Below are 72089 nucleotides of genomic sequence, written 5' to 3'. Positions count from 1 at the left end.
AACTTTTCAATGGCATGTTTAAATCTCGATATGCCCCTCTTGTTTGTGATTGGGATACCGAGGATCACAAAGCGGGTGTGAATTACCATGCAAATTAACATGGTGCCTTTATTGTAACGATCACCTATTCAATGTGTTGGTAAACCACACACGCTCCATCGAACTATGATAAACAATGAATCACCATTTCCCACCTTCGCTTAGAACCAATTAGTGTGCCGATAAACCACACACACTCCACTAACTTCTTAGCAAGGTGCAAAGTGTAATTTCATGGGATTGCATCAATTCACTTTTCCTAAAGTAACTAAGATTGGGAAATTTTAAGAAAACATGTAGTTACTTTGTATTTCTTACATACTTTTAATGAGAGGATGAGGTTGCCCTATCCTACCCGTTCGGCTAACGACCCTCCACCAATCAAGCGAGCGGTGGGTGTGAGTGTACACCCATTAAGCGCCATTTTATAGGCCGCAACCTTATACCCACCTTATAGACCGACTTCGTGAATGAGACCTACTAACAGTAAGACTAGCATTTGAGTTATACATATATACATATTAATCTTGTAATATTATATTAGTATAAGGGTGGATTTTAAACTTGTAAAATTCTAGGGTTTGAAATTTAAATTGTCTAAATTAAACTTTTAATCACAAAACATAAATTTCAAAACTTGAGGACAAGTTTTAAACATTTAAAACATAAAGGATCAAATAACAAACAATTAATCACATAATTATCCATATTTTATTAATAATTATCATATAAGGAAATTAAATATTTTATTAATTGATAATTATCTTCAACTAGATCAAAAATATAGTCATATATATCATAAAAATGGATTAGGGTTGATCTAATATGATTAAGGTAAGTTTCCATAAGATAAATATGAAAAAATCCCGTTTTTGGCTAATCGTGACGCTCGGACTCACCGAGTACCCACACTGGACTCGCCGAGTCCACTATGGGACTCGCCGAGTCCATGACTCAGAAACATAAAAATCGAATTTTTTCAGTTAAGATTCAAACATTCAAGCATCAATTTAATAGAAACCAATCAAGGCTCTGATACCACTGTTGGGTTTTGTACATAAGAACATTCCTAAGTGCGCATACAAACCCTAATGCTCGGATCTAGGTTTCTCTATTAAACATGCTTTGAATTCAAGACTTCTAATGACTAATTAGGTGTAAGGACAATACAAAATCAGAGTTAGAATCATACCTCGAAACACTTGTTTGATCTTCTTGTTCTTGGAGCTTTAGAGTCACAATTATCACTCCTCTAATGGCTTACAAACACCAACTAACAAAGAGGATGATTTGAGAGAGAGGAGCGAGGATGGAATTCGGCCAGGGTATCCTTGCTTTAGAGGTGGTGCCGAATTCCCTATGCCATAGGGTCTATTTATACTTGTAGACTCCTTAAGGGTTACAACCTAAACCCTAATTGAATAATCTTCTCTTAAAGCTATCCAAATCCATTCCTTAGATAACCCCTTGGACGATTTGAAGCAATCCTTAGCTTCTAGAATCAGTCCAATGCATATCAATATGGATTTACAGTCTAAAGTTTAACTATCAAACAATTGACAGTTTATACCCTCTTATTTAATTAATCTCTTTAAGTCACCAAATTAACACTAATTAATCTATGACTTATATTAATGAAATAACTATATTATTATTCCTTATATTATTCTCATAATATATTAATAATATCTATTCTCTCTTAATAAATCATCCTACCAAGTTGCTATGGTGAAGGCAACCCAAAAGGACCATGCACAATCGGTTCAAATACTTGCCTAATATAGTTGCAGCCTTAGACACTATTCCAACAGAAGGCAGAACTACTGATACAAAGTAATACCAAATTGAGTAAGACTCAATGTCTGGGTACCGAAGCCGAGATAGTTGAGATGAGCCGAGTACCTTACGCTTCCGAAGTTGGCTCGATCATGTATGCTATGACTTGTACTCGACCTGATAATAATCTTCTCTTAAAGCTATCCAAATCCATTCCTTAGATAACCCCTTGGACGATTTGAAGCAATCCTTAGCTTCTAGAATCAGTCCAATGCATATCAATATGGATTTACAGTCTAAAGTTTAACTATCAAACAATTGACAGTTTATACCCTCTTATTTAATTAATCTCTTTAAGTCACCAAATTAACACTAATTAATCTATGACTTATATTAATGAAATAACTATATTATTATTCCTTATATTATTCTCATAATATATTAATAATATCTATTCTCTCTTAATAAATCATCCTACCAAGTTGCTATGGTGAAGGCAACCCAAAAGGACCATGCACAATCGGTTCAAATACTTGCCTAATATAGTTGCAGCCTTAGACACTATTCCAACAGAAGGCAGAACTACTGATACAAAGTAATACCAAATTGAGTAAGACTCAATGTCTGGGTACCGAAGCCGAGATAGTTGAGATGAGCCGAGTACCTTACGCTTCCGAAGTTGGCTCGATCATGTATGCTATGACTTGTACTCGACCTGATGTGGCCTTTGCTTTGAGCATGGTCAGTAGATATCAAGGGAATCCTGGTAGAGCGCATTGGATTGCGGTCAGGAATATCCTTAAGTACCTTCGGAGGACCAAGGAATGGTTTCTAGTTCTTGGAGGGAGTGATGACTTGAAGGTGCGAGGGTATAGTGACGCCATTTTCCAGACCGACAGGGACAACTACTGTTCACAGTCGGGATGGGTCTTTACCCTTAATGGATGAGTAGTAACTTGGAAAAGTTCCAAACAGGAAACATTAGCTGATTCAACGTATGAATTAGAGTACATTGCAGCGAGCGAAGCGTCAAAGTAGGCAATATGGTTGAATAACTTCATTGGCGATCTTGGAGTTGTACCTTCCATAAAGGAGCCCATGGAAATTTTCTGTGATAATGAAGGAGCGGTTGCCTTGACCAAGGAACCGAGGGATCATGGTAGATCTTGGCATATTGACAGAAAATATCACTTTATTAGGCATCGATTAGAAGAAGGACACCTCGTAGTTAAGAGGATATCATCATAAGATAACCCAGCAGATCCGCTTACGAAGGGACTAAGCAAGGTTAAGCACTTGCAGCATGCTAGGAGTATTGGGCTGAAGGATGATATTAGTCTAGATTAGATAGTATTAGAAATGTGTAATAGATAAATGTAATTGACATTTGATGATTAAATAAAGGAGTATTATTTATAAGTAATGTTACTGTCTTATGTTAATTGTTTAGCTATTGTTTCATTTTGCATGTTTTGACTTCCAGAATAATTGAGTTTATTAAGAATAATCGAATTATTCAAACTGTCCACAATCGTTCATATGTTGGAAGTAGGTATGAATGAAGATTGTCGTGAATTGGTGTGTAGATTGTCTAAGTGGTATTAGACATATCAAATGTTTGCTACAACGTTCATGAGTGCTTATGAACAAGGTTTGAGCATTGGAATAAACCTGTGCTTGCTGGAATCACTTTGAGGTGATCGCAAGGCGATAATATCATATGGTCTTATAACCTAGATATATGGTTTATTATTTACTAATTGGTTGTACATTGATAATGTGAAACCGCATCAGTAAATTGATGTCATAAAACGCATTGTTGTGTATAGTTGGTTAGTTGATAAGTAAATTCATATAAGTCGAAGTTTATCTGTTACTTTTATTTTAAGAGGGTAAAAGCGATATCACGGCCGCTCGATGATTTAATTTGACTTATGTGTCGGGCCCGGTCAGGATTAAATTGATGTGTTCAATTAAGTTCTATGTCGAATAAATCTGAGATCGAGAAAACAATTGTTGGACAACAAGTATAATAATCGTCTGCACGATATCAAAACAGAGGACTGTACGATCCCTTATCTAAAGAACAGGTTACTGATAAGATCAGAGTTGACAGCGTCTTTGAGAGATACTATTGCTAATCGGATTGTGTTTGCATTTATATTTACTAGACTTATCCAAGTGGGAGATTTTTGGATTAGTGTCTAAGGTTGTAACTATTTTTGGTAAGTACTTGACCCGGTTGTGCATGGTCCTTTTGGGTTGCCTTCACCATAGCAACTTGATAGGGTGATTTAGAGAGAAGAGATATTATTATTAATGTATTATAGGAATAATATGTTAAAAGAATAATAATATTATTTGATTAATATAAGTCATAAATTAATTAGGAATTAATTTGGTGACTTAAAGAGATTAATTGAATAAAGGGGTATAAACTGTCAAATGTGTGAAAGTTGTATTTTGAGTTGATAACCCTTATTGATATGGGTTAGGCGATTATAGGGTTGTGGATCACCTAGAAATCGTCCAAGGCCTTATCTAGGAAAGGATTTGGATTCCTTTGATGCTAAGTTATCCAATTAGGGTTTTAAGGTGAAACCCTAGGAGCTCACAGTATAAATAAACCCATAGGGTTGAGGAAATCGACCACTCTTGTGATTGGAGAAACCCTAGAGCCGATTTCCCTCTTTCTCATCTCTCTCAAATCATCTTCTTGCTAGTTGGTGTTTGTAAGCCATTAGAGGAGTGACATTTGTGACTCTAAACTCCAAGAAGAAGAAGGTTTCAAGCAAGTAACTCAAGGTATTATTCTAGATCTGTTTTCATATGATTTTGATTGTTAGTTTACATTAGATCTACCCATGAAAGTCTTGGATATGTTGCATGTTCAATTAGTGAAACCTAGATCCAAGCTATAGGGTTGTATGTGCACATAAGGAAAGTTCTTATGTCTAAAACCCATCAATTTCCACTCTCAATCGGGCTGGGTATTTACCATGAATGGAAGAACAGTTACTTGGAAAACTTAGTAGTTGGTTTGTCCTGTGAATCAGAGTATAAAGCAACGAGTGAAGCGGTGAAGGACACGATATGGCTGAGGAACTTCATCGGAGACCTTGGAGTTGTACCAGCTATAAAGGAGCCTATGGAGATTTTCTGTGACAGCAATAATGCAGTTGCCTTTGCCAAGGAACCGAGAGATCATGGCAGATCCAGACACATTAACATAAAATATCACTTCATAAGACACATGATAGAAGGACTCCTTGTAGGAAAGAGGATATCATCAGAGGAGAACCCAGAAGATCCCCTCAAGAAGGGATCGACTAGGGTAAGGCATTTGTAGCATGCGAGGCGCATCGGGCTAAAGGACGATATTAGTTTTAGAAATTAGATAGTTTTGAAGTTTGTAAAGTGTAATTGACATTTGATGATGAATAAAAGTTGTTTATTTATGAGTAAAGTGTTGTTATCTTGTGTCAATCGTTTACTATAATTTCATTTTTGCATGTATTGGCTTCCTGAATAATTATGTTATAGTGTTTCATATTATTCAAATTCTCCACAGTCAGTCATATGTTGGAAGTAGATATGAATCAACACTGTCATGAGTTGGCTTGTAGATGTCTAAGATGTTGGACATAGAAAGAGTTGCTACAACACTCATGAGTGCTCATAAGTTCTGAGTATTGGATTCAACCCATGCTCACTTGTATCACTTCATGGAATTCATCTCGAGTGATTATGAGACGGTAATATCATATAGGTCTTCAAACCTAGAGATATGAGTTGTTGCCTATGATTTGGTTATGCATTGATTATACGAAAACGCATCAGTAATTTGATGTCATTGAGCGTACCTTTGTGTATAATTCAAGTAATAGAACAAGCATATGATTCGAAGTTTATTTATTCCTTCTTGGATTAGAAGCGATATATGGGCCCCTCGATGATTTTGTTTTTGAACTATGTATCGGGCCCTATCAAAACTAAATTTATGTGTTCGATTAAGTTCTATGTCAAACAAATTGGAAATCGGGAAACAAATTGCTGGACAATAAATACGACATTGCTCCATGTATTTGTCCAACAGATATCTAGAACATTGGATTATATGATCTCTTATCTAAAATGGTTCTTCATAGTTCTACAGGGTTTTAAGAGCTATGATTTTCGGTCGGTTCCTGAAGTCATGCTTGCAATTATAGTTATTAGACTTATCCAAGTGGGAGACTGTTGGATAAGGTGTCTAAGTCCATAACTATATTTGAGATGTACTTACTTGACCCATCCCGACATGGTCTATTTGGGTTGCACTTCACCCGAACAATTCACCGATGATCTTTTGAGAATAGTATGTTTATGATTTATTAATATATTATAAGTTATAATATATTAATATGAAATCATATTATTTAATTAGTATTGATCTAGAATTAATTTAGAATTAATTTGGTAATAAAAAAGGTGACTAATTAAATATGGGCTCTTGTATTTATATAGTGTGGGCTATTGCTTATTTAGAGTGGGCTATGCTTGCATGGAAAGTCCATGGATAGTCCATTGAGCTTTAACCCATGGATCTCATGGAAATGAAAGGTCATGGGTATTAGGGTTTACGTGAATGTAACCCTAATCTACCACACTATATAAAGGGGTCCTTGGCACTTGAAATGGCACTAGTTTGTGTGAGAACTAAAGGGTGGCCAATTTCAAGAAGAGTGTATCTATTCTCTCAAGCTTCCAAAGTTTGTGGTCATTTGTGACTTCTAATTGAGGTATCCACATTATTAGTGCTACGCTCTCAAACTCCAAGCAATCAACCACTACTTAAAGTTATGTAATTTTACTAGTGTTTTATGATTCAAGTACCCCTTAATATGCTAGTTAGGATGTAAACCTTGGAAAATTATTATTTGCATGTATCTTAGAGAAAACATAGATCCAAGATTTCTAGGGTTTCATGTACACCATAGGAGTGTTAGATTGTTCACAACCCATCACATCCTACTAATCTTCATCGTTGACTCAGTCCCCTGCCTCAGGTCCAAAAACTCCTGGGCCAACAGATTACGCTCCACACGCGACACATATCTAGTAAAGAACATCTATGGGAATTGGTCCCTAGACACAACAACTCTCTCCTCAGCAGAATACGATCATGTAATAAGTCTCCACCAATCCATTGGTCTGGACCTCAAAAGGTTCAGAGCGCAGCTGACCTTCTAGTCAGTTGGGCAAGAGCAGGTGAAAAAGCATCCCTCAACACCAGATAACCACCTCATGTCTATGATGAGGTCCTAAAATCCATAGAAATTCGGGGGCTTCGTATTGTCGAAGTCCTGATACTGGAAAACCTGCCCAACACCAATCCCTACAGCCGCAACGACTATGGTGGCTACAACAGCAGTAGTCTCAAACAAAGCAATGTATATGTCATCACAGAACTCCATCATCGCAGTCTTGGTAGACCCAAAAAGCTCCAGTATCTAACCCCGTGCAGTAGCCAAAACCTCCTCGTGGAGAATCTCCTTAATCCTCAATTTAGACACAACTGGCCCACCCGAACTGCCAGCTCTTGATCCCGATCCAGATCCAGCCTTAAATCACCTCACTGTCACCATACTAAAAATATACCAGGGAGATATCATATAATCATACATAAGACCAAGGGAACCAACTCCCAACAAATCCCTAGGGGTTGTGACTTCCTTGTTACGCGTACAGGTTATGTGCTTTGAGTAGTACGGACCCATACTACCTTCCACACCTACCCGTATTTATCTCAAGGATCATCATAACAACCCTAACAATACACACTAGCATGCTCATAAACTCAGGCCAAACACTCGACATACGTATGCGCTCCATCCTCACTTCCTAGAGGAACACTAAACATAATGCAACTAGCCAGCCGACCCCACACAACTCATCCTATAACTAACTGCCACACTACCCTCCATTGGTTCCAGATAACTATCACATGGATACAATCACATGCCACACATTTACAAAAATATTACGCTAAAAGATTCAATCCTACAACGTTTGGACTCAGAAAAGTGTTGCACAGCAGGACCAAATCCCTTATCCTAAGATCATTTAAACCATGTAGCATGTGACTTATCGTATTCACTCAATAGCTAGTTCACACGCGAAAGAGTCATACAACAATCAATCAAGGATTGTGTAAGAGAAAAGGCATCATATGTCAGACAATTCTATCATACAGTTCCTGAAGATCCCTATCCTTTTACTAGCATGTTGTTCTAACATATCAAAACATAATCTCAATTAACTATTTGATAATTTGGGGTCTACATACTGGCTCCGGTTGATCGTACACATCACATCCTCCTTGATTATTTTGAAAACTAATTGTTTGTAAAATCTTTTTCCTTAGTTTGATACTAGATTCACATGAGTGTTCCTCCAATTCACTCAAACAAAGGCTTTGATACGAACTTGTAACACCCATAAAATTCATGAAAATTTTAAACTTTTAAAACCAATCCATAAATCATCATTGTTTATAATTTATTCTTCAGAACATGTTTACTATTAGATTTTTCCCAAAAACATAAATCAAAACAAGCTACTTATCCAACTTATTCTTTCTGCGAAGATTACTCTTGCATTCTTGAACACATGCATCTAATGACAACTTGCTCTCCACCTCCATCCTGACCAAATCCTGAACCAAATTTTTGCATACCCGAACCTCGAATCTCTATGACCCATTCTTCTGAAATCATAAAATCAAACATATCGATGTTCCATCAAGAAAAATAGCCAGTTCTCCCCTACGTAGGGTTCAAACTACCACCAAATGACGTTGCAGACAAACCAAATCTCAAACCAGTTCAACCAGATGCATAACATCCCAAAACTTTAGAATATATAACACAACATAAGTTGGTCTTCCATATAAATATCAACCATACTAAAAGTTATTTCGAATCCCATATGGGGGCCTTGAATACCTCCCAATCATAACTGCCTCTAACATCAGAATCCCATGCAGATGCACAAACAATAATTTTGTCCATTCATGACACCAATTCTCCATCAAGAAACAAATAAACTACACACATCGCCTGTTAATCCTCATCCATCAATTCATTGCTAGAACATTTCATAAATACAAGAGGCATCATCCTCATAGTCGGGATACATCAAAGATAACGAATATTTTCGTTACCGATTCTGTTCCCTTGATTCCCGAAACAATCAATTAGCACCTGACCTAACTATATTTGAAAAACTCAAACCCTTGATCTCATCTCAAGGCAACAATACCACAAGAATCCTCTTGTGCATTCCCACACTTCCATTCTTGCCACCAAAAACCATACTATCTAGCTCCATGTTGGGTCTACACCCCTACCCTGAAAATACATGACTGTTCTACCTTTCCTCCAAACACAGAAAGCTGGAAGAACACAACCTCTATTCAAAATAGTGACATCCCAATCCATCTACCAATCACTTATCTTCTGGCTGCAATCCTCGATCCATTCATCATAATGGCTTCCTTCTTGAGTCCCACTACTCAACTGTCACTACTTTGAGAAAGACCCTTCACAACTCAGAATGAACTAACTCACATGGGTTTGCACCATTGAAAACCAAATAGAGATGGGTGGAAACAAACTCTGAGATTGTTTAGCCAGTGCCACATGTGACTTGGCATATTCACCTAGTAGTTAACTCACATTGCTAAGAGCCCCACAAATAAAAAAGCAAGCATTCAGGCAACGGAAAATATAACCAAGATACTCGATACAAGCCATTCCATCTACTTATCAGATATACAAACTAGCATGCAATACTACGCTCATACAATCGGACACATAAAAGTGTAACATACACGTTTTGTAAACGTGTTTTGTAAAATTTTAAAAGTGAATAATATTATGAAATATTATATAATTATGATTATTGAGTTCTAACAGATAGTTTTTATTAGAAATAAAGTAAAACTATGTTTAGAATCACTCGGAAAATATTGGAAGTCTTATGAGATTCCAATCAAAATGCGAATATTGAAATTTAATGAAAATATAAAATTTGAAATACGTAAAATTATATTATTGAAAGTTGTAAATAATCTCTCTAGAAATATTTAGGCGAAAACCTCATCGAAATCCGAGTTATAACGAAGAAGTTATGACCAATCGAAGATCCGCGACAAAACCGACACGATACCGAATGACGTAAAAAGCGACTTTTTGATAAACTACTTTTAGCCTTGGTGATCTAAATGAAAGTTGTATTATTTGTTAAACCAAGAACTTTCATAAAACGAATGTCCAAATCTGACTTCGTATGAGGAAGTTATGATTTTTCTAAGTTTCACAATAGTAGTAGACATCTAAAAACATGAAATGAAGATCGAGCGATATTTAGCCGACACAACCTAAACGAGAATCGAAGGTCTCGTCAATGGTAGTACAAAGGTAAAAAGACTGGCGAAAACATACGTCGGATGAAGAAGTTATGAAATTTTAACGGATTTTGCTGTCCCGGTCTGAAATAATAATATAAAAAATAAAGTCAAAATTAACCGACGAAGTCTAAACAAAAGTTGTAGAGCATAGTTTTACTTATGCGTGCATATAAAGAATGCCAAAAAAAGGAGTTCGTATGCAAAAGTTGTGAATTTCAGAAGTTTTTGGCTCAAAAATCGAGAAAGTCTTGAAAACCGAGAAAAATTGCATTGACCTTATTCGGCCACGTCACCTCGCACGCGAAGACGCCCGATGTCCGACACGCGTCACCCTCTCCTCGCTCTGAAGTCGCGGTCCAATAGCCTTCCAACGCGTGCCGCCGACCCTCGCTCCGGATCCAAGCCTCGCTGTTGTTGCCGCATGTCCTTCCTTCGGCCGAAGATCCGAGCCAAGTGTCTCCTTCTCCTTGCTTTGGATCCGAGGCTCGCATCTATATAAAGGGTGTGAGACCTCCGGGTTTTTGTTGGAATTTTTCCACTTTTTCACCCCTAATTTCAAATTTTTTCTATTTCAACTTCCCCTGAAGCCCCGGTATCATTTTTAACACTTGAAATACGCCTCGAAGTGCCTAAAGAGCCCAAGAAATTAATCTTTTCGGTTTGAAGCTCAACCCTCGTATGGCCCAGTTTTCAAGAAAGCTCTCGGTTTTCATCGAGGAAACCTAATTATAGTACCGAAGTGCTGCTCAAATTACTATTTTAAAACCCGGTTTTATCATAGTAAGTTCAATGTATAGGAACAATTGTATGTTATGTGTTATATGTGCTATGTGCTTTTTTATTGTTATTATTTCTGCTATTTATGATAGCAAAGTTATACATTTGACCATGAGACCAGTGAAAGGACTTACATTCTCATTGGAATTGGTACGTAGCCTCTGGCCATGTAGAGCATGTCTCCGTACGGGAATGAATTCTATTTTATGGCATTGCCAGATGGTTAGACAGGACTATAAGCCTAAAATCTACAAAAATGTTTAATCAGAAAATGTATGTCTTCTGTGCCATTTGGGCCGAAGCTTTATCGATGTATATCAAGTATGGAAATTATTATGTCTCATTGATTGTATATATTTGAATCAAATCATTGATTGATATGGAAATCTTGTCACATGATTTATATATTCCTTTGTTGCTCCTTGTTCCTCTTTGTGTCCGCCATATTGAAGTTAATATGTATGGCATAACGTTATATTGTATCTATTATTGAACTCACTAAGCGTTACCGCTTACCCTCTCAATGTGTAACAATTGCAGGAGATAAGCATCCAGTATAGTTATATACTGATAGAAGATTTTGAATAGTTTGAAGCTATTGTATTTTGTATTCCCGTATGTATAAGACTATAGTATATTGGGTAGTTGTGTAATATATAACACTTTGTAATAGTTGGTTTGTATCCAATCGTTTGTAATCACTTTATCAATGTAAAATATTATTTTCATGAATATGCATGTAGCATGTTTTGGAGTAGCAATTGTCAATTATGAAAGTATGGGTCTTTCAAAAAGGCATTTCTTAGAATATCACCTAATCTAGCATGCATTTGGGTTCCAAACCATGATCCATAAACCATACTTGGGGTAAAATGACCATTTTACCCATGAACCAACAAGATTTATAACTAAGACCTAAGCCCTAAATCCAAAAAAATCCAAAACCACAAAATTCATGAAAGCCCACTAATGGCCTAATTTTCCAAATTTGGCCCAATCCCATACGGGCCTTATCCTAAGCCCATATTTTTCAATTTAGATTTTTTCAAACACCCATTTGGACTAACTTGATCAAAGGCATAAGTAAAAAGTCAAAGTCAACGGGCTAATTTGACTTATCTCGCCTAGTTTATCCTTCAACTTGTCGAGTTCCTTTGATAACCGCAAAGACAGGAAGAAATCAGTCCAACTCGCCAAGTTGACCCACACCAACTCAAAATATGGGAAAACCAAACCAACTTGCCGAGTTTACCCCAGACGAAACAACTTATTCCATTAAGCCGACATAATCGAAACTAACAGCTTCTCGCACTCACACCTTAACTGAAATGGCCTTAAAAAGGGTAAAGTTTCCAAATTTACCCCTAAGAACCACCAAAATGGGTTCAAAACCCAAACCTGAAACTTAAAAGGGTAAGGACTTAATCATTAAGCAATTATTCCACAAGGACACAACTCCAAGATGCAATTCTGACCATATAAGGCTAGATGACCATGTAAAGTTTCCAACTATACACTTATTCATGGTTAGAAGAAGCTCAAAAGCTTTAAAGATACCAAAAGAAGGACTTAATAAATGCATGAAGCTCGTAGGACCATAAAGTTGGCACCTTTATGCCAAAAGAGCTTAAGAGGACTATAGATCTAGAAGATTAGCACTTGGGATGTCCTTCAAACCCACCAATCACCGACATGACTAAAAGCATCAAAAGTTAACCCAAAAGAGATCTAGTCAAATATTAATCAAGGCTAGAACTTTATATCCACAATATGCTGAAAATGATGCATATAATCATGATCCGAATGCTTCAACTTGAATCACCACCTTGCACCAAGCTTCTCCTTCTTTCAAGAGCTTCAAACACACCAAAACAAACTCACAAAGGGCTCACAACACTCAAAAAGGATTTAGGGTTTCAAGATTAGGGTTAGAGGCTATGGAGGCTGAAAATGAGGCCACCACCTAGAACTTAAGGTGGTTAAATAGGTTGCGAAACCCCAAAATTAGGTTTTCCAAAACAGCTCCTAACCCGTCGAGTTTCCTTCACTAACTCGACAAGTTGGTCCTCAAAAATACGCATCCCAAAAACTCTCAACACGTTGAGCTTATGCCACAAACTCGACGAGTTGTCCCTAAAAATGGAATTTATTTCCATAACTGACCTTCTAGATTCTGGATGTTAGAACTCTTCCCAACTTAAATTAGATTTCGTCCTCAAAATCGCTCCTTACTGCCACTCATAACAAAACAATCCACTTGAGAGACACAATAGAAATTCTGTGCATAAGAAAATCTTCCTAAGACAACCGAAATCCTAAACTGAAACTTTTATCCTGATGATAACATCCAAACCTTAAGCCCCTAAAACCCACTTCTACCTTCCTAAGACCTAAAATCTATGATGGTCTAACTCCCTGACAGATCACTCCTGCTGAAACAACCCTATGACCAATTATCAACAAATAACCGACCAAACATAACACTTCCAATTCTGAACGTACCATGGCCTATCCAAATTTAGTGAAACCACCCTAAGAATAGTTGAACAAGACCGATGAAGAAAGAATCCTCAATCTCCCAAATAAAGCCAATCCTATCTCTCCTAAAATCCAAAACCTAAGTCTCAATGGTTTGACTCCCTATTAGACCTTTTCACAGTGAACCGTTACCATGCCAACCTCATAGAGTTTCATTCCAAGAAAATGCTTCTTATCCCTGATCACATTGCTACTTCCAAGGGACAATGCCACTAACCATATACCGCTACAAAAACCCTATACTCGACAGAAGGCTCAGATGATCCTTCGAGTAGAAGATTTATCCCTGCAACGGTTAGACTCAGACGAGAGCTGCACAATAGGGTCAAATCAATTACTCTGAGATTATGTAATCCCACTGCGAGTAACATAGTATTTCCTAATAAATTAATTACTCCACACACACATGGGACCTAATCACTAACACTATTGGAAACAATGAAATTGCCAGAAACACTGAAAGTGCCCAAAACACTTAAACTGCCCGGAACACTCAAACTGCCTGAAACACTGAAACTGCCTGGAACAGCATGCTGCCTCCTAGCTGCTTTCCAAAATCAACTGAGACCTCCCTGGTCCCAGTTCATCAGCCAATCATCTGAAATACCAGGTTCCAGCTTGGTTGTTGAGCCAAAAGACTCCCATACAATCGCTCCTTGCGACTTCCGACAGAACGCCTCGCAGGAAATAACTACCCAAACCATCTTGTCACTAACTCGATGCTAAACTAAATGCTACAGGACTAACTGTAATCTTTCCTCATACCCGGTCTCCCACGACCTACCATAACTTGATTCCAAACATATTACGACCCTCCAACAGCCTTGCAAACTGACCCTCCCTAGCCTAAACCATCCGAAGGAAACCATGAGCAAATCATAGGTTTTACACAATCCCACCACTGAACATGGACCGGTGAATGCTACGGGCCACCTCGTAGTCTTACAGCATTCCCACACCAACTTACCACTATTGAATGCTACAGACCACCCCGCAGTCTTACACCTCTATACTAATTGCTAACTAGTGTATGATATGTGCCACCCCGCAGTCTTACAACACTTCCACTTACCATAATCGCAGCCCAAAGCCTTACCTCTAATCTATCAAATCGAATACACCCAGATTTGAGCACACGCTCGATCGAACTCGATCCATGCCTGGAACCCCGACCTAGTTCCACAAAGCCTGATATCAATCACCAAGAGAACACGATCTCAATGTTGGTAAGTTTCGTGAACTTCCGACTCATACAGTCCTTAATCCAAATAGCCACTTAGGTTGCTTTCCTCCCCGACGGCGATGTGAAAATCATCCTAGTTTCAAAACCGCTTCTGCTCCAGAATCCCTGGATGATTCTCCCCCACTTTGAGTCGACTAAATCCTTAAAGCACACAAAAATTGAAGGATTCCCCAATCGTTCTTACTTTCTAACGATCGATCCGCTGACATCCAATGCTCAACTTTGTCAGTGATCCATTACTAGCCAACTCAAAAGACTGCACAACCTTTGAAGACTAATTGAACACTTTCTGAATCACAATATGATTGATAAACCCAGATGCTAAAAATATAACATCACACTCAAATCTTGAAGTTCAAAGGACAGATGGTCCAACTAAAGCCTCGACAACAAACCAATTCCCTTAGCACCTCCAAAAACCAATCCAAGCACAATGGCTAAAACTACCCGATCCTGGCAACACTGGAAAACTAACCCACTGAATCATGACTATAAACCTTCAACATAATGCCCCCGAACTGATCCATACTACAACCAAGATAAAACAGAATACTCCACACACGCTATAAGAGAAACAACCCTTCACTAACCACTAATAATTCACGGCATGCAAAAGTCATATAACATTACTTGAAGATATAACCCAAACATAAGCAAAGGATAAACTAGAAATACACTTACCCAAATCGATGCAAGATTCCAATCAACAAAATATAGATAAAACTGAAAGAAGGCAAAAGATTCATACCGCAACATCGACTGCTGGAGTCCTGACCTCCCGTGTATGACACTGCAAAACCCGATTCTTTTCCGATGGGGATCCAGGTCTACCCTCTCAACTTTCAGAGAATCACAAAATAGTCGAAGCATGTGCACTCGCTGCTCCTCTCCTCCTTCTTGGACAGACGACCCTTTTATGGCCCATTTGGTTGCAGAGAAAACATAACGGGATTGCCCCCTAAGGACAATCCCTGCTGACATGATCAACCTTGCCACACTTCTAGCAACCCGTACCCCTGGAACGAAGAACTCTATCGTGCCATTTACCGCATGTGATGTACTGACTACAGCCTGCTGGCCTCTCAAATGTTGATCAGAAGTCTTGGGTCTCTTCCTGAGGACCCTCCAATGTTTGTACCAAATCTAACCTCCTCTTCCCCAGGTGCTCAAAATCGTTCTCTTACTCGTAGAGAGACAGAGTGCGAGCTCCAACAATGTCCACAACCGCAGCATGGATCGCGCCCAAGTGCTTATCAAGATCTCCAAAATACATCGAGAAATTTTTGATGAAATGAACTCCTGCAATTGCTCACTAAGTGATTCAGCACCCCGCACTTGAGTCAAAACCCAAACCTGAACCACCTCCCTGAGAGATCATCTCCAAACTGAAATACGACAAGCCGACAATTAGAACATACCCAAGAATCCTCCTCCCATCGGCTTCTTAGATTCTCCAAGACATTCACCGATTCGAGTATGGATCCTATGCTTCAATAGTATGGGCCCAATACTACCTTCGACAACTATCCATACTTTCCTCAACAATCCTACCGAATCCTCTAAGTCACTTCCTCCAGCCAAAGCACCAAAATGCACTAAACCACGCCACCAATCCACTGAAACATATCCTAGCCTTTCCTAGGTTCCCGACCTTACGCTACCCTCATCTGCTGAAGGATTCCCATTAATGTCAACTAGCTACCTCATGAATATAGCCACATGCAACAAAGATCATATAATCCTTCGAGTAAAAGACTTAATCCTAGAATGGTTGGACTCAAATGAGAGCTGCACAATATGGTTAAGTCCATAACTCTGAGATAATCCAGCCTGTGCCACATGTGACTTGGCATATTTACTTAGTAGATAACTCACATTTGTGACATCCCCAAAATCACGGCCAGGAAAGACCGATTTTGTTTATGCTTTATAAAAATCAAAGTACTTCATTTTATAAAAAGGTTGCGGAATTTGTTCCCAGAAAAACATGGTAAATACGTTATTAAAACATTTTCGAAGAAACGTATTTATTTCATTTTAAAATGTTTGGGATGTCATCGTTAATACCGAAACATAAGCATAAACAGAACTTACAATGATTTACACTAGTGATCTACATCTCTTTTAAATCTCTCAGTGTAATGTCACTTCACTTCGTCACCTGTGATATACATAAACTGAGTGGGTTAGGTTGGGAAACCTGGTGAGTACATAGGGTTTTCAACACATAATAATATAATTACTATGTTCAATCAAACAATCAACCCAATTACCCATCCCTATTATCTTCTTTACTCTTTAAGGATTTAACCTAAGAGTCATCTATCCTGCATTCGTTTATTCCGAAGTCCCTTACCTCCAGGGTTATAGGACTGACACTAAATCCATAGTTGCCAATGTTCGTTCATAAAGCACTAATTCCATAGCTGCTATAGTCTATTCATCGGGTACTAAATCCATAGCTACCAGTCTTTATCTAATAGGTACTAAGTCCATAACTACCAATGTTCAACATGTACTAAGTCCATAGCTACCAATTCCTACAGGTACTAAATCCTTAGCTACCAGCGTCTAACTAATAGGTACTAAGTCCATAGCTACCAATTCCCAACAGGTATTAAATCCATAGCTACCAATGTTTAACAGGTACTAAGTCCATAGCTACCGGTGTTTGTCCCATAGGCACTAAGTCTATAGCTGCCAATGTATACTCACATCATCTTCTATCTCTCATTATTCATCTACCCATCTCATACCCAACATAGTCGTATATATAAAATACGTATACAGTTTAAGTTCTTTAAAACATGTATAAAACGTTCATCCAACATAGACAGCAAGTATTCAGATAATATGCACACATAGCACGTAGTTTATATAAAATACTTCATATCTATGTGTAAGATGAAAGGGACTATGCACTCACAACACGTAAATTATATAATAAATACTTCATATCTATGTGTAAGATGAAAGGGACCATGCACTCACCTGAGTAGGTGGTGACTCAACACTCGGACAGCGCTTCGATACTCTCAAAACGATATTCCTTCGATAAAACCTAGTACCAGTACCACTAGGGTTTAGTCTAACGATAACCGCGACAAATTAATTCGTCTGACTATTATTAAGCGTTAATAACGCTTAATATAACTCATAATAATAGCCCAAATAATTATTTTAAGGACCTAATAACATTCATATAATTATTTGAAAGCTATATTAAAAATTGCGTAAGCGTAGCACACTTACAATGAATTTTATCGAAAACCGGAACTTAATTGGAGCAGTGTTTCGAAACCGAAAAACTCCTTTTTCTCGGGACTCCGGGAGCCTCGGGGCTTCCCTAGGGTGCTAAGGGGCTTAACTAGGGTTTAGGGTTGGTTTGGGGTTGTAGAGAGAGAAAGTAGTGAGAGGAAGAGTTGATTTTTGGTGTGAAAAACCGGCTACCCTTGCACCCCTTTTATAGGAGCGAGGCTTCGCACTACGCGGGGCGTTCAGAAGGTTACGCGGGGCGTAACTTCGGATAAGGGTGCCAGATGGCGAGACCTCGGTGGTGCGTCGTGGCTTCTTCTGGACCGAGAATGGCTAAGCGAATGCGGCGCGTACAAGACCGAACGCTGGGCGTAGCGAGGGGCGACGCGTCACTCATCCGAGGCAACTTCAGCGATCATCATCGGACGGCTAGGAAAGCGCCACGTCAGCGACTTCGTATCAGATCTCGCAAAATCGAGTACAATCTTTAAAAATTTGTAACTTTCACGTACGATCTCCGTTTTCGACGTTCTTTATATCCACGCGAAGGTGGGAACGTACTCTACAACTTTCGTTTAGACTTCGTCAACTAATTTTGGCTCGATTTTAAATTTTATATTATTAACTGGCCAGGACACGATTGGTCCATTAAATCCTCATAACTTCTTCATCCGACATCCGTTTTCGCCCATCTTTTTCTCATTACACTACTCTCAATGAGATCTTCGATTCTCGTTCAGGTCGTGTCGGCTAAAACCCGCTCGATCTAATATTTGAATTTTGGGTTGTACACTGCTAGTCCGAAACTTTGAAAAATCATAACTTCTTCATACGAAGTCAGATTTGGGCGTTCTTTTTATCGATGTTCTTAGTTTAACATATTCTACGACTTTCGTTTAAATCGCTAAGGCTAAATCTCGCTCTATCGTAAATTCACTATTTACGCTTCCCGGTATCGTGCTGGTTCCGTCGCGAAACTTCAACGGGTCATAACTTCTTCGTTATAACTCGGATTTCGGCGTTCTTTATATGTATGGAAACCTTGTGACATATACTACAACTTGGTTAAGATTATTTATTGTCGAAAAGTCGTTTTCGACTCCTATTGCCTCTAATTTGACTAGCCCGGATTTACGGGCGTTACAACATTGCTCAGAGCCCCACAAAGCACAAGGCAAGCAACATTCAAGCAACGTAAAATCTAACCAACATACTCGATACAAGCCATTCCATCTACTTATCAGATATATATACTAGCTTCCAATACTAAATCTCATACAATCAGGCACATAAAAGGCATCTCTCATATCATATAATACAGAGCAGATCCTTAGCCCTAATCTAGCATGCAGATATCATAATTATATCACATAACATAATAAATATTATATTGGTATTTTGGGAACCGCTTACTTGAGCTCAGCCGATTGCACCCACACCTTTCTTTGATTAGAAGTTCCTTTTTAGTTAAATGTGTAACACTCATAAAATTCAAGTCAAATTAAAACTTTTTAATACAAATAAAAAACCATTAAGTTATTATAGTTTGGTTTCAAAATAGTTTCAACATGAGAGTTTCCCAGAATCCAAATCAAAATATGAGGAAGTGTACGGTCACGCCTTCGCATTCTCGCGGTCATCCGTTGTACCTGAAAAAATAATTGATAAATTTAAGCTCTAAGGCTTATTGAGTTACCCCCAAAATACCAACCTCTAGCATCCAATAATAAAGTTAATGACAATAAAAACAAACATCATGCATAATGATCCTTCAACATGACTCGACCGCCTCCTACGGGTCTACAGCCTATCTGGACTGCTCCCGAGCCTTCGGCATGACTGGACTGTCTCCTACGGGCCTACAGCCTATCCGGACCGCTCACGGGCCTTCGGCATGACTGGACCGCCTCCTACAGGCCTATAGCCTATCCGGACCGCCCCGGGTATGTTGGCCTCAACCGTAAAAGCAAGACACCACCTCAACCCAACCTATTCATGTATGTCGACATATCAATAGCACATAATCACACAATAAACAGAGATCATACTAACTGCTAAGCATAGCACCATTCTATCTATCAAGGTACCAATTCAACAGATCATAACCGCATGACAACCTAGGTACCAATCTAACTGATCATAAATATGAAACACATACTAACTCTGGAATAAAATCCCAAGGGACCAACCTAGTGTCATAGACCCTGTTGGTATAGTGAGGAAAACTCACCTAGCACTGGTGAAGTCCCGCAGATACAACTCAAGCTGCTGGTTGACATATTCCCGAACTATCAATCATCAAACAACACCAATTAATAATCGGGTTCCAAGCTCAAAGTCCAACTCACACACTAAACGCCCAATCGTCAAGTAATGGGCCAAAGCCCAACATATAGCCCAATTTTCCAATTGGGCCCACACCCTCATATTGGCCTTACCCTAAGCCCATCAACATATTCTAGTCCATATGATTATTCTTGGATGACCCATTAATAATCCAATTACCAAAGCCCAAAGGAAAGGCCCAACACGAAACCCAAGGGAAATTAGGGTTTCACATAAAATGACAATTAGGGTTAAGTGTTTCTCACTTAACCCATTAAGGACTTAATCCTTTAAGTTCCTCACTTTACTAAATAAGTCTTATGATGTAATTGGGCTTAATACTTAATTCCATTCCATTGGCCCAAAACTGGGTCCCGATAATTCCAAGCCCAAAATCCCAAAATTAGGGTTTTTCACATGAAATGATGATTAGGGTTAAGTGTTCCTACTTAATCCATTAAGGACTTAATCCATTAAGTCCAATATTGCTTTTAGGTTAATTTTGCCAATGATTATTATTTAATATTTCAAGTTATTAAATAATCTCGTGTGTGTCTCGATAAATTCTCAAAATTAGGGTTTTCCAAACCCTAATTGAGGTTTCCTACTCAATCTTGGCCCATTAATCAGTTGGTTGGGCTTTTAGGTCACTTTGGGCCTTATTGGGCCCATTAAGATTTTATTAGGTTAATTGGGCCCATTAAGCCCACTAGAGTTTCATTAAGCCCATTAGGGTTTCAAGCATCCCAACGAATCAATACCACAATGCAAAGCACACTACCACCCAACATGGCGGCCGATGGCGGTAGGAGGCGGCAGCCACCACCTCATGGTGTTGGTTCAAGTTTTTCCATTATTAATCCGATTACATGTTACAATGATACACACCCACTAGCCCAAAATAAACACGTAATAATTACACAAACAACCACCATGAGGCGGCAAACGGTGGTCGGAGGTGGCAGCCACCACCTGAAGGTGGTGATGGTGACTTTTGACCGACCCAACACCTCCAATGAACTCCTGCACTCTAGAACACACATGCACGACTCATATTTGCTCAAAGGAGGCATGCCAACCACCTGGTGACTCACGACGGCAAGGGTAACACAAGGAGGCGACAGCCACCATAGCCAGTGGCCATGGTGGTTTGTCTTCAGGTCTTCTGGTCCATCAAGCATCCAAATCGAGGTCAGTAACCCAAAACCACCCCCATGCTTGCGACACATTAGCTTAAGCACATATACACACCTAGCAGCGGTGGTGAGCGGCAACAGTAATCCTTCGGCCACTAAGGAGTGGTGGCGACGACATCCATGGCATAAAAGGAGGCAGCAACGACGTCTAAACGAAAGAAGAAGGTGGCAGCGACGGACGATCTCCGCTGGGCAGCAACTAAAGAGGCTCCACAGCCCTCATGTCGTCGTTCCTTGCTCCGACTTTGACCGCTAAAGGATTTCTCGGGTGTTGGTTACGTTCTCGGCAATGGTGGTGTTCGATGGCTCCCGATTGTTTCGGTGGCAAAGTGATGGCACCCGGAAGGTCGTCTCCTGGCACGAGGTGGTTGGCTGATCGGAAACAACAAGATGGGAGTGAAAGGGTGACAACGGCGTCGGTAGGGAGTCATAAGGTGGCGGATGGGTTCATTTTTAGGTTTAGGGTTGCAAGTGACAGGAATGAAGGGTTAAATACCCGGGTCCTATAATATTTTTCCCATAATTACAAGATAAGCCCTTCCATCTTCTTTTCTTTCAAACTAAATCCACAATTTACCATTTAAACCCTCATCTCCAAAATCCTTTCAAATTAAGTCTAATATTATTCTTTAACCCCCGAAAGTAACATTCCAATAACTCTTATTTAAATTTTGAGCTCTAATGATATAAAATAATCAAAATAATTACTTCCCAGAGTTCCTGGTTTATTATTTAGTTATTCTAATTTAAATGTGATGTTACAAAATGTTTATTTTATAAAAATTTCACCCCTCAGTTTGAATTCAGGCACACCTAAGAGTATGTCCGAATCCCTCATACCAAGACGATGATACCAACTTAAAAATTACACTAGTCGGTGTGGTGTTCACCGTATAACCACGGTGACTCATCAGTGCTTAGCAATGTGTGGGCCTAAAAAATAAATGCCACCCCAATTAGCTAAGTGTAGTGCATATTATTTTTGTAAATGTTATTTTTAACTATATATTTTTACTATTGAAAATATTTTTTGTTGTTTAGATTTTTTAAAAGAAATGAAACATTATTTTATGTGATGGATTTAACTATATATCTTTTCAAGGGAAATGCAATTATTCGTTCTGAGTCGACTTTTTTTACTTATCTTTTCAATAACATGATAATAAAATCAGATATAACTTATTTATAAAAAGAAATAACACAATATAGAGTGTCAAAAATAAAGAATGAAACAAAAATTTAAAAAGTGTTGAAAAGACGAAAGGGAAAGAAAGCGAACACAATACATCAAGGGAAAAAAAAACTATATAGGTCATCGATGTTGACATTTTGCTATATTTTATGAACACGTAGTTCATGTTAAGTAACTTTGGGATTTTTTTATTATTATTTGCGAAAGAGTTATATTTTAACATATTTATCAGGTTTTATGGTTAATTTAAATCTATATTAAAGGTCATCGATGTTGACATTTTGCTATATTTTATGAAACACGTAGTTCATGTTAAGTAACTTTGGGATTTTTTTTTATTATTTGCGAAAAAGTTATCATTTTAACGAGTTATCATTTTAACATATTTATAGGTTTTATGGTTAATATATATATATATATATATATATATATTACAAAATCAATTCTAAAATTAGGTCTAAAGCTCAAACTTGATCTCTGTAGTTTGAAAAAAATTACACCACATATCTAAAACTTGATTTTATGTTTTTTAACTTTTATTTATTTATTTATTTAATTTTTTAATCAAAACTAAACTTGGTTTTATATATTATTTTTTATTTTTAATATTTTTAATATATTTTTCGTTTTTTTTTACCTTTTTCCGTCTTTTTTTTTCGTATTTTTTTTCATATTTTTTTTCGTATTTCATTTTTTTTTTGCTATTTTTTTCGTATTTTTCTTTTATGTTTTTTCTTTTTTTTTTTGTTTGTTTTACACTTTTCGTATTTTTTTTCGGTTTTATGTTTTTTAACTTCTTTATTTTCAAGAAAAAAAAGATCAAATTCATGAAAAAAAAATTAAAAAATAATTCGAAAAAAATAAGAATAAATTAAAAAAATACTAAAAAAATAAGAAAAAAATAAAAAAATAAAAAAAAAAAGATAAAACCAACTTTCGTTTTGACTAAAAAGTAAATGAAAATAAAAAAATTGAAAAACATAATGCTGAGTTTTGGACATTGGGTGTAATTTTTTGCAAACTATAGGGATAAAATTTGAACTTTAAACCTAATTTTAGTAATGATTTTGCAAAAAAGATAAAGGAGTTAACAATATAGAGTGGTAATTCTACCTCCTAGTTGCGGCCAGAGCCAACAAAAAAAAAATAATAGGATTTTTTTAGTTATACGTGAAAATTTTATGGTTTTTATGGTATTTGTCTTTTACTTTTCTAAGTATTAACGGAAAACAAATATATATTTTGGATAAGACTGTATAAGTTATATTAATTTAAGAGTTAGTTTGGATTTGTCATTTTAATTACTAGATAACGAAATCCAATATCATTGAAAAAAAATAAAAAAATCAAAAATAGCAAATTATTATAAAATTAGTTTTTTTTAACGGTAAATCTAATTTATTTCTAAACTTTTTTATAATTCTGTATATATAACCTTCAACCTTAAGTAGAATAGTAAATTGTAAAAATTATCCCTGTGGTATGCATTTTATTGGGGTTTTAGTCAAAACTCCGATTTTTTTGGATTGGTGGTCCGTTTGAACTACTTTGCTTGTACTTTTGGTCCCTGTCTAAACTAAAAAGACTATTATACCCTTAATGAATTTAATTTTCATTTTTCTTTTAGTTTTTAAAATTATTATTGTTATTAAATATAAAATCTGACCCACCTCTCTCTCTCTCTCTCACTCTCTCTCTCTCATCGTCTTCTTCCTTATATCTGCTTCCAATATAATAAAATCACATACATATACACTGAAGTTAAAAATAATACATGTACCATTGACTCAAATACATATACACTTCTTGTCCTTCGTCTTCCTCCTTTGCCCTTTGTCTTCCTCGACAAAACATCACTATCTTATTTGAGCATTTCATTGAACACCTTACGTGTGTCTTCCAAGTTTCCGTAATTACCACCCAATAGAATCATCGAGTTCCACAAGATGAGCTATTTGATAGGAATTTCATCAAATACAATGAACAAAATTCCAACAAAAATATGCAGACATTATACATATTAAACACAACCATCACTTTTCTTGATTCAATCTAATAAAAATACGCAGACATTATATAGATTAAATACAACCATCACCTTTCTTGAGTCAATCTTGAAAGATAAATATTGAACAAAGATTTAGAAGGGAGATAGGAGCGTATGAGAGAGGAAAGGGGAAACAGGAGTGTATTAGCGGCAAGGTGGTGGTCGGAACTCCACAGCAGTGGCGTTCGAAGGCAATGGGTTACTCCGATCAACAGAAAAAACGAGGAGGGAGGTGTTTCTCGGTGGGAAGGTGGTAGTGGGTAGCGGAGGGAGGAGCTCCGATAGCCTCAGTTGCTTCTATTTGGTCTTCTGCCGCCGGAAACGAAGGAGGGAAGAAATGGCTTCAGTAATGGCTGGAGTGACTCGACAGGAGGGGGCGGAGGGAGGTGGTTGTTGGTGTCAAGTTCTTCGTTCTTTTCCTTCGCCCGGTGAGATACGAACGAGAGGGATTGATATTTGGGTGCGTTGTGATATATATATATATATATATATATATATATATATATATATATATATATATATATGGGCCCAAATTTGTATTTATTTTCTTTTTCTTTTAAATTAAAAAAAAAGTATATTAGAATGGGCATTTTAGTCTTTTTAGTTTTGGAGGGACCAAAATCACAAGCAAACATGGTCAAAAGGATCACCAATCCAAAAAAGTCGAGGTTTAGACTAAAACCCCAAAAAAATGAATACCACAGGGACCATTTTTGCAATTTTGTCTAAGCAGAAATGACAAAAATATGTTGGCTAAAAAGATACCTCATTTTACCATATAGACACTCTAATTAATTTTTAAAATATTTTTATTGGTTGAAATTTCAGTGTTTTACAAAAAAGTTGATTATAAGTAGTTGATTATATGTTGATTTTTTATAAAAGTGACAATAGGATGTCTAAGGAGTGTATAGCAACACCCGATAAAGAAAAAACTTAATTAATAACTAGAAAGGTTACCCCCACTAGGCGGTGACCAAAAGCTTTCAATATTGTTTCCAAATCAATAAATATGACAGAAGTAGAAAGTGCAAGGATGAAAAGCCTAGACTTTGCCTCGGATCATTTTTTTTTTTTTTTATGTTTTTATGAAAAAATGTAAAAATTTTGACTGCAAGGATCAGAAGTTTCAAAACGATTAAAAAATTAAAGGGGTATGAATTAATAAATTTTTAGAAAAGGGATCAAAGTTGTCAAACCATTAAAGTTTTGTGACCAAACTTTAAATATTAAAAGGTTCCTAAAATGTAAAAATATTGATTGCAATGACCAAAAATGTCAAAATAAATAAAGAATAAGGAGCAAAGTGTCGGGACCATTTCTGCCAAAAAAATGCCCAGTTTACTATTCCTAAGCTTCATATATATATATATATATATATATATATATATATATATATATATATATATATATATATATATATATATATATATATATATATATATATATTACAATTTTTATATAATTGGTGCTTTTTGTTGAAAATATAGATGGAGAGGAAAGTAGAAAAGCAAGCAAACATCAATCCACGACAAAATCGACGTTCAAAAGCAATTCCAACCATTACAAAAAATCATTAAAATAATGATTTTTAAAAGCAAAATATATTTTCAATTGCAACCGTACATTAAAAACACTAACATGATAGGCATATACATCCAATATTCTAATAGGTTAACGTTACTATAGTCCAATACTATTGGGCTAATCTCTCCCTTTTAACCAATGAGACATATCTCATGCAGAACATCTCATAGAACTGCTCCCAAGAAACGTATACCATCTGCTCCGGAGTATAGGAGCTATTAACCAACCTCCACCAATCCTTCACTCCTAACCTAAGAAGGTTCACGACACACTTGACCTTCTGGTTAGCTGGGCAGGAGCAAGTAAAGAAACATCCCTCAACATCGGACAACCACCTCATTACAATCATTGCTATGAGGTGGTTGTCCGATGTTGAGGGATGTTTCTTTACTTGCTCCTGCCCAGCTAACCAGAAGGTCAAGTGTGTCGTGAACCTTCTTAGGTTAGGAGTGAAGGATTGGTGGAGGTTGGTTAATAGCTCCTATACTCCGGAGCAGATGGTATACGTTTCTTGGGAGCAGTTCTATGAGATGTTCTGCATGAGATATGTCTCATTGGTTAAAAGGGAGAGATTAGCCCATGAGTATTTGGACTTGAGGAAGAAGAGCGAGTTGGTGACGGATATTGGTTTAAATGTTTTTTTTTTTGAGGACAGAAACTTGTGTTTCAACGGTTAATTGGTATCCTTACACATTTTTGAAAGTTAAACTCGATTGTCAACTCACAACTAGATACACAAGTCAACAATGACTCGATGATGAATCCTCATCGTTGTCACCTAAAACCAAAATATTTTCCTCTAGCAACGATACATCTTATAGATGCGATACGATACGATCTTCTTAAATCCTTACATTCAAACACAAAAACCAGTAAACCGAACTCATAACAGGTGAATCTAATTTCATTTTTTTGTCGATAAAGTTGTTACATATGTGTTTAGTTGTCGAATGAAGCTTGAGAATTGTTGTGTTTGAAATATTTCGGAAGCAGGTCTCTAGCAAATTCAGATTGGAAAGACAAGGAAGCAGTGACGATGATTGATTTTAATTTTGTTTAATTTGTGACTGTAGTAGTTTTAATTTTTCCTTTCCTAATTAATGGTGGCTTTAATTTTCTTTTTTTCCGTTTGTGGTCGTTTTAACTCTTTTCATCTTGGTGCTTATTTTGTGAGTGACCAGAAAGATTGTGTGACTTTTTTGTGTTTAAATACAAGGGATCAAGAACGGATATGAGCTCGATACAACACATATCTAGTTCATTTTATGAAGGTTTAAGATAATAGATTCAATCAAACAAAGAAGGCCTTACTTTTTCGGCATCTTTTGGATCCAAATTCCATTTCTTGATAGAGGAAGCAATGAATGAATAAAGCTTTTTGATACTTGAATCGAGAGCTAGGATCTGTTGCCTTATTGAAGCTTCTTCCTGTGAATTTCGAGAAATTAAAGTATCTGCTGATTTCTGCAACTCTTTACTTTGTTCCACAATTCGACAAATTTCTACCATCGCATTTTTCTTAGACATGCCACTGACGGTGCCGATGGAGTCCCCCATCTTGAACAGATCAACGATCGATCAACTTTCTACCCAAATTTTCACTCAACTTATTGCTTTTCCGTTTTTTCTAGTTATCGAAAAACTATGCGCTTCATTTTATAATAAAATTTTGTGAAGATTTGATACTTGTTGTTTGTTTGTTTCTACAGGAAATCAATTGGGTGCACCGACGTTCAAGCACCCAGTTTTGGTCAAGATTTGAGCCATTATATCTTCTTCTCTCAGTCGACGATGCCATCAAAGTTCAAGCATCGAGCTTTGGTCAATATTTCTATAAATTGAAGCTTTCAAGGATGGTTTTTGCTGCAATCAGATACCACACAAATACACACCTAGTAACCCGATAAATACACACCACCAACTTCATCATCTTTCCTGTTACCATCACATCAGAAAATCCAGTCACCCCCCTCCCCCTTCTTCTTTCTTTTTGCACCCACCACCACATCAAAAAATCTTACCTACGGTTAAGTTGCAATAAGCCTCATATGAATGTTTCCAACAACACTTAATACTCATCACAAGCTCGAAAGCGTAAGAGTATGAATAAAATTTACAATAAATTTATTCAATGGAAATTAGTATAACGCTTGTTACTTGGTCCAATTTAAAATAAATTGTAGATTTTTCAATTAGATAACTAGAATGACCTAACTCTAATTTAAATGGCCAATAAGAATTACAATTAGAATCAAACATTCGGGAGTCAAATTCACTAGATAGAAACTGAAAGCAAACATTAAGTAATATGATTGAAATCACAACTAAAAAGTCAAAATAGGAAGTTGGAGAAACTAGGGTTCTAGCCACACATGGATAGAACAATCAACAAGTCTTGAAAAGATGAAATAATCCGCATACAAGACTTACAAAGCCATCGGCAAATGTTTCTAAATGATTACAATCGAAACCTTGCAAAAAACCTTCGAAATTGCTCTTCTCTCGTGCTCTGGAAATGAAGTATAAGTGTCTCATGTCCCCAAATCCCGAGATAGGTTAAAAAAGAAAATTTGTCAAAAGGCTGCTTTTGGGTCGAACACCGCCGTGTCAAAATAGGCTAAATCAATAAGGGTCGTGTCGAGTGGAAATTGGCATACCATCCTCGGGTCTTCTTCCAAAGTAAGTTGCTCAAAAATGGGAAACTGGACTAGCACGACCCCCGTCAAAATAGGCTAAATCAACATGGGTCATGTTCAGCATGGTCAACAATTCATTTTTGGTTAAACACGCCCTGTGCTCACTTTTTGAGTGCAAATCCAATATGACCAGTGCCCACATTTGCTTCCAAATGCAAACTTGATTTTTTCAATTCATTTGTTTCACATCCAATCATCCCTCCATCTTCACCCGTGCTTACCGACACCTCCCAAAGCACGTTTCCACCTCCGGATCACCTTAAAAGATCATAAAAACATGCAAATGAGGTTGTTCTATAAACTAACTTGATTTATAATGAAATGTGTATAAAATGAAGTAAACTACACTTAATGAATGTATAAAATGGACGAAAAGACGTGCAAAAAGGTGCACAAAATGCACCTAACACCTACACTTTCTAGGATTCTGTTTTTGGAATTACAACGTAGGAGAAGTACATGGTGTGAATGACGAAGATGTTTTCCATCACGCCTCGATGTAAACTAATGGATTAGTTCTATCTTCGTGGTAATTAGGTGTCATATATAAGCTGATGATTAGGATGGGTGTCACTGGGCGACCCCTTCAAAATTTACCATAATGACCTTTTAAAACCTGAATACACAAGTTCTTAGCCATCAAAGGCAAACAAAAAGTCATGAGGGACCATTTAAAGCAATATACTAAACATTGTTGGGATAACGTGACAATAACTCTATTCTAATAATAAAATAACATATTTATAAATTGAATTATATTTTTTTGAGTAATTTTCATAAATGGTTTATTTGGTTTCTCAAAATCTGTTTTTAGTCTCTAAATTTTTTCCCCTTACAGGAAGTCCATATGGTTTCAATTTCCATCGCGGTTGGTAATTCATGTCGATATATCTAATTGCAATCTTGCTCTCGCATCATCTTCTACATAAATCATGAGAGAAATCTTGAACATCCATGGAGGCCAAAGCGGAAACCAAATTGGCACTAACTTCTAGGAAATTATATGTGATGAACACATAATTGATCAACTCGGAAGTTACAGTGGAGCCACTGCTGATCTACAACTTCAATGTATCAACGTTTACTTCAATGAAGCTTCAAGTGGTTGATATGTTCCTCAGATCGTGCTTATAGATCTCGAACCTAGGAGCATGGAGATTATTAGATCTTGTTCTAATGGGTAGATCTTGAACTTTGTTTTTTTAAATCGTTCTTCAGATTCGTGAACCCATTCACTATCTTATTTAACTCGTGAAATTTGTATTATAAATCTCTTGCAATATCAATGATTCTTATTGTTTTATCTTCAAGACTCGATTTCTTTTCTTATTTACTCTTAGATTATGTTTGTTTACATTGATTTAATTTGGATTTATGGCCTAATTATGTTGTCTATCTATGTGGATGTATCAATTTATTGGTTATTCACTATTTATGCTCGAAATTAAATGAAAGATGATGATTTTCTTGTCAAATGGATTTTTATTTCATTCTTAATATGACTGATTTAGTGGTACTGACGAGAATTATATTTTAATTTGATGTAAGCATGGCAACAATGAGAATTCTATTTCGTCATCTCGTCATAGAAGTGGTGGGGTGGCCCATCAGGTCCCCCAGTTAAAGCCAGAGATAGAGAACGACTCATGGATTTGATATCTATAGGTACCGATAACTTGGCTTGAATAGGTGGAGGTGGCGATAGTGATGGTGGTGGTGGCTGTGGCAGTATCATGATATAGATACAATCTCTAACAGTGAAAATGGATGTTCGGTAACGGTGGAGGTCCAGTGGTGGAAGAGTTGACCGGTGGTGGTGGCCTATGAGCGTTTTAAAAGATATAGGGTAGGGATACTATTAATTTTTTTTTGTTTTAATAAATGGAAAATGGAAAAATAAAATAAAAGAGTAAATTACACGGATCGTCCCTCGTTCAAGTGTTAAAATGCATGTTAGTCTCTATTTTCATAAATCCACTCGGATTGTCCCTGGTTTGTCATTTCCTTGCACTGTTAATCCCTATCATTGTTAGCTGATAGTGGTTTCTATTTAATTTCCCTATGTGCCATGCACACATGGGTATTTCTTTCTTTCGGGTCATTTCCTTGCACTGTTAATCTCTATCACATGCGGCATTTTCCTATCTGCCATGATTAAGCTTATCTACCCGTGCTCCACATCCCTACTTCTTTTTAGTCCCTACAAATCAGAACAAATGTGAAATCCACAACCTATATCAAGGACCCAAGCATTAGCATGTGATGAGATATTAGATTGAATAGTGTAAATACCTGCAAATGAGGGTTTGAGCTTCCCATCCTTTATGTCCTGCAAGTACTTGGGGAAACTTCGTTTTCAATGCCCTTTTTCATGGCAATGGAAGCAATCAACATCATTCAGATTGGAAGAGGGGTTAGTAGAACCAACTTTGGTCCCGCTAGAAGAGGATCCATGAAGAGACTTTCCCTTGCGGCTCTTGGAGGGAGGCTTCCTCTTCTTTCCCTTTCCATGTCCTATTGCCAGAACATGGGCAATAGTAGTAGGAGGAGTAGACACAACTAACTTGCCTTTAAGGTTGCTTTCTACAGTCCTTAAAAGGCCTTGAAGCTTGCTAAGAGTGACCTCCTCCTTGTCCATATGATAAGTCATACGAAACTAATCATAACAAGAGGGTAAAGAGTGTAGAATCATATCTATGGCCAACTCTTCATCAAAATTGACATTCAATTTTAGCAAGCGGTCCACATATCTTTGCATTTTCTGCAAGTGGGCCGTAATGGGTTCACCATCTTTCATTTTGGTTGTGATCATCGAGGCAATGATCTCATACCTTTCATGTCGAGCACTTTTATGGTATCTCTCCATCAAATCATGATACATTTCATAGGGATAGTAGTGTTGATAGGACTTCTGTAGCTTTGTAGTCATGGTTACAATCATAAGACATGACACCTTTGTTGCATCCCTCTCATGAGTCGTGTGTTCAGTGATTTCTTTAGGAGTAGCAGTGGTCATATCAATCTCCTTTAGCTCTTTATCAAGGGCATATTCTTTTTCCTCATAACGAATAGCCATTCTGATGTTACGAATCCATTCATTGAAATTTGAGCCATCAAAAATGACCCTCCCATATAGGTTCATGAGGGAGAAAGAGCTTGAAGGAATTGGTGTTGAAGCATTGTTTGGGATAGACATCTGAAAAAGAAGAAGAACAAAGTTTATATTAGATGATAATCCTTAATATTACACCAAACATAAAATATTAAGGCTAGGACCCAACACAATATTCTACAATTACGAAGAGGGATGTCGTAATCCAACTGTAAAATATTTGAAGTTAGGTAAATGATGATTTACCAATTTCCACCATGAAAAAATGAAATAGTTTATTAAGTTTTAATTGGTTTGAAATTCTTGGATCTTTGAGATTCATTGGACTTTTCAATGGCATGTTTAAATCTCGATTGTGCCCTTCAAGTTTGTGACTGGGATGCCGAGGATCACAAACAAGGTGTAAATAACTATGCAAATTAACTTGTTACACCCAATGTTACAAATCACCTAATCAATGTGTCGATTAACCACACGCGCTCCATTGATCTATGATTAACATCAAGTTACCCTTTGCCACACATTTTCAGTCCCAGATTAGTGTGCCAGTTAACCTAAAACGCTCCACTAACAACTTAACAAGGTGCAAATTGTAATTTCATGGATTAGCACCATTTTCATATTTTTCCTAAAATAACTAAGATTGGGAATTTAATAAAAGTTTAGTTACTTTATATTTATCATTATACTTTTAATGAGGGAGAATTAGTGTACTATCCTACTCGTTTGGCTAACGACCCTCCACCAGTTAAGGAAGCGGTGGGTGAGACTAGACACCCATTAAACCACTATTTTATAGGCAGTAACATTATACCCCCCTTATAGACTGGCTTCGTGAATGAGACCTACTAACGGTAAGACTCACCAGTCTTACATATATATATATATATATATATATATATATATATATATATATATATATATATATATATTAAACTTATAATATTATAAAGTATAAGTGTTGAATTTTAACTTTTAAAACTCTAGGGTTTGGAATTAAAGTTTCATTTATGAGACTTTACAAATTCCAAAACTTGAGCGCAAGTTTTGAAACTTGTAAAAACTCTTCACATTCATAACCTATGAGTTTAATTTTATTTTAATGAAAAGAACTTTCATTTTCCATAACTTGAGGACAAGTTATGGAGCTCATTAAACATCAATTTCATATTTTTTTTCTAAAAATTAAATTATCATATAATTCATGATCTAACTAAACTCATGTCACACCCCAAAACCAAGAACGGCAGAAACGTTCTGGGGCGGAGGACGTCATGTAAAGTATCACAACACAGTATAACAGTAAATAAGAAAACAACATCATCCATTGCATTAAATATATAATTTTAATACAAGCGTGTTCTGTATAGTTATAGACACCAAAAAGTAATCATCACTCCAGCGATTCAAGTTGGTTGCCCACAAGGGTATAGGTGATGGGTTTTGGTCATAAGAACATCCTATGTCCTCATACAAACCCTAATGTTTGGATCTAGGTTTCTCTATTGTACATGCAAGTTATCCAAGACTATAAACCCTAATTCTAGCATTCAAGTAATCATATTAACATGAGAATAGGTTTAAGATCATACCTTGATTGTTATGTAGCAATAACAATCCCAAATCTCCTTGTATTGACTTTAGAGTCACAAATGTCACTCCTCTAATGGTTCACAAACACCATAAGCAAGAGGATGAAGAGGAGAAATGATGGAGGCTGCCTAAAAACGTGTGAAACCCTAGAACAAAGCTTAGCCACGTTTTTGAGCCTTAAGGGTTCTATATATAGTGAGGCTATTAGGGTTATCTAACAAGGAAACCCTAAATTGGATGCTTAAGCCCTAAGCAACCCATGGACTTCCTTCCTTAAGGCCTTGGACGATTTCTTATGGGTGTTCCCATAGAATTCGTCCACTCCTTAATATATGGCAATCCATTGCGCAAATTGCAATTATCTTATAATTACAATTCCAGTCCCTTAAGTTTAATTAATCTCTTTTAGTCACAAAACTAATTACCAATTAATTATTGACTAATATTAATTAAACAATATGATTTCTCCTTTAATATAGTATTCTCATAATATATTAATAAATCATATTTAATCCTTTCTCTCCATAATTCATCCTATCAAGTTGCTTTGGTGAAGGCAACCGAAAAGGACCATGCACCATCGGGTCAAGTACATACCAAAATAGTTATGGACTTAGACACTAATCCAACAGTCTCCCACTTGGATAAGTCTAATAACTATTATGCGTATGACTTCAGATCCTGATCTACAATCGTAGCTTTCCAAAGCCGCTATCAACTCTGATCCTATCAGATACGCATGTCCTTTAGATAAGGGATCATATATTCCTCCACTCTAGATATCGTATGAGATATGATTTCTAATCATTCTCTTTGTACTATTTCTCGATTTCTGATTTATGACGACTGACTAATTGAACAAATTAAATTAGCCCTAGCCCGGCCGAGCATTTACGTTTGTCATCACTAAATCATCGAGGGGACCAAAGATATCGCTTTTATCCTTCTTTGGATAAAAGGAACGGATAAACTTTGATACAATGCTTGCTTGTACTCACTCACCGAATCACGCACAACAATATGTTTTATAACACCAAGTTACTAGTGCGTTTACATATTATCAATGTGCAACCGATTAGCAAGATACAACTCACACATCTCGGTTTCAAGAATATAAGATGTTATCGTCTCACCAATCACTCGTGATATAATTCATGGAGTGATCCAAGTGAGCGTGGGTTTAATCCAATGCTCAAATCATATTCATAAGCACTCATGAACGTTGCAGCAAACATTCGCTTATGTATAATACTCTTTTAGACAATCCACACACCAATTCACGACAGTCTTCATTCATACCTACTTCCAACATATTAACGACTGTGGCCCGTTCGAATAATTTCACTGTTCTTAATCAATTAAATTATTCAGGAAGTCAAAACATGCAAAGTGAAACACAAGAATAATACTAATCCCATATGGCCTCAAACCTTTGAGCATAAATAAAACACCTTTTATTTATCACCATGTTGATTACTCATTATTTTTCGTTTCGGGTAATCAACTTCTTACTTGAATTATTACTACACTCGTCCCATGCTCTTAGCATGCACACAATGTTTACCTATGGTTCTTACTTTGTGAAATACATCAAATTGAACACATTTCCAATCATTCTCATTTCATAACTCCAAATCCTTTTTCGTAAGTGAAAGAATATCAAATTCTTGCTACTTATAGAATATGCTAGATTCTAACATTCTATGCAATGATTCTTTCGTAATGTCACTGCACCAAAGTCACAAAGACTATTGCCAATGATATTACAAAATCTTCTATCGGAGATTGTTACAAGACAATTCCTTAGATATGATGTCTCTCACTCAAAGTACATTCCTTTGAACATCCTTTTGCATAAAAGTTTCTAATCTAGACATAGATTTTCAATATTCAATTCCCAATATGGACAAGCTTCCATATTTTCCATATGACAACTCATTCTTAACAGAATCTTATTTATTTGTAATGATGTCGATATGGTCCATCCAATATGGAAACATTTCCATAATTTCCATATGAAAACTCATTCTTAATAGAATCTTTTCTATTCATAATAATGTCGATATGGTCCATTCAATACTATGCTTCCAACTACTCATAAGCAACCAATCCTCGTCGAACTTTGGATTGTCCTTTGATAGTTGTTTAATTATTTTAGTCAAAACTGATTCTAGACATTTGGAAAATTTTAGAATGGTCAAATATTAAAGCATTTGCAATCGATCCTATACCGGTCAAATATTAAAGCATTTGCAATCGATCCTATACCCGAAGCGTATGGGACACGATGCATAATGTTTTATTTGCTATGTTCTCAAAATTTGAATTGTGAAGAGGAATGCCGTAATCATAATCAAAATTTTAAGAACATACTCTGTACCCTTGACTAAATTTATCAACATTTCTCAACCTAAGCCTTTAGATTTGAAATGAAGCATAATATTCTCTCCCTTAATTATAGCAAAACAACTATTCCATCCTTACAACTTTGCAAAGAATGACTCTTGTTTTCTATAATTAATATTGCCAACTTGCAATACCTTTCTTAATAATCATACAATCATAACATTTATGCTCCCACTATCATGATGATTATTATAAAACATAACACTTATGCTCCCACTAGCTTCGACGTGTATTTTATAAACATCTTAACTTTCAGAAAAACAATACCTATTGAATTTCTTAAGTCCATGTTTCTAATACTTAGTGCTTTGATAATCTTTTATCAAAGCTTCTTGAACTTATACACCTTTGCCTTAGATAGTTCATATGTGTGTCTAAACAATTAAGACTAATTGCCAAACCTCACAATTCAAATTATGGAATGGGATACCGTAACCATAATCGAATTCGAGAATGCAATTTTACAATCACTATCTTCTTAAAATCTTTCTTAGTGAAAGCATTTCCTCACAATCATTTTCAAGAAGGAGGAAATCTTATGACACTTAGATTTAAACGGTGTATGTGTTCCTATCCATGTGAATTTGTTAAAACCAAAGTTTACGACAAATTCAAACTCATATGGACCGAACTTTCTTAATCTTGATTTCTTGCCTTATGGTAGCACAACTGCCCACTACGTCTTCCAAGTAGTTAAGCAGCTCACCTTTTCCTATCAATGTACCTTTCATTGATCAAGGTGCCTTGGCTTTTATGCGTTCAAAATGAGAACTCATAGAACTCACATGCATAATTAACTCAATTGGAAACAACACAGAAACAAAATAATATCAACACGATAGGTTGTAAACCTCAACTCGTGTGCTAGTTATGATCGATAAGGTTTATTTGATTTCTTCTTGAAGCCTTTCAAGACCATTAAGACTCCCACTAACTCCTTGACATATAAGATTCTCTTGTTAATAAACATTTCTTGACAAACAAATATTCAAGAGTTAGTGTAGTTTTTATCAAAACACTTCATAAATTGGTCCTAGTTGGTCTTTGTCTTATCCAAGAGATCACAACTTTCCACATTTAATGAATATCATAAACCTTCTTAATACTTGTCACTTATTGCCACAATCTTAACTTTAAGACTTGTTATTGGAACGAAGTATGATTGACCTTTTGATTTAACCATTTCTTCAATTCTTGATTCCTCTTCTTAAACATACAATTGTACTAAGACTCACTTAGAGGATCACATAAGATATGGTTTTTAATCATTAAGACCTATCATAAAGCATAAAAGCTACTCTCCCTTCTTCTTAGAATGGAGAAACTTTTATCTTTCTTCCTACTTGATTCTTCTTATTCGTTTTGCTATTGATTTAAACCTTTTTAATCAATTTCGAATTACACTTAATCTTATAAGTATAATCATATTTACTAAACTTTTAGTAAATCATGATGAATGTCTTGTTACTATTATAGGGAACTTTGACAACTTTGTGTACTCGATCTCATAGTCCTTCACTTGACACTTTGTCAACGAATTAGTCTAATTTCCAAATATGAAATTTCTCATTCATCATGCAACCAAGTTGCGTGATTCCAAATTTCTGTCCAATTGAAACTTGGGTGATGAGTAAGGGGCTGTTTGTTTTTCTTGTGAAGAGTTGCGCAACCACTTTTGTCTGCGCCGCGCAGACATATGCCCTCGCAGAGTGTTTGTTTTTTGGAAGTGCGCAGACCAAAAAACGTCTGCGCGAGGTCTTCCTGGCGCAGACATGAGCCACTGTCTTCAAAGGTCTTCAGACCTCATTTTAACCAAAAAAAAAAAAAAACACCACCTGTTTTTTTTCTTTCTCTTTTTGCTGAAAATGCATTTTTAATCGTTATGACATGAAATTAAGTTTGAAAAATTAATTTATTTCAATAGCTGCAGACGTTAAAAACAAACAGTCTTCTTATTGCAGACTGCAGACATTTGGTCCACCTCTTCTGCCGCAGAGGCTTGCAGATGTGGTCCGCAAACTGCAGACATTTTGGCTTCAAAAGAACAAACAGCACCTAACTCTCCCTATTTGGTAAATTCTTGACCTTACGATAAATAAGAATCATATACATTTGTTGTAGAAATATTCAAACATCAATTTTCATAACGATTTCATTGCAAGGGAGTAAACAAATAAATAAATAAGTCAAACCAAAATTTATTTTATTTATAAAAGCAGCGGAATACATTTGTCCTTACAATGCAAAATCCATTGAAAACTATGTATTTAAAAAAATTTCTAACAACTCTATCATAACTATCTAAGCTCAAAATCTAATCTTCAAGTCCATGCTATGACAAACATTGAGTCACCCTTTGCTACCTTTGCTTAGAACCGTTTAGTGTGCCGGTAAACCACACACGCTCCACTAACGTCTTCGCAAGGGCACAAAGTGTAATTTCATGGAATTTCATCAATTCACTTTTTCCTAAGTAACTAAGATTGGGAATTTGAAAAACATTTAGTTACTTTGTATTTCATTATACTTATAATGGAAGGTTTCGTCCTATCCTACCCGTTTGGCTAACGACCCTCCACTAGTCAAGAGTGCGGTGGGTAAGAGTGGATACCCATTCAATCGTCATTTTATAGGCAATTTCCTTAAACACCCCTTATAGACCAGCTTCGTGAATGAGGCCTACTAACGGTAAGGCTGACTTTTACTCATACATATATATAAAGTTAGACTTTTAATGTTATATATATAGTATAGGGTGTATTTTACACTTTTAAAATACTAGGTGGTCAAATTTAATAATTATACTTTTAATTCAATTAAATTTCAAACCAAAACTTTTATGGATTTATTAAACATCTTTTAATTATATACCTTAATTAATTAATAAAACCATAAGGGTGTGAATTGAACTTTTCAAAACATTACTAGGGTTTTAGAATTTAACATTCCTAATTAAACTTTTAATCAACTTTTAAATTCAAAAACTTGAGGGCAAGTTTTGTAACATTTCAAAAACATTAGGTTTTAGAATTTAAATATACATCAAATTAAACTTTTAATCAAAATTTAAATTCCAAAACGTGAGGGCAAGTTTTCAAAACCTTTTTCAAAACATTAGGGTTTCAACTATTTAAATTTCAAAACAACAAAACTTTTGAGTTCAAATTTAAACTATAAAACCTAAAGGGGAAAAAGTGAAACTTTTCAAAGCACAAGTATCAAATAACAAATAATCTAAATTAACATTTAATCACATAATTATCCATATTTGATTTATTTGATGATTTCTTGCAAAACAATTTACCAATTTAATCAAAATAATTAATCAATTATCACATAAGGAAACAAATATTTTATTAATTGATAAATATCTTAAATTAGATCAAGAATATACTCATATATATATATATATATATATATATATATATATATATATATATATATATATCAAAAAATCAGATTTATATTGATCTAATATGATAAAGGCAAGTATCTCAAAGATAAACAGCAAGAAATCCCGAAAATAGCTCCATCTGACGCTCGAACTCGCCGAGTAGGTGCAATTCGCCGAGTCCACAGTGGGACTCGCCGAGTCCATGATGCAGAACCACAAAAAATCGAATTTTTCAACATACAAGGCATCAATACAATAGAAACTAATCTAGGCTCTGATACCACTAATGGGTTTTGGTCATAAGAACATCCTATGTGCTCATACAAACACTAATGCTTGGATCTAGGTTTCTCTATTGTACATGCAAGTTATCCAGGACTATAAACCCTAATTCTAGCATTCAAGTAATCATATTAACATGAGAATAGGTTTAAGATCATACCTTGATTGTTATGTAGCAATAACAATCCCAAATCTCCTTGTATTGACTTTAGAAAGCTTAGAGTCACAAATGTCACTCCTCTAATGGTTCACAAACACCATAAGTAAGAGGATGAAGAGGAGAGAGGATGGAGGCTGCCTAAAAACGTCTGAAACCCTAGAACAAAGCTTAGCCATGTTTTTGAGCCTTAAGGGTTCTATATATAGTGAGGCTATTAGGGTTATCTAACAAGGAAACCCTAAATTGGATGCTTAAGCCCTAAGCAACCCATGGACTTCATTCCTTAAGGCTTTGGACAATTTCTTATGGGTTTTCCCATAGAATTCGTCCACTCCTTAATATATGGCAAGCCATAGCCCAAATTGAAATTATCTTATAATTACAATTCCAATCCCTTAAGTTTAATTAATCTCTTTTAGTCATAAAACGAATTACCAATTAATTATTAACTAATATTAATTAAACAATATGATTTCTCCTTTAATATATTATTCTCATAATATATTAATAAATCTTATTTAATCCTTTCTCTCCATAATTCATCCTATCAAGTTGCTTTGGTGAAGGCAACCCAAGAGGACCATGCACCATCGGTCAAGTACATACCAATATAGTTATAGACTTAGACACTAATCCAACAGTAGGACCTGGGAAAGCTGGTCGGGGTTGTTGTTTGGTTCTTGACCTACTGGTGGTAGGTTGTTGACTTCAGGCTCAAAGTCAGATCCATCAGAAAAGCCTTCTGCGAGGTGATCATCAAAAGGGATTGGATGGTCATCTTCGGGCTCTTCTTCGACCCACCCAGCATTGCCTTCATTTGGGAAGTAAGGGTCGCCATGATGGAATCTAGCCATTTAAATCTACACGAGAAGAGAGGTATAAGAATCTAGTGTATAAATAGCTTGTATTAGCACAAAATACTCCTATAGTATTTTAAGTTTAGGTTCTACTGTTCTCCGTATGGTATTATTGGTAAGTTTTTAGACTTGTTAACATATCACAACCATTTAGGGCATATGCTAATCACTCCTCAGACCAACATAGTTGATTAGGCTATGCTATTCCCAGAACTGACCATACATCCCTGAGCTCACTTGTGATATGTAACAATCGTAATACTTTTGTTCTTGTCATTGTGACACTGATTTTAGTATGAATGCAGACTTGTATACTTAATTAAATATTTTAGTATTTAAAGTATAGACTCTTGGTCAGAGTGTTTTAATCCCAAATGGGTTTATAGTTAGTATATCTTTATTGGTTGATATACTCAATTCACTATAAACAATGCTCTGATACCAATCTGTCACACCCCAAAACCAAGAACGGTGGAAACGTTCTGGGGCGGAGGACATCATGTAAAGTATCACAACACAGTATAACAGTAAATAAGCAAACAACAACATCCATTGCATTAAATATATAATTTTAATACAAGCATGTTCTGTACAGTTATAGACACCAAAAAGTAAATCAAAATAAATAGATGAGCCTCGAATGCGCTCCATCTTCTCAAAAGCTGGCCTCGGTACCTGTCTACTGACGACCTGAGAATACAAGTTATTTTGAAAGAGTTTATTAGCATTAAGCTGGTGAGTTCATAAGTATTTTAGTTTCGGTGTTTGTGTCAAAACATTTGAACGTGATTAAAAACACGAGTTTGTAAACATTGGTGATATAAGTATGTGAATGTTTGTAAGTGTTTGTAAAAGTTTGAATCTCTTAGAAAAACCTATATTTTCTATTAAAAGTAGCCTTCTACCAAGGCGTAACTGTTTTGTACGTTCGTTTACTGTAAAAGTGTGTAATTTTCCCAAGTGTAACTATCATTATCGAAATATAGTTTGTACATTAATGTTTAAGTGAAAAGATCACTACATATGTAAAGGGGAAAATTAATGTAGTATTGTAATGTTGTATTATAGGAACTACTGCTGTACTAACTACCTTAAACCGGATTTATATTATTGGATCATGTGATTAATTGTACCCTACTATCGACTAGGTAACAACGACAAATGTAGGTTGTAAAAAGGTATGACGTTTGGCACCCGCATACCTACAGGTCCGGCTGTAGCTAGCAGCAAGGTGTAGGATAGTCAATCCAGTATAGATCTATACGCAAACACACACTCTCCCTCCAAGAGACTCTGGCTACAACTCGGGCCATCACATTGAAGGCATGCTCCGATACAGTGGATCACAATCTTGTCAACGTATTCATGTATATGTTATGTATTGTTACTCATTCTAGTATCGTTGTATATGTTCTCTTTCTAGTATAGTTCTATATGTTCTTCTTCTAGTATAGTTGTATATGTTCTTCTTATAGTATAGTTGTATAGGTTCTCATAGTAATGCAATGTATATGTTCTCATAGAAATAAGTACTGACTCATGAATGAACTGACTCATTGAACATCTCATTGATCTAGCAATTGTATAAGTATTATCCGGTGCTACCCATATGGTAACACACTAATGAAGTAACTGGTACGAATGAATCTGGAAGAACTTTTATGACTATATATGTACACATGATATATAATTAATATTGAAACGACCTTCGGACGGCTACCCGATATCCCACCAGACCACATCTCAAGCGCGAAAAGGAAATAGGGTGGACGACCTTCCTAAGCCTTTTAAACATTGCTTATATAACTATACATATACGGCCATGCAATTTATAATAAGTATAAAAAATTTTAAGTAAAATTATTTGATAAGTAAAAGAGTTTGAAGTAAAACAGTTTGATAAACAGTTTGAACAGTAGTAAAATCATTGGTTTTGTAGTTATTAATCACATGTGATTGATGTAATAACTATAAGTATTTAACTTGTATTCCCCCACCCATTAAATCATTTAAAACATTTAAAAGTATTTCAAAGGTTAGTTAAAGGGGTATGAACTCACTTGTGGTGAGTGGATTGGGTTGAAGTGTCGGGTACGGTGCTAGGTAACAAATGAAGACTTGTACACACGCACGAGCCTAGTTATCATGCAATGAACATATATATAACTAATTAGCCAATTTATAACTAATAAATTAAGTTGGGACACTCTAGAACATGAAAGCACTTTGTTTCAAGTGTTAAAGATCACAAGGATTGCATCCAAGTGTTGGTAGGGCAAAGCTAGGGTGTTTGGAGTTCAAGGGTAAACTCCTTTGGAGTTTACGGTTTTGATGACCTTAACCCATGGAGTTTACGGCAGTAAACTCAAGGGTTTATGGTCGTAAACTCTACTCCTAGTAACCATGGGTTGTCTTGAGGTTCTACATGTCTTTTGAAGCACTTATACTTGGTGGTTTGGCCTTTGGAAGGGACTAGGGCAACAAAAACACTCCTTGGAGGAGTTTACGGCTACATGGCTATTTCCATTTGGTTTTACTACCGTAAACCCTTATGGAAAAGGGTATTTCCATGTTTTCAAGTCCTTAACACTACTAGGAAATTGTCTAGGTTAGTCTTTAGGCCTAAGGAAGGATTTTGACCCATTTAAACATACTTTAGGGTGTTTATGGTTTTGGGAGCTCCCCAAATCGTAAACACCTAAAAAGGGTGATCTTTGGTGTTTTTCAAGGCTTAAACACATCCATGAAAGATTTAAACATGTCAAGGTAAGTCTTAAACATCAAAATAGGGCTAAATAAGGGACTTAGGCACACTCTGGTGCCATTTATGGTGTTTACGGCCCAAGAACATTCTTGGATCGTGAACACCTATAACCTTGTGTTCTTGGCATGATTTATTGATGTTTAAATGTAATACTAGCTTAATAACACTCAAGGATGGAAGTACTTACTATTAGGAGGCTTGATTTGAGCTAAAAGGCCAAGAACACTTAGTGTGTGTTCTTGGTGTTTTGGAAATCCAGACAAAATGCATAAATGAGTGGATGATTAGATGCACAAACACTAGATTAAGTGTTTTACTAACTTGAAATGGTTAGAACACTTACAAGTTTGAAGATCTAGAACAAAAACTAGGATGATACTTGAAAGGATATTTTTGGAGTTTACTCTTTTGGGATTTTGGGGAGTAAACACATAATGGCTAGTATTGGGGAGTGAACTCATACATAGGCATGAGTTCACAGTTTTTTGAGGATTTTTCAACCCAAACGTAATAGTTTGGCCGGGAAATTCTAAGACACGAGGTGTTTGCGGTTTTTAAAATCAAAACCCGAGATGGCACTTTCTTTCACCCGTTCGCTTAAAAATAATAATAAAATAATCAAACGAACTTTAAATTTCCTAAAAATAAGAAATAATTATATTAACTTATGATAAGAAGGGGTTGACTTTTAGGGTTTGACCAACATGGAAAATTTCGGGTTGTCACAACTCATAAACAAGACAATTCTAAATCAACAATTTTAAAAAACAACTAGGTTTATTATATAAAACTACAATTATTTTTAAAACATTGACACTTATCTTATGGTTGGATGAGTACAATCACTACCATGTCATAAAAAAACATTTCCAATGATCCAAAATAGTTTGTGGTAGTGTATCAAATCCAAACCAGGCCAATAAATTCGAAACTCTGTACACAGTGCCTTCACCTCGTCGAGTGCAAGAATTGGACTCGGCGAGTTGGTCGATTACTGTCACAACTAGCAAATTTGCTAGGAAATTCTATGCCTCTATAAACAATATCAATAACATCAGTTGTAAGCTTTGAACTTGATAATGCACTATGTTATTTAACAACAACAAACTTTCATCAAGATCCAATCATAAAGCCTAAAATTTATACAGAACATCATGAAAAGTCAATTTAGGGTTTTGCAAACCCTAAGGATTATAGTTTAAGTCCATTAGACTAGGAAAACTTATTGGGCCTAATGGGCCAAAAAACTTATAATTTGATTATTTTGGGCTTCGAATTTCTAAATGGACTCTAATTAGATCCACTTTCATAAAATTTAACATTTTGGGCCATAATGGACCTAAAATGAAATAAGCTACTCTAATGGACCTTATTAGGCCATAACTGATCTAGTAGGCTTTAATGGGCCATAAAACCCATTCATTTATACAATTTGGGTCGTGGATCACTTTAAGGGCCGAATGGACTGAGAATAAAAACTTTAGGCCCCATATTTTCGAACCAAACCAAGAATGGGCCAAGGTGATTTTACTCCTCTCTCTCCTTAGCCCAAATCGGCCCATGGTTAATAAAGAAAAAGTAGATAAGAATGGAAAAAGGATTAAAACAAAAATGGAAATTATGGAAAATTTTGGAGGATACCACCTCCTTATTGCGTGGTGGATATCCATGCAATGTCACCACACCTATCTTTCCTCCGTCTGTTCTTCTTATCTCTCAGCCAAATGAAGCACACACACATACACACAATTCACTTAAGTTTTCTCTCAAGAACTCACAACAACAACTTCTCCTTTCTTCATCAGGATTTCGAGATCTTGAGCATTTGAGGAAGGTTTTTCCAATCATCATCCTAGGTAAGTTGATGCTTGGATCCATGATCTAGTTTCTTTATTTCATCAAAAATCTCTTCTTAACTCATACAAACTCATGATCGTCATCCTAGAAATCTCTAAGTTCAATATCCACCCAAGAAGGCTTGCATGGATCAAAACTCTTCCATTTTTTTTAAAAAAACCGAAAACAACAAGCAGAGGTGAGTTCATATCTCTCTATTTTCGGTTTTACATGTTTTATGGGGGGAGAATACACGTGAAATGTGTAGATCTATGTGTAGTTGTATGATAAGTGTGAATTCTTGGGTTTTATGTGATGATTATGTGCTAAATGTAATCCACTCGAAATTTATAACTATAATGGGAAAAATATGTGATCTAAAACATCTTATAGATCTTAATGTCAAGATAAAAGTGTTATACAACTTTGAAATGAGCAAAACAAAACACAAAATTTTGTTTATGGGCCATTTTTGACTAATAAACAAAAGATGGGTGAAATGATACCATTTTCGGTTTATGAAGGTTAAAAAGGTCAAATTAGTTAAAATATAAGTTTTTATAAAAATCATGACTTTTAAAGGACTAAAAAGGTAAATTTTAGCTTAATGGGCTAAAATTTGGATTTTTTGGTTTTTAGGCCCACAATTGAGAAAAATGTGATTTTAAGGACAAAAATTGTATATTTATCAAAATATGAGTTTTAAAAACATAAATAACAAGTTTCAGGGGCTAAAAATGTAATTATTACAAGGAAGGACTAAAAATGTATAGTCTTTAGATTTTTGGATTTAAATTGTAAAAATTTTGAAAATATGGACTACAACTGTAAATATTTTTAAATGAATGGTCTGAAACTGTCCAAAACCACATTTTGGGCTGAAAATACTATTTGGATAAGCATTTGGGCCTAAAATGTCATTTTTCATAAAAAGGGACTAAAATAGTTATTTTTATTAGAAAAGGGATTGAATTGGCCAAACAATTATTTTTGGGACTTTACGATTGAACAATTCGTTTAAACAAAACTTCCAACTTTTATACTATACAAAACGGGTAAACACTAATTTTATTGGGCTTAATATTTGTAAATTATGCATAATGAGCCTTCGTGACCCATTATCATAATTATTGGGCCCAACAATAATAATAATACATGTTGATTCGGCTTTTGGTGCCCCATTTACATGCTTAATGGACCCTTAATTATTTTACATGCTATTGGTCCTTTATGGCCCATCTGCATTGCTAGTAAGGTCCAACTTACTCATGTGCTCGATAACCTAAATCAACATACATGATTAATGGACCACAATTGTTCTTATTCGTGTTGTTTGGACTTACTCATACTCATGTAAACGATAAAGGGATTGTGATCATTACTATTCAACTTCTCGAGGTAATAATTGGGATTGGTGAGGAATATGCGGTCGGAACCAAAAAGTGTCGGTCGTAGCCTGTAGTTATAACCAGAGTCTCTTGGAGGGAGAGCAAGAGTTTGTGTATAGATCTATACGAGGTGACTCCCCTACACCTGAGCTGTTCGCTACAGTTAGACTCGACCAGTCTAGGGTGACAAAATCTTGAGCACAACCGGCGTTTGTAAAAATGCCAAGACATGTGAAATAGTCATTATGATGTATGGTTATAATGTCTCTCATAGAGATCCATTACCATTTCACTATTAATTAGGAAATTGACTTCATACATATGATCGTACTTTGAGATTTATACGAATTCACAAAACTATCACACTGTTTTATATTGGAAAATATTGGATTTTCCGGGACTCAACATCATTTCTTTATCATACTCCAACAGTTATATGAGAAATACTAATGTTAATAAGCCATATATACAAGTTCTGTAATTACACATATCTATACATTATTGGATCATCACATCGTGTTGCAAACAAATTTTACTTACATAAAATATCGGATTTTCTGGGTTTTATCAACAACATGAAACGTTTTATATCAAACATGCTTATGAACTCTCCAACATTTAATATGTTGACCATTTTTAAAATAACTTGTATTCTCAGGTAACCGATAAGCAGAAGATGATTATCATGTGTGATTAGGACTTCATGTCTTGTAACTTTCAAACAATATACTTTGATTATGTAATATTTGGTCAATGTACTTGATGTGAACTATGTAAGTTGTACTATGTAATGTTGGTGATGTATGTGTTTGTTTCATGTATATTCATTGTAATGGTATTCAATTGTTAGTCACGCAAGCCCTCGGACATTTCTGTCGTCCGGTTCGAGGGTGTGACAGGTTGGTATCAGAGCATTGTTTATAGTGAACTGGCATATCTAACCATACATTGATATGCAACTATATACATCAAAAAGAGAACTATACTACTTTGAAGACAAAAATAAAAACTTCCCCCTTTACGTGGAACTTAGAAAAAATTAACATAGTAAGAATTCAAGTAAAACCTTGGGAAAGATCATGACATCCCGAGTAAATCGGGGCTGTTTATAGTTGCATTAGGGACGAATGTAGCCTGATCAACTACATTCCTTCAGAATATAACTATCTCACATCTTGGAAAGATCGTGATGGTCAGTAAACCTAAGGCATACTATTTTAATACCCATAGAAAAGGATAATAAACCGAATGTAGAAATTTATACAACTATTTCGTTATACAATCCTCACCCCAGTTACACGTACAGTTATCATGGATGAGGATCAACAAGGAATCCAATTCTATCATGCCTTAGTGGCTCATGGAATGTTGGGAGAAGACCATGTGGAAGGGAAAAGGGTAGCCCCTGGCATGGAGCATGATGAATATACCGATACAAATTACGAATTTGATGAAACCTATGAAGACACAGAGGATGATGGTAACACAGAAGAAAAAGACCCCCTCTGGCCCACCTACCGGCGAGGCACCACAAGATTCTCCCGCACCAACTGGAAACCCCGCTGGAAGAGCCCTCACTCTGGAGGAAGATATTGCCGCTCTCTGACAACAGCTATTTGCTGTGGAGGCACGAGTTGTCTTAGCCGAACAGGAGAGGGAGAAGGTCATAAGGGAGATGACCAAGATGACACAATTATTAGCACAACACTTTGGAATATAATCACACCACCAACTTTAAGCAATTACTAGTGTAATAATATTAGGATTTCTTGTGTTGGTGTATTACGTGATGTACTTCCGACTCTATGTTTAAGTGATTACACTACTCATAGGGTCGTTATACTCTCAGATTTGATATTCTTATGTACTATATGCCCTTTTGGGGCAAAATTTTCACGTATGAACCTCATATATTATTAGTAATATTACTGTGTGTTTTGTCATGATTTTGTGATCTGCTGTAAAAATTATTTCATTATTACATGTTAAAAATTTTGAAATTTATCACATGACACAAACCGAATCACCGGGATAACAATGTATAAAACCTAAAATACGTTGTACGCTTATCTTTGTTCTACTTCATGACAGAAGATGCCTCGAGGACACCCCACAGTGAACAACAATCCACCACCACCACCCCCGGAGACACCAGGGACGATCGGTAACGCCCGTAGATCCGGGCTAGTCAATTTAGAGATGATAAACGTCAAAAATGACTTTTTTGATGGAAGATTATTTAGAAGGAGTAATCTTAACTAAGTTCTAGTGTATGTTACAAGGATTCCGTGCATATAAAGAAGGCTGAAATCCGAGTTATAACGAAGAAGTTATGACCCGTTGAAGTTTCGCGGTAAAACCGACATGACGATGAATGACGTAAAAAGTGAATTTACATTAGAGAAATATTTAGCCTTAGCGATCTAAAAAAAATTCGTAGAATACGTTAAACCGAAAGCATTCATAAAAAGAATACCATAATCTGACTTCGTATGAGGAAGTTATGATTTTTCCTAAGTTTCGACTTAGCAGCATGCAGCCCGAATCCTCGATTTGAGATCGAGTGATTTTTAGCCGAAACAATCTAAATGAGAATTGAAGATCTCATCTATAGTAGTGAAACGCTAAAAAGATAGGCGAAAACGGACGTCAGATGAAGAAGTTACGAATTTATAACGGAGTTTTCCTGTCCCGGCCTACTAAAAATAATATAAAAGTAATATATTTATAATATATTAAAAATAAGTCAAAATTAGCCAACGCGTCTATATAAATAACGTCTATATAAAGAACATCGAAGACGGAGTTCATATGCGAAAGTTATGAATTTCTAAAGTTCAGGGCGCGAAACCCCAAAACTGTCAGCCACCACGATGTGGTAAAAGTGCAACAATGTGGCAGGAGCTCTAGAGTCTGTCAGACCCTCTTGCAATGATGCATGTAGTGAAGACCCAACCACCACGACATGGTAAACTGTACCACAATGTGGCAAGGTCAAATTTTTCCCTATAAATAGATTTGAAGGTCCAGCCGAGTTTGGGTTTCTCCAGCTCCTCTCTCTCACTTCCGATATCCTCTATAGCCATCCCGAAGTACCCCCGAAGCCCTAGTTTCATCCCCAGACCGAAAGCCCAAAGATCCCGAGAAGAAAAGAGTTTCCGAGTCGAAGCTCTGCCCGCGAGGAGCCCGATTTTTTTGTGAAGATCTTCCAGATCTACCGAAGAATACTACTTCTACAAGTCGTAGTTTTGTCCAATCATCTTCTGATCAAGTGAGTGTGTGGTCATTTTATTCTAACACATAAATATTAAGTATTTGATATGAAATACATGTTATGTGTATAATATAAAGTTGTTTATATGTGTGAGTGTATAGTCCCTTTCATAAACACGAGTATAATACAAGTATTGTTTGAATGTATTATGTATATGTTTGGGTGAGTGTGTAGTTACTTTCTTCTAACACATAAATACGAAGTATTTGCTATGAAATACATGTTATGTGTTTACATATTATTTGTCTATTTGAGATGGGCTTGGAATTGAAGTTTTATATAGGTTTAAATGAGTTAAACTGTATATGTATTTTATCTCTACAAATATTTTGGGTAGAACATGGGTAGACGAAATAGTTGGTGTGTGATGAAGGATGAGTTTGAGGATGAGACGAAAGATAAACCTCAGTAGCTATGGATTTAGTACTGTAAAGATAAGCCTCTGTAGATTTGGATTTAGTACTGTATATAGATGAACCTTGGTAGCTATGGATTTAGTATCGTATAGATGAACATTGGTAGCTATGGATTTAGTACTGTTAGATAGACGATGATAGCTTTGGACTTAGTACTTGTTAGATAAACGTTGGTATCTATGGACTTAGTACCTACACTGGTAGCTATGGAGTTAGTACCCGATGAATGAACCATAACATCTATGGAATTAGTGTTTTACGAAAGAACCTTGGCAGCTATTGTCTTAGTGCCTAATAAAGAATCCTGGCAGCTATTGTCTTAGTGCCTAATACAGAGAGAACGAATAGATGACTCTTAGGGTTGGCCCTTAAGAGTAAGGAAGATAATGGGATGGGTAATCAGAATGATCGTTTGATGATTATATATATATATATATATATATATATATATATATATATATATATATATATATATATATATATATGGTTGAAAACACCATATCCTCACGAGGCTCACAAACCTGACCCACTCAGTTTTCTTTGCATTACAGGTAATGACACAAGAGTATAAGTTGGTGGACTTGACGAGAGATTTTGGAATATAGATCAGTAGTTATAAATAACTGTTGTAAGGTCTATTTTATATTGTTTATGATTTTGGTCTGTATCGGAACATGACATCCCGAGATTTTGTTATTTAATGAAAATACATTTCTTTAAAGAAATGCTTTGATAAATTCTTATCATATTTTGTTTTGGGAACAAATTCCGCAACCGTTTTCTTTAAACGAATACTCTGATTTATAAAACAAAGCATAAACAAATCGGTCTTTTCTGGCCGTGAAAATGGGGATGTCACACGAACTCAGCTGCCTTTAAAGAAGCTATCTCCGCAGCATTGGCCCACCTCCGTAACGGAAACAATGGAGGAGGAAATGGAGACGGGGCTGGTAGCTCAAACCAAGGAATTAAACAGGGTCAAACCAAGGCTTGCACCTACAAGGATTTCATCAATGCTAAACCTCAAACCTTTAATGGAACGGGAGGCATGATAACCCTAAAATGGTGGATTGAAAAGGTGGAATCCATGTTCGAAATTTGTAGGAGCCCAAAAGAAAACAAAGTGAAGTACGCAGCATGTACTTTTGCAGATCAAGCCCTTTCATGGTGGAACGGGCACGTGGAGGAAATGACACTCCCAGCAGAAACGCTATGCCATGGGAGGAACTAAAGGAAATGTTAAGGGTAGAATACTGCCCGAGGGGAGAAATTCAGAAAATGGAGCAGAAGCTGTGGAATCTTACAGTTCAAAACTCAGACATTGATGCTTACATCACAAGGTTCAGCGAACTATCACTAATGTCTCCAAGGATGATTGACTCAGAAGGAATAAAAATTGAAAGGTTCATTCGAGGGTTAACTTCCCCTATTTATGAGTATATGATTGCAGAAAACCTAGAGACTTTTGACAGCGCCAAAAGATTGGCCAATAAATTATACGACCACGACAACAAGAAGGGCTCAAAGGCTAAGGAAAGTGAAGGCAAGAAAGAAGTCAAAGACAAGAAAGGGAAAGGAAACAAGTGAAAAGGGTGACAAGGTACGGAGTCTTCCAAGAAGCAGCAGACTGTGTCCTTTAACACAGTAACCACCCAAATTCCCCCATACCACATGCTCCAACATCAGCAATGCCGAACACTCCAAAACAATACTCGGCAAACCTTCCTTGGTGCAACAAATGCAATTACCATCACATAGGAGAGTGCAGGGAGATGCAATGCACCAGTTACAACCAAAAAGGTCACACGACAAGATACTGCAGGACCCATTCTACCTAGATCCAAGAACGAGGAAACAACAACATTGACAATAACAACAACAACAACAACAACAACAACAACAACCGCAACAACAACATCAATAGCCATGACAACAACACTAACAGTAACAAGAACAACGCCAAAGCTAGCCACACTTGTCATGGGTGTGGAAGAACTGGGCATTTCCGTCGAAACTGCCCCAATGTCAACAATCAAGGGAATGGAGGATCAGGGAGAGTGTTCACCATTGGTCAAGGAGAAACGGTTCAGGATCCCGCTGTTGTCACTGGTACGTTTCTCCTTAACAACACATATGCATGCATTCTGTTTGATAGTGGGGCAGAGTAGAGTTTTGTGAGTAACAAATTAAAACATTTTCTAAAACAACAACCCTAGAAACTTAATGAAACCTTTATGGTGGAAATGACGAACGGGAAAACAGAATCGGATGGGGAAATCTACATAGAATGTACCCTAACCTTAAATCACCATGCATTACGAATAAGCTTGATGCCTATAACTATTAGGAGTTTTGATGTGATTGTTGGCATGGATTGGTTGAGCCCCATCATGCTAAAATTATGTGTCATGAGAAGGTCGTTCGCCTTCATCTACCTAACTGCGAAACCCTAATCATATACAGAGATAAACGTGGAGCTAACCTTCATCTTATCTCATGTATTAAGGCACATAAGTGTCTAAAAAAGAAGGACTCTACGTTTATAGCTCACATTGTGGATAAATCCAAGGAGGAGGTTAATATTCAAGACATCCCAGTGGCTTGCGAATTCCCTGACATATTTCCTGAAGATCTACCGGGGATACCTCCATAAAGACAAGTCGAGTTCTGAATCGACCTTGTGCCTGGAGCCACTCCAATTGCCAAATCACCTTATAGATTAGCTGTCGCGGAGATGCAAGAGTTGTCAAGCCAATTAAGCAAACTTCTTAAACAAAGGATTCATCAGACCCAACTTCCCGCCTTGCGGAGCTCCGATCCTCTTCATTAAAAGGAAAGATGGATCTTTTAGGATGTGTATCGATTACCGAGAACTCAATAAACTCACTTTCAAAACCCTTACCCTCTTCCACGAATCGATAATCTATTTGACCAGCTTCAAGGAGCTAGTTATTTTTCAAAAATAGATCTGAGATCCGGTTATCATCAGCTCAAGGTTCGAGAGGAGGATATTCCAAAGACTATTTTTCAAACCCGCTATGGACATTACGAGTTTGTCGTAATACCCTTCGGTTTAATGAATGCTCCTACAACATTTATGGACTTGATGAATCGAGGTAGCCATCCATTTCTCAACAATTTTGTGATCATTTTCATCGACGATATATTAATATATTCTCAAAGTCGAGAGGAACATAGTCAACATATCCGACAAATCTTGGAGACCTTACGAGCCGAAAGACTGTATGTGAAACTCTCTAAATGTGAGTTTTGGCTTCGCAGCGTGAACTTTTTAGGTCATATTGTCAGCCAGGAAGGGATACACATGGATCCTTCTAAAGTAAATGCCATTGAAGGATGGGAAACCTCAACAACCCCCACTAAAATTTGTCAGTTTCTGGGTCTCGCAGGCTATTACAAAAGATTCATCCAAAACTTCTACAGGATAGCCAAGCCTCTCACTACACTTACACAAAAGGGCATACCATTCAAGTGGACAGAGAAACGAGAGGTTTCCTTCCAAACCCTGAAGAAATCCATTTGTAGTGCTCCCGTACTATCCTTACCAGAGGGAACAGAAGATTTTGTGGTATACTGCGATGCTTCAAATCAGGGTTTAGGCTGTGTGCTTATGCAGCGGGGGAAGATAATAGCGTACACATCCCGAAAAATAAAGACACATGAGGTAAATTATACCACCCATGATCTCGAATTGGGAGTGGTGGTCTTTGCTTTGAATATTTGGAGGCACTACTGTAACAACCCGAAGTTTTCCATCGTAAACAAAAACCCATTCTACCCGTAAAAATTCGCCGTTTGTCAATTCGTTCCGTTTTTGTTTTGGGTTAAATTATTTAAACTTATATGTTTATTATATTCTAATGAGTGTCCAAACCCCTTAGGAACTCATGAAATTAGCCCAAAAATGTTTATTTCAAAAAGATTAGAAACATCCCCGTCGGGTTACGGAAACTTAATCGGGTGCGACCTAAAGCCCCGTTTAATGCCGGTATCGGGTAGAATTCCACCGTGTCCAAGTTTTAGGACCTATATAAACATGTTTAAACATTCATTTGAAGCTTTTGCTTCCTCTCTCTACTCTCTCTCTAACCTCTCTCCTAAATCCAAGTTTAAGGGTCCCAATCATCAATTTAAGGCTCCAAATCTTTGAAGTACCTTCCCTAACTTGTTATGCAACCTCTCTAGCCTTCAAATTCGAGTTTAAACCATGGATTCGGACCATTATCATGAGTTTATGGCTCTAGAACATTCCTAGGCCGTAAACTCATCTAAATGGGGTTTTTGGTGCAACAAAACCCTTCCAAATCACAATTGGACCTTAGATATGGCTAGATGACTTTATGGAATGGACCTAGAATACCTTAAACCATGATTTAGAGCCTTGTTCATGAGTTTACGGACTTGGAGCATGTTTGGGCCGTAAACACATATAAATGGGGTTTTTATGCCCTTAAACACTTCCAAAACACCAACAAGGCTTAGATACGACTTGTAGAATTATGGATTTGGACTTAGAACACCTTGAACATAAATTTTGAGGAGTAAATGGGAGTTTATGGCCAAGTCACATGCTTGGGCCGTAAACTCAATGTTCTTGGGGAGTAAACTCCTCTAAAGGTGTTAAAATGCCACTTTAACACACCTAAAGCCTTGGGATAAATTCTAGAAGTGTTTACAAACAAGTATTGGACCTTAAAACATATTAAATCACACATAAAGGGAGTTCACGGCCATGAGGGCGGTTCATGGGCCGTAAACTCCAAAAGCCTTGCCAAAAGTCCCTCAAAAATCCATACAAGGCTAAGAAAAATAATTAGAATCACATGTGATTGATTAAGGACCAAAAACATTAAGGATTCTATGTATGGGGGATTTTACGGCCGTAAACTCCATGTTTACAGCCGTAAACTCCAATAAATGGTCCCTATGTGAAGTTAATCCATTCCAAGGCCTTAAATTTAATCCTAACAAATTTTCCCTAGTCATATGAAGCCATTTAACAACCATAAAACACCCCACCGTTAGTTTACGACCGTAAACTCATGGAGAATGGGTGTTATGGGCCGAAAACTATTGTATAAGTTTACTCTTGGGGAGTAAACTCAAATTCCAAGTCCCTAGTGCCATTACCCATCCGTAGATGTCACCCGGGTCCTTCCAAACACTTGCGATGAGGTGTTTCCGCAACTAGAAGTGTTTGTCCCTAACAATTAAGTAATCTAAGTACTAATTAGATACAAATGTGTTTCATTTCATTATACATAGGAATCTCGTACGTTTGCAAGACCCGAACCAACGTTTAGCATCCGAAATCGTCACATTTCTCGTCCGGTGAGTTCATACCCCTATCCTTTTTCAATGGTTTTTCAATGTTTTCAGGGGGGGGGGGGGGAATACAAGCAAACTATAAAGGTTTTCAATACATAACATTGATGCATTTCGAATAATATCTGGCAAACTATAAATACCTTTACCCCTTATGTATTATGTTGAGCATAAGGGATGATTTATCTACTACAACTACATGAATTTCAGTTAAGGAAATAACCAAACTAATCAAATTATTATGGGAATAATTTGGGGTTCTTTAGTTCTTGTTTCATCATGTACCGATATGTATACAAATTTATTAGATAAACTATGTCCGGTTTAGTTTATCTCCATTTCATTTTGAGTGTATTGCCAGATAATTTCATTGTATATAGTTGTATTCACTGTATTATGTTTCAAAATCTTTTGTATGTATGATATCATATGAGAACCCTGCGAATAGTTTAGTACTAGCTTGTGAGTTCGTCACTACCCTTTATGGATGATCAGTAAATCCTCCCCGGAAGTGTAACCAGAGTCTCCTGGAGGGAGAGCGAGGAATTTGTGAATAGATCTATTCGGGACTGACAATCGCACACCTTAACTGCTAGCCACAGTTAGGCGAGCACGCCTGGGGTGATAAATTTCTGGATATCGTTCAACGCCTGACAAGCATCAAGGAGGTCTCGTTGTCGTATCAGCATGGTTACCCAACTCACAATACATATCAATATAAGTTTATTTACAGTATCGCTTTGGGTTCGGTTTGACTATGTTTTGATTCCATATCTACCTTCTATCTATAGTTTCCATGTCTAGTACGGGATGATGGTCCCATGGTTCTCAGTCTATTGGTCTTATATCTAATGCGGGATGGTAGTCCCAGGGTCTTTAACTTATATCTAGTACAAGATAATAATCCCATGATTTCAACCTATATCTTGTACGGGATGGTAGTCCCATGGTTTTGAAACTTTATCTAATACGAGATGATAATCTCATGGTTTTGAATCTATATCTAGTACGGGGCGGAAGTCCCATGGTTTTCAATCTATATTTCAATGAATATCAAACTATACCATATCTAGTACGGGACGATAGTCCTATGGTTTCCAATCTATATTTCCATGAATACTAAACTATATTGTATCTAGTACGGGACGGTAGTCCCATGGTTTTCAATCCAGGTTTCCATGAATATCAAACTATATTATCTCTAGTACGGGACGCTAGTCCCATGGTTTTCAAATTATATTCTCATGTATATCAAACTGTCTTGTATTTAGTACGGGATGTGAGTCCCATGGTTTTCAAACTACTTTCCGTCTATAGATTGCACATTTCAAACTAATTCATATCTAGTTTGGGAGAGTAATCCCATGATCCTCAATATATAGTTTTAGGTATTAAACTATACTCCGTAATATACAACCGGTCTTACATTTAGGAAAATATGGGATTTTCCTGGGGTAAAATACAACACACAAACGAATTAGTAACAAGTGATAACTAAACTAACTTTACATAAGAAAATATGGGATTCTCTTGGATAACAACCTTTTTGGTAAACTAACTTTACATAAGAAAATATGGGATTTTCTTGGATAACAACCTCTTTGGTAAACTAAAGGAAACTAGTACATTTTCAGGAAACAAACATCTTATGAACTCACCAGCTTTATGCTGATTTTCAAACCGCTTGTATTCTCAGGTCAGCAATAGACAGGTACCCATCAATCCTTTTTGGAGAAGACGGAGCGTATTGAAGATCTCGTCTTTACTTTTGTTAATATGATGCAAATGTATATCACTTGTACAACTTTACTTTTGAAACAAATGTAAATTCTATATGTAATGTAATGGTTGTTTACTTTACTTACTATGTGCATTGGATTTGATAATTAACGTGGAGTCCGCCTCGGAAATGTTTCCGCCTTCGGTTTTCGGGGTGTGAAAACTACCTTTATGGCTCAAAGTGCACCATTTTCACTGACCACAAAATCCTCCAACACATTTTGAACCAAAAAGAGTTAAACCTGAGGCAGCGAAGATGGGTTGAGCTGTTAAATGATTATGAATGTGAAATCAAGTACCACCCAGGCAAATCTAACGTGGTAGCTGATGCCTTGAGTCGGAAAGAATAATCAAATCATCGTGTAAAGACTCTTTCGATAACCATTCAATCACATCTATTCTCGCAAATCAAACAAGCTCAGTTGGATTCCATGAAGATAGAAAATAGAACAAGCAAAGCGTTACAGGGAATGGAAATGAACTTCGAAGTCAAGGAGGATGGAACATATTATTTCATGAACCAAATTTGGGTCCCTAAACTTGGGAGATTCAGAGAGATAGTCATAAATGAGGCCCATAAGACACGATACTCCATCCATCCGGGTTTAGATAAAATGTACCTGGATATCAAGCAATATTGTTGGTGGCCTAACATGAAGGCAGAGATTGCCACTTACGTTAGCAAGTGCCTCACTTGAGCTAAAGTGAAGATAGAATATCAAAAGTCCTCGGGACTATTACAGCAACTGACAATACCCGAGTGGAAATGGGAAAGGATTACCATGGACTTTGTGACCAAATTACCCAAGATAACTTATGGGTTAGATGCCATATGGGTAATAGTCGATAGGTTGACGAAATCCGCCCATTTCCTGCCAATAAAAGAGACATACAAGATGGAGCGATTGATGAGAATCTACATCAAGGGAATTGTGAGACTCCATGGAGTACCAATATCTATCATCTCATATCGAGATAGTAGATTCACCTCATGCTTTTGGCAATCACTTCAGAAAGCTATGGGAACAAAACTTGACATGAGCACTGCTTACCACCCACAAACGGATGGTCAACATGAACGAACCATACAAACATTAGAAGATATGGTTCAGGCATGTGTGATAGACATTAGAAGGGCATGTGATATCCACTCGCCTTTGATGAGTTTTCATACAATAAAAATTATCACACAAGCATCAAAGTTGATCCTTTTAAAGCATTATATGGGGGGAAATGTAGATCACCGTTGTGTTGGGCTGAGGTAGGTGACACTCAGCTAGCAAGAGGACAGACCCCAAACAATGCATTAACAGGGCCAGAAATCATACATGAGATGATAAAGATGATAGTTCAAATTAGAGCTCGACTTCAAGCATCACAAGACTGACATAAGAGTTATATGGATAAGTGACAAAAGCCCTTGGAATTTCAAGTCGGGGATTGGGTGTTGTTAAAAGTCTCTCCCTGGAAATGGATGATTCATTTTGGGAAACAGGGGAAACTAAGTCCACAATACATTGGGTCGTTCGAGATTCTTGCTCGAATCGGTCCAGTGGCCTATAGGTTACAGCTGCCCGCCGAGCTCAACAACGTACACCCCGTCTTCCATGTTTCCAATCTAAAGAAGTGTTTATCTGATGAAACTCTTGTCATCCCATTGGAAGAAATTGAAGTCAACAAGAATCTCCTGTTCATCGAGGAACCAATTGAAATCATGGACAATGAAGTAAAGCATACTAAGCAAAGTCGCATCCCGATGGTAAAAGTTTGTTGGAAAGCTAGGCGTACACCGGAATTTACATGGGAGCACGAAGATCAAATGAAGCAGAAGTACCCTCACTTATTCTCTCTTTCTCATTCCTAGTTTTAAAAGAATTTCGCGACGAAATTCCCTCTAACGGGGGGATGATGTCACAACTAGCAAATTTTCTAGGAAGATCTATGCCTTTGTAAACATTATCAATGACGTCAGTTGTATGCTTTGAACTTGATAATGCACTATGTTATTTAACAACAACAAACTTTCACCAATATCTAATCATAAAGCCCAAAATTTATACAAAACATCATGAAAAGTCAATTTAGGGTTTTGCAAACCCTATGGATGATAGTTTAAGTCCATTGGATTAGGAAACCCTTATTGGGCCTAATAGGCCAAGAAGCTTATAATTTGATTATTTTGGGCTTGGAATTTCTAAATGGACTCTAGTTGGATACACTTTCATAAAATTTAACATTTTGGGCCATAATGGACCTAAAATGAAATAAACTACCCTAATGGACCTTATTGGGCCATAACTAATCTAGTAGGCTTTAATGTGCCATAAAATCCGTTCATTTATACAATTTGGTCCGTGGATCACTTTAAGGGCCCAATGGGCCGATAATAAAAACTTTAGGCCCCATATCGGCCCATACTTAATAAAGAAAAAATAAATAAGAATGGAAAAAGGATTCAAACAAAAATGGAAATTATGGAAAATTAGGGAGGATGCCACCTCCTTATTGCATGGTGAATATCCATGAAATGGCACCTCACCTATCTTTCCTCCCTCTCTTCTTCTTATCTCTCGGTCGAAGGAAGCACACACACATACACATAATTCACTTAAGTTTTCTCTCAAGAACTCACAACAACACTTCTCCTTTCTTCACCAGGATTTCGAGATCTTGAGCATTTGAGGAAGGTTTTTCCTCAAAAATCATCATCCTAGGTAAGTTGATGCTTCGATCCATGATCTAGTTACTTTATTTCATCAAAAATCTCTTCTAAACTCATACAAACTCATGATCATCATCCTAGAAATCTCTAAGTTCGATATCCACCGAAGAAGGCTTGCATGGATCAAAACTCTTCCATTTTTTAAAAAAAACCGAAAACAACAAGCAGAGGTGAGTTCATACCCCTCTATTTTCGGTTTTACATGTTTTATGGGGGGAGAATACAAGTGAAATGTGTAGATCTATGTGTAGTTGTATGATAAGTGTGAATTCTTGGGTTTTATGTGATGATTATGTGCTAAATGTGATCAACTCGAAATTTCTAACTATAATGGGAAAAATATGTGATCTAAAACATCTTATAGATCTTAATGTCAAGATAAAAGTGTTATACAACTTTGAAATGAGCAAAACAAAACACAAAATTTTGTTTATGGGCCATTTTTTACTAATAAACAAAAGATGGGTGAAATGATACCATTTTCGATTTATGAAGGTTAAAAAGGTCAAATTAGTTAAAATATAAGTTTTTATAAAAATCATGACTTTTAAAGGACTAAAAAGGTAAATTTTAGCTTCATGGGCTAAAATTTGGGTTTTTTGGTTTTTAGGCCCACAATTGAGAAAAATGTGATTTTAAGGACAAAAATTTTATATTTATCAAAATATGAGTTTTAAAAACATAAATAACAAGTTTCAGGGGCTGAAAATGTAATTATTACAAGGAAGGACTAAAAATGTATAGTTTTTAGATTTTTGGATTTAAATTGTAAAAATTTCGAAAATATGGACTATAATTGTAAATATTTTTAAATGAATGGTCTGAAACTGTCCGAAACCTCATTTTGGGCTGAAAATACTATTTAGATAAGCGTTTGCGCCTAAAATATCATTTTTCATAAAAAGGGACTAAAATTGTCAATTTTATTAGATTAGGGACTGAATTAGCCAAACAATTATTTTTGGGACTTTACGATTGAACAATTCGTTTAAACAAAACTTCCGATTTTTATACTATACAAAATGGGTAAACACTAATTTTATTCAGCTTAATATTTGTAAATTAGGCTTAATAGGCCTTTGTGACCCATTATCATAATTATTTGGCCCAACAATAACAATAATACATGTTGATTAGGCTTCTGGTGCCTCAATTACAAGCTTAATGGACCCTTAATGGTTTTACTTGTTATTGGGCCTTTGTAGCCCATCCACATTGCTAGTAAGGTCCAATTTATTCATATGCTCGATAACCTAAATCAACATACATGATTAATGGACCACAATTGTTCTTATTCGTGTTGTTTGGACTTACTCATACTCATGTAAACGATAAAGGGATTGTGATCATTATTATTCAACTTCTCGGGGTAATAATTGGGATTGGTGAGGAATATACAGTCAGCGCCAATAAGTACCGGGCCTAGCCTGTAGTTATAGCCAGAGTCTCTTAGAGGGAGAGCGAGAGTTTGTGAATAAATCTATACAAGGGTGACTCACCCACACCTGAACTGTTCGCTACAGTTAGACTCGGCCAGTCTAGGGTGACAAAAACTTGAGCAAAACCGGCGTTTGTAAAAATGCCAAGACAAGCGAAATAGTCATTATGATGTATGGTTATAACGTCTCGCATAGAGATCCATTACCATTTCACTATTAATTGGGAAATTGACTTCATACATATGGTCATACTATGAGATTTATACAAATTCACAAAACTATCACACTGTTTTATATCGAAAAATATCAGATTTTCATGGACTCAACATCATTTCTTTATCATACTCCAACAGTTATATGAGAAATACTAATGTTAATAAGCCATATATACAAGTTCTGTAATTACACATATCTATACATTATTGGATCATCACATCGTGTTGCAAACAAATTTTACTTACATAAAATATCGGATTTTCTGGGTTTTATCAACAACATGAAACGTTTTATATCAAACATGCTTATGAACTCTCCAACATTTAATATGTTGACCATTTTTAAAATAACTTGTATTCTCAGGTAACCGATAAGCAGAAGATGATTATCATGTGTGATTAGGACTTCATGTCTTGTAACTTTCAAACAATATACTTTGATTATGTAATATTTGGTCAATGTACTTGATGTGAACTATGTAAGTTGTACTATGTAATGTTGGTGATGTATGTGTTTGTTTCATGTATATTCATTGTTATGGTATACAATTGTTAGTCACGCAAGCCCTCAAATGTTTCTGCCGTCCAGTTCGAGGGTGTGACAATTACTGAGTGGACTCGTCGAGTCTGTTTATGGACTCGACAAGTTCACCAGTTTGAGACCAAAATTTTGACTTTCTCAACTTTAAAAAACTAGTGAGCATCAAATATAATGGAAAACTATCCTAGGCTTTGATACCACTGTTGGGTTTTGAGCACTATAACACTCCTATGGTGCACATGCAACCCTAAATACTTTGGATATATGTTTTCTCTAATTATACATGCATTTTGTTTTTCCAAAGCATTCACCCTAGCTAGCTTACAATTGAATATATATATAACAAAACTCAATTTGGATGCTTACCTCTTGAGTAGGGTAGAGTTCTTGACATTTGAAAGCTTGGGCACCTCAAGTGTGATGCCTCTAACAGTTCACAAACACCAATATGCATGAGGAGGCTTTAAGAGAATATGTTACTTAACTCCAAAGAGGATGTAGCCGATTTTGGCTTATAGGGTCACTATTTATAATGTGGCAAATGCTAGGGTTACACTTTGTAAACCCTAATAACCCATGACTTTCCACATTCTGATGATCCATGGATTTAACCTCCATGGACTATCCATGGATTATTGGTTTAGCCCAACTATATAGTCATGGATCATTAGCCCATATTACATAGATCATTGATTTACATAATCAATCCCCATATATTTAATTAGTCTCTTTTGATCAAAAAATTAATTCCAAATTAATTCTTGATCAATACTAATTAAATAATATTAATATATTATACTTGTAATATATTAATAAATCACAAATAACCTTATTCTCAAAAATCCATCCTATCAAATTGCACTGGTGAAGACAACCCAGAAGGACCATGCTACTATCGGGTCAAGTAAATCCCAGCTATAGTTATGGGCTTAGACACCAAATCAAACACTTTCACTCACAACTTGCCGAATCCTTCGTTGAACTCGTTGAGTTCCTCAATCTTCATAACCCAAAGGCATGGCCAACTCGCTGAGTCATCTCCTAGACTCAACAAGTTTACTCAATAACAAAAAAGTTTGGGGGACCACGACCCAACTCACCGAGTTGTATGAACAACTCGTAGAGTCTCATATAGTTGTTTCTAGTTGGGCTTAGTGCATCCAAGTCATAGATCTGGTTCCTTAGCGTTGATATGTCACGTAAAGTTTCTATACGTCCATGTATGGGTTATTTAGCTCAAAAGGCCCTAAGAAGAGGTTCACAAGCGGCACGAGACAACCACGGCCATAAAGTTGGAACATTTATGCCATGAAGTCCCTCAAGGGCTCTAGATCTGAAGTCATGACTCCAAAACATGCTTGCATGCATGAATAGTTCCATAATAGGCTCCTTAAGGCCCTAAACTACTCTATGAAGAGATCTAGTAAATGAATAGTCAAGGTATAGACTTTATGCCACAAGTGAACCAGAAATGAAGTTCTACTTCTGGATCTAAAGCTTATTCCTTCAACCAAGCACTTTTAGATTCCACTCCCTCAAGGAAATACCAAAGAATCACTCCCTTTTCACTCACACAAACTCACAAGGCTCAAAATCAGGAATTAGGGTTTTGTTGGACTAGGGAGGCGATGAGGGTGGCCACAATAAAGTGTTAAGGTCCTTAAATATGGTATAAACCCTATAAATTAGGGTTTCACTCTGGCTGCCCTACACATCGAGTTGAGGTTTCTCAACTAGTCGAGTAGACTTCAAGTCCCGCATCCCAAAAATCCGTTTCTACTCGACAAGTATGGGGCCTCCAAGTCGTCAAGTCCCTTTACAAAAATGAATAATACTTATTAAAATACATACTAGGAATCGGGCGTTACAAGAGGAGTCCAGATCAGAAACCATGCCCTTGTGACAAGCTCAAACCCGAGAGTGACTCCATCATGCCCAAAAATTAGCAATAAATATTCCTGATAGAAGATCAAAGCACAAAGAGGTCAAGATATTAACTTTATACCTTAACTTGGTCGCCAAAACAAAGTAGATAATGGATCTAAAGCTTTCTTCTCAATCCAAGCTCCTCAATCTCCATGCCTCCTTCCAAAACTCCTCAAAAATCACCTTTCAAGCTCTCCAACACACACAAAAGGGTACCAAGCTCGATCTAGGGTTTTCTCTAATAGAAAAGACAATGAGGGAGGATACAGTGGACTATAAGCTCTTTAAATAGGGTGTAAAACCCTGAAAATTAGGGTTTTCAATATACAACCTCAACTCGTCGAGTTGGGTACTCCAACTCGTCGAGTAGGCTTCATAATCCACGCGACCTGATCAACTTCTACACGGCGAGTTGGAGCAGCCAACTCGTCGAGTAAATCTAAAAATGTGACTATATAGATTTAAATTTATTCTTTGGAATCGGGGTGTTACAATTATCCCCTACAAGGATCAGACTCCGCCCTCGAAGCCATTCTCTGGAAACAGTTATGGGTACTGCTCGCGCATCTGAGACTCTGGCTCCCAAATCCACTCTGAACATCTGCAGTGCTGTCATCACATCTTAACCAGGTGCACCTCCTTGTTCCTCAAGGTCTTTACTATTCTATCCGAAAATCATGACTGGCCTCTCATTATGGTTCAGACGACCATCAACCTGAATGTCCTCTAAAGGAACCACTTTCATCTTGTTGGCCGCACACTTCCTCAGATGGGATACACGGAATGCGTCATGAATTCGGCTCAACTTTGCAGGCAGCTCCAAACGATAAGCTACCTTACCTACTTGAGTAATCACTCTGAAAGGACCAATGTATCTTGGGTCCAACTTGTCCCGCTTCCTGAATCGGATCACCCCTTTCCATGGGGATACCTTCTGGAGGACAAAATCGCTGACCTGTAACTTTAGCTTAGAACGTCTTCGGTCTGCGTAACTCTTCTAATGACTCTGGGCCGTCGGTAACCTCTGTCTAACTTGCTAGATTTGTTCTGTCATCTTGAGCACTATCTTAGTGCTCCTCATCACTCTCTTCCCGACCTCCCCCCAAACAGATAGGATTTCGACACCTCCTCCCATATAAAAGGTTAAAGGGAGGCATCCTAATACTAAAGTGATGGCTGTTGTTGAATGAAAACTCAACCAAAGGCAGGTAGGTTTCCTAACTCTCATAGGAGTCCATAACACATGCATATAACATGTCCTCAAACATCTAAATCATCCACTCGCTAGACTAGACCATCCTGCTACCAATCCCAGGATGATTCAAATCCCGCCCTGAACTGAATGACCATGCCCGACCGAGACTATCCCCTGATACCTGAAATATAACTCTAGCTACCTTCTAATACTAAACACCAGATTTGAATGCAGGATCGACTCTCGAACCAACATTTGGACTGCCAATTCTACCTGAGCACATCCAACAATATGACTCCACATTCATTTCAATCTAACTGGACTATCTCAACCAATCACAATGTACACACAATCACTAAGTTCACTTTACACCTAGCGAATATTGCAACCGATCTGCAGACTCGCGTCATCTCCGACCTCCATTGTTTATCACTTGCTGATCTCATGCGTGTCGTGTCCTTAAACCAATTGAACCAACCGAACCAGGTCTAAAACATCAGATGGAAATCATAACCACCCAGAATGTAACCCATCTGAAAATCTGGAATCCCAACCGGTCTATCCTCTACACAGATAGAGCAAAACTCAATCTTAATATTTTGGTTCGACAAGAAAATTGGAACCACTTGTATCCAATCTGATTCTCACTCTTGACCTGAGATCCACGAATCTACGCATGCATTAATCTCCAATCCTTCTGATTTGTAACAACCATCCCAAAATTGAGATATAACAGTTCCTGACCATCGTTGAGACCCCAGTCTCGCCCCTGGTCCGGCCACTAGATTTCCAAAGACTCAAATGGCAAGGCTACACAAGCCTAAGAACCCCTTCTGCGTTTTCATTGACTTGTGAATGCTACGGATCCCTGAGGTCTTACAACACTCTATCACTGACTTGTGAATGCTACAGCTCCCCATAGTCTTACCACACTCTCTCAATGACTCGTGAATGCTACAGATCCCCACAGTCTTGTAACACTCTCTCACTAAATCGTGAATGCTACAGCTCCTCGCAGTCTTACAACACTCTCTCGCTGACTAGTGAATGCTATGGCTCCCCGCAGTCTTACAACACTCTCTCACTGACTTGTGATTGATACGGCTCCCCGCAGTATTACAACACTCTGTCATTGACTAGTGAATGCTATGACTCCCTGCAGTCTTATGACATTCCCTCCCTTGCCATGGGCTCACCCCATGGTTTTTCTCCAACAGTCCTAAGTGATTACTCCCACCTAGATCCATCCCCTCTCTTATTACCTCACATCAGCTAGTTCACCAAGCAATCCCACAATCTCTTCATCAAACCATCACCATACTGAGTTCACTAAACTCATGCTCCACGATCCAACATAAATAGGTGCACACACCCACCCAGATTAAGCATCACTACTTTTGATGAAGATTCGCATAAACAAATCACTTTTCCTCAATAAAATTTACACCCTTGGACAATCCCTGTCTTGGTGATAATTAACTGATGGGTCCAAAACTGGAATAGATAATAGTCGCCCGATGCTTGTCTTGTCGCCTAACAACCCGACTCTTATAATAATCTTACATTCCAACAATTTAGGGAATCATACTCGTAAACCCTAATACACCATCCCAGAATCTCACGATAGCTTGTTGCAACCATTAATCTTCAACTACACATCTTGAAGCCTTCGAAGTACCCCTAACTCCTTAATGATGTATGGAAAAATTATAAATCCCTAAAAACAATTTGATGACAATCCAAAACCCTTACACTACTGATCAACCCATGCAAACCACACCTTCCGACTCTAAAGTCGATTGACAAATCAACTATTTCCCCTCATGAAGTATAGATAGCAATTTATACATTGAATTAGCACATCTCTCAACAATTGAACCTTGACCTCAATAAGCCAACCTCCTTGAAACTCGAACATTTGCGAACCCAAAAGAAACACTGACCAAAATAAGACCAATGTCCAACGGCTACCTGTCGTGAAGACACTCAATCTCACCTGGGAACATACAACACGCATCATATCGCTCTATACCTTGCCTTGACTACTACCAAACCCAAGCCTCATATACTCGGATCACAGATTCCCCATAACCTATTCTTTTGCACCAGAACTCAAACATATTGTTAATCCTCCTAACCAAATACCCAGTTCTCCCCCACCATCACCAATTGACATATCAAACCAATTGACATATCAAACAGGCTACACTATAGACTGGCTCACTAGATATACCATACTCGACTCTTGGTGCATACCCCGGAACACTCGATGATCTTTCGGATAAAGACCAAGCACTCCAAATATTCCAAATCTCAGATGGAAACCTCGGAAACTTCTCAATATGACTGCCTCCAGTCACTGAAAGTCTCATTTGGCTGTACAAACAGATATTTCAACAGTACTAAAATGGCACTAGCTCTTTATCTGGAGATAATGGACTATCACACACTTCCTTATCTGAATCCTCAACCAACACCCCATTGTAAGAGTCGACATAGAAACAGGAGGGCTCACTCTCCCAGTCGATTTGTGGCATACACAACAAAGGTCTTCATCTCGAGACACTTCCCCTGGTTACCTAGAATTGTAGCTAGAACATGCCTGACAATGCTCATTTGAGGCGCATCATTGTCCTCGACTATCATAGTCCCCACTGATGACTCCTCTGCGACATACGAATAACTCAAAGCACTCATACAATGTAAATCCCTTTGGTGCTAGTATCGCAACTATCTAGTACCCCACAGGGCCTTCCTCTAATCTCTAATCAAAAGCTTACTTACCCTTCCTTCCAAAACAAAAATAGGGAATGACATAATCCTCGTCATAGAAATTTCCATCACAATCCATCGACCGATCACTCAACCCATACCACAATCCTCCATAACGCATCATATCCACTTTTTCTTTGAGTCTTGCGACTCCAACTGGCACCTCACCAGTCATACCCCTCGGGATCTAAACTCTATTTTTTCTTCGCAAGGTAAACTGAATTGAAGCTCGACGTACATGGCCCTCTGGCTTCACAATCTACCATGTCCACTCTCAATCTGAACAACCATAGGCTGCTAACCGGTAAAGATGTTAACATACTCTATTACGTATCATGGTGCTCGACCATGTTATCTCCTCTCAACTTGCCAGTTAGAACCTCCGAAATTCTCCTTGTTTCGAGTATGGGTCCTCTGATTTTAGTAGTACGGGCCCGATACTACCTTCCACATCTACCCATACTTTCCACAAAGACCATCCTAGATTTCGTAAGTAGCAACTTAACCTACCGATCTACCATTCCCATTCCACACGCTCACTCCCCAACAAATACTCACCTCTAAGAACGCTCTCCTCGGATTGTAATTACTCCAAAGGCTCTCCTAGGTTCCTATGCCTCTCTTCCATCAGCTGCCGAGGAACTCCTTCCGATGTCCATTAGCATTTTAGCTAACTCGCATTACTCATGAGTTTCACAAAGAACAGAGCAAGCAACATTCGGGCATCGAGTAACCTCCACCAACTCATAAAAACACTCTATCATACAACTCCAATCGCTCTATGCACAACACAAAATGCATCATCGAACTTAACCAATCCTACATCTCAACTCCTCAGAGATCTCTAATCATATATATGCAATACTACCAGTTCACATAAAAGGCATAAAGGCATCTCTCCTAAGTAGGTACAGTAGCATGCAACTCTGAGCAAATCCCTACCCCTAAAGAATCATGTAGTTCTATCAGCTCATAATAACAATACATTATCAAGTAAGGGTATTTTGGGAAATCTGTAACATACATGTTCAGTTATCATTTTATGTAATTTTAAAGTGAATAATATAATGAAATATTATATGGTTTTGAGTATTGAGCTCTAACAGATAGCTTTTGCTAGAATTGAAGTAAAATAATGTTTAGAATCGTTCAGAATGTGTTGGAAGTCTTATGAAATTCCAATCAATTGTCAGATACGAAAATATAAAATTTGAAATAAGTAAAATTTATTATTGAAAGTTGTAATGAATCTCATTAGAAACATTTAGGCGAAAACCTCATTGGAATCCGAGTTATAACGAAGAACTTATGACCGATCGAAGATCCACGACAAAATCGGCACGACGCCGAATGACGTAAAAAGTGAGTTTTTGATAAACTACTTTTTATCCCTTGTGATCTGAATGAAAGTTTTTTTTATTCGTTAAACAGAGAACTTTCATAAAAAGATTGTCTAATCTTACTTCATATGAGGAAGTTATGATTTTTCTAAGTTTCGATATAGCAGTAGACAACTAAAAACTTGAAATAAAGATCGAGTGATTTTTAGCTGACATGACCTTAACAAGAATCGAATGTCTCATCAATAGTAATACAACGGTAAAAAAACAGACGATAACGGACATCAGATGAAGAAGTTAAGAAATTTTAACGGATTTTTCTGTCTTGGTCTATTAAAAATATAATAATAATAATAATAATAATAATAATAATAATAATAATAATAATAATAATAATAAACTCAAAATTAGCCGGCAGAATCTAAACGAAAGTTCTAGAGCATAATTTCACCTACGCGTGGATATAAAGAACGTCAAAAACGGAGTTTGTATACTAAAGATACGAAAATTTGAAGTTTATAGCACAAATTTCGAGGCTGGTCTGAAGGGTATGCCCAGCATACAATACCTAAGCCTAGCGTACTAGATCCGTAGCACACGTATCATGTTGGATTGCAATGTCCGAGCTCGGGTTCCGAGCAGATGACACCTCGTAGGTACGCCCCGCGTAGAAGACCGCCTCGCTATACGCCCAGCGTACCGAGGACTTACGCCCAACATAGACAACAGCTTCGCTGCCCTATAAATAGAATCCAAGGCCGCCATATTTTTGTTTTGCAAATTTCATTTTCTTTCACTCTAAAACCCCTTTTACCCCACTTTTAACCCCCCCTCCCCCAAGCCCTGGTATCATTCCCGACACCCGAAGTAAGTCCCGATGCTCCGGAGTTCCTGAGAAAATTATATTTTCAAGTCGAAACTCTGCCTGGGTAAGTTCGGTTTTCAACTAAAATCCCCTGTTTCATCACATAAAGTCATATTCATAGCCGAAGTGCTTCCTAAATTAATATTTTAACCCCCGATTATTTCAAGGTGAGTTCAATATATATAAACAAGTGTATGTTATGTGTTGTATATGCTATGTGCTTTTCTGTGTTATCTTCTCATGTTATTATTTCTGCTACTTTGATAGCAAAGTTGTACCTTTGGCCATGTGAGCAGTGAAAGGACTTAGATTCACAGTGCTATTGGTATGTAGCCTCTGGTCGTGTAGAGCATGTCTCGCAAGAGAATGACTTCTACCCCTATGACATTGGCAGAAGGTTAGATAGGGTTGAAAGCCTGAAATCTACCAAAATGTTTAAATCAGAAAGTAAATGTCTTCTGTGCCATATGGGCCGAAGTCTTATTGATGTATATCAAGTATTGAAATTGTTATGTCTTATTGATTGTATATCATTTGAATCAGATCATCAATTGATATGGAAAGCTTGTCGCATGATTCACATATGCCTTTGTTGTTCTTTGTTCCTCTTTGTTTCTACCATATTGAAGTATATATATGGCATAACGTTATATTGTATCTATTATTGAACTCACTAAGCGTCACCGCTTACCCTTTCAATGTTTAAAAATTGAAGGAGATAAGTAAGCAATATAGTTATACACTGATAAAAGATTTAGAATAGTTTATACTATTACTTTTGTACTTGGGTTTATGTATGTATATGAATAATAGATTCCTGGGTAGTTATTTAATATACAACACTTTGTAATAGTCGGTTTGTATCCAGTCGTTTGTAAATAAAAATTATCAATGTAAATTATTATCTGTGAATATGCATGTAGCATGTTTTGGAGTAATAATGTTTCAATTATGAAAGCGAGGGTCTTTCAAAATCACCGCTAGGGCTCTGGTTGATTGTACACACCGCTTTGGTTTCGCTTTCAAAACTCTTTAATCTCCTTGGAAAATCGTGTGATGAAAAATTATTCTCTTTGAAAGGTTATCAACTCCTCAGTTTGGTCCAGACATAACCGAAGGTGTGCCCGAATCCCTCAAACCAAGGCTTTGTTACCAAATTGTAACACCTCAAATTTCAAGACAAATTTTTCGTTTTTAATTCTAAAATATTACTCATAGATTCAAGTCACATATATTGTATGTTATTATCAAAACAATATCAGAGTATCCCAAAATCATCAAATCTCCATAAGCCGACGGAATTGTACAATCATGCCTTCGCCTTCCCGAAATCAACAAAAGTAC

Source organism: Lactuca saligna, chromosome 6 (genome assembly GCF_052625555.1).
Source record: "Lactuca saligna cultivar CGN05327 chromosome 6, ASM5262555v1, whole genome shotgun sequence".
Lineage (NCBI taxonomy): Eukaryota > Viridiplantae > Streptophyta > Magnoliopsida > Asterales > Asteraceae > Lactuca > Lactuca saligna.
The sequence above is the reverse complement of the archived record's forward strand: the minus strand, read 5'-3'. Positions refer to the sequence as shown.